General features: G+C 56.3%; 5 protein-coding genes across 6 annotated transcripts in view; 1 reads left to right on the top strand and 4 right to left on the bottom strand.

Moving 5' to 3' along the window:
- Positions 1-1,841: 1,841 nt before the first annotated feature.
- On the bottom strand, positions 1,842-15,112 carry LOC141915802 (uncharacterized). The gene is given in 26 exon segments (XM_074807676.1): positions 1,842-2,113; positions 2,508-2,760; positions 2,964-3,089; positions 3,185-3,349; positions 3,523-3,618; positions 3,788-3,848; positions 4,048-4,262; positions 5,134-5,651; positions 7,381-7,969; positions 8,278-8,354; positions 8,467-8,550; positions 8,644-8,705; positions 8,840-9,101; positions 9,246-9,686; positions 10,423-10,509; positions 10,618-10,749; positions 10,959-11,091; positions 11,236-11,585; positions 11,692-11,726; positions 12,029-12,243; positions 12,448-12,579; positions 12,675-12,839; positions 13,013-13,108; positions 13,278-13,338; positions 13,538-13,752; positions 14,513-15,112. Coding segments are annotated over 26 exon segments (5,442 nt in total).
- Positions 15,113-20,586: 5,474 nt separating this feature from the next.
- Positions 20,587-24,885, bottom strand: LOC141915674 (keratin, type II cytoskeletal cochleal-like). Its single transcript, XM_074807440.1, has 9 exons — positions 24,229-24,885; positions 23,394-23,608; positions 23,131-23,191; positions 22,803-22,898; positions 22,476-22,640; positions 21,931-22,056; positions 21,507-21,727; positions 21,055-21,089; positions 20,587-20,948 (listed from the first exon to the last, which is right to left on the bottom strand). The coding sequence occupies exons 1-9, from the start codon at positions 24,883-24,885 to the stop codon at positions 20,587-20,589; spliced, it is 1,938 nt and encodes a 645-aa protein (XP_074663541.1).
- A 4,406-nt stretch (positions 24,886-29,291) lies between these two features.
- On the bottom strand, positions 29,292-34,663 carry LOC141915675 (keratin, type II cytoskeletal 4-like). 2 transcript variants are annotated; one of them, XM_074807443.1, is made up of 10 exons: positions 34,083-34,663; positions 33,258-33,475; positions 32,238-32,298; positions 31,908-32,003; positions 31,640-31,804; positions 31,286-31,411; positions 30,854-31,074; positions 30,595-30,629; positions 30,334-30,498; positions 29,292-30,279 (listed from the first exon to the last, which is right to left on the bottom strand). In XM_074807443.1, the coding sequence occupies exons 1-10, from the start codon at positions 34,608-34,610 to the stop codon at positions 30,200-30,202; spliced, it is 1,695 nt and encodes a 564-aa protein (XP_074663544.1). In that variant the 5' UTR covers positions 34,611-34,663; the 3' UTR covers positions 29,292-30,199. The 2 variants fall into 2 exon arrangements, with proteins under 2 accessions (XP_074663544.1, XP_074663543.1); XM_074807442.1 differs by having other exon boundaries at positions 29,292-30,498.
- A 10,061-nt stretch (positions 34,664-44,724) lies between these two features.
- On the bottom strand, positions 44,725-51,641 carry KRT8 (keratin 8). Its single transcript, XM_074807824.1, is given in 10 exon segments — positions 44,725-45,211; positions 45,319-45,374; positions 45,587-45,807; positions 46,396-46,521; positions 46,812-46,976; positions 47,071-47,166; positions 47,262-47,322; positions 48,221-48,429; positions 50,837-50,938; positions 50,940-51,641. Coding segments are annotated over 10 exon segments (1,449 nt in total). The 5' UTR covers positions 51,171-51,641; the 3' UTR covers positions 44,725-45,029.
- Positions 51,642-60,183: 8,542 nt separating this feature from the next.
- The window catches only part of KRT18 (keratin 18), a 4,474-nt gene continuing 3,709 nt past the window's right edge, over positions 60,184-60,948 (top strand). Inside the window, exon 1 of the mRNA XM_074807499.1 lies at positions 60,184-60,681. Within this exon, the coding sequence (XP_074663600.1) occupies positions 60,250-60,681 (432 nt within the window). The 5' untranslated portion in view covers positions 60,184-60,249. The remainder of the gene's footprint in view (positions 60,682-60,948) is intronic.

The raw sequence follows: 60,948 nt of genomic DNA, 5'->3' as shown, positions 1-60,948 counted from the left end.
CAACTGCCACATCCCAATGGCCGCGTCCAAACCAATCCCGGTCCAACTGCCACGTCCCAATGGCTGCGTTCAAACCAATCCCAGTTCAACTGCCACATCCCAATGGCCGCGTCCAAACCAATCCCGGTCCAACTGCCATATCCCAATGGCCACATTCAAACCAATCCCAGTCCAACTGCCATATCCCAATGGCCGCGTTCAAACTGCCCCCAGTCCAACTGCCACATCCCAATGGCCATGTTCAAACCAATCCCAGTCCAACTGCCACATCCCAATGGCCGCGTCCAAACCAATCCCAGTCCAACTGCCATATCCCAATGGCCGCGTTCAAACTGCCCCCAGTCCAACTGCCACATCCCAATGGCCATGTTCAAACCAATCCCAGTCCAACTGCCATATCCCAATGGCCGCGTCCAAACCAATCCCAGTCCAACTGCCACATCCCAATGGCTGTGTTCAGATTGTCACCATCCAACTACCACATCCCAACAGTCACGTTCAAACCAATCCTAGTCCAGCTGTCACATCCCAACAGCCCTGTTCAAACCACCACATCCCAATGGCCATGTTCAAACCACCCCAGTCCAACTGCCACGTCCCAACTGCCACGTTCAAACTGCCCCAGACCAACTGCCACAACCACCCTGTTCAGACCACCATGTTCAAACCGTTACAGCCAGACCACCATGTACTGACTGCTGCCATTCATTGCCCCGTCCCAGACACAATGTCCCCACTGGTGGCCCTGCCTGCCTTGCTCCTGAGGTGCCCATCAACTGAGGGCTGGATACTTCATCCTGCTACTCTTGGGACAAGCACAATCCCCCCACCTCATGGGCACCAGGTTGGCTTCGCATGTTGCCTTCCTGTGCCACACTCCTCACAGCCATGGCTCTCCCACCCCACAGAGAGATGGGGATTCTACTGTGGAGGAGCAAAATGGCACCTCCTAAGAGGAGAGAGAAAGGACACCTTCTTCCTCCTCACCTCAGCTGGGCAGTTCATGGCGCTCAGTGATTTGCACCACAGGACAGAACACCGCAGGCATTGCCATTCCTTTCGGCAAAGAACAAAGGGTGTTTTCCCTTCCCTGGGGACCGTTAAGTGATAAGACAACACAAAGATATCTTTTCATCTGACTGCAGTTTATTGGTAATGAAAGAACTTGGAGGAAGGGGGTGCTGGTAGAAAGCAACCATGCAGTAGGGTTCAAGCAGCAGAAGGTTTGCAATAAGGCCATACATATGTCAGGTGTGAAGGAGAAGAGGGAAAGGGATCTGTAAAATATTAAAGCTGCCAGATTACTCCACCAAGGGAAGGTGGACATCATCAGAGACCTGTCTCTCACTCCTAAATCTGACTATGAGACATTGTCACGTTTCTTCTGCTTACATGAATTCCCGATATAGCTGAAACAAGCATGTGGGTACCATGCAGGACACACGGAAGTCGCAAGGGAAACACTGCCATTGAAAAAGAGACCTTAAAAAGTGAAAGGAAAGAGCAGTTTTATACACGCTCCTTCTCAGCCAGTGCAGCAGCTGGGGCCAGCAACAAGAAGCACAACGGAAGATGCTCAGATGAGCTCTGCAGTCCCTGGTACCCACGAGGGAGATCGTTCATCCCTGGAGACTGGTGGAGCTCAGAGAAGAGCCAGGCTCTGCCCACAGGATGGTGTTTCGCTGCAACTCTCCCTTGGGCAGGATGTTTTAAGGAGGTTCTGAGCTATAAGGGAAACAGTTCATTTCTTTGCTGGATGGGGGTTCAGGATGGAAGGGGGTGTGCTGTTGGCTGGAGGAAGGAAAAGGTGCTTCTTTCCTTTGAGGGACTGAGGTCAGGGCTCAGTATTTTACACCTGAAGATTTGACCGTTGTGGTTGTGACACATCTCCGCACAGAGGAGGATCCACCCCCTGAGATGAAGTTGCCACCTCCAGAGCTGCACATTCTTCCACTTCCAGAGGAGAAGCCACCACTGAGTATTCCTCCGCCCATGCCACAACTGCCTCCAATGATGCTTCCTCCTCCAACCGTACACACTCCTCCTCCCATGCCACTGCTGGCTCCAAAGCCACCAGCTCTGCCTCCAGCAATGGTGGTTCTGCCTACCACAGCTGCAAGAGAAGGAAAGGCTCAGTGTGACATCAAGTGACAGCCTGGGAACCCTCACGAAACCCAGGCTAAAAGCCATTCTGCAGAGAAGACAGTGTACAGATACTCACAGACATTTACGTTGGATGGGTTATCTACACAGAGCCTGTGTGAGGAAAGGAACACAAGTTGTAAATCTAATATAATAGCAATTAAGCTCCATGCAATTTCACAAACACTCCTTGTATTTCCTGTTTCATTTAACATCAATCAAAACCACTGAGAAAACCCTGTGGGGACCTCGTTTCTATTTTGGGCTCGAAAACTTGGGAAAAAAATGAAAGTAAATCAGATTCCAACATTAAATTGGTTGTGAGAGATGATTAAACCTCAGTCTATCCCAAGGAGAGACCGTACCTTGGTCACGCCAACCTGACAGCAGATCTTACCTGTTTTCCTCTCCCTCCAGCAGCTTCCTGTACATGGCAATCTCAACATCCAGAGCAATCTTGATGTTCAGCAGTTCCTGGTACTCCTTCAGCAAGCGAGCCAGCTCCTCCTTGTCTTTGCTCAAGGCGCATTCCAGCTCTTCCAGTTTCCTCCTGGCATCCTTGAGGGCCATCTCACCCCGCTCCTCAGCCTCAGCAATAGCTGCCTGAAGCTGATGGTTCTGAGGAAGAAAAAAGAAAAGCAGTTTCAATTCCCCTCTGCACACCCTCCACTGGAGCAGCCCTCAGGGCACAGACACATGGAAAATAGACAGGAACCATCAATCCTCTCCAAAAGACCTGAATTTCATTCCCTCACAACCACCCAGCTCACTTGTGATCCGGCCTGATGCCGTTACCCAACAAGATGCTGAGGAACCCCTACCTGCTTCTTCACATTCTCAATCTCAGCCCGCAGCCGCTGGACATTCCTGGTCAACTCCTGGATCTCTATCTTCGTGTGGCGGAGGCTGTCCCCGTGTCTTCCAGCGGTGTTCTGCAGCTCTTCATACTGACAGTATGGAGACAAAGCAACCCATCAGTGACACAACCTACCAAGGACTGTGGCAAGGGAGCAGAGACTGTTGCAGAAGCTTCCCAACTCACCCGGCTCTGGTACCAAGCCTCAGCTTCAGCCCGGCTGTTCTGAGCAATCTGCTCGTACTGACGCCTGACCTCCTCGATGATGCTGTCCAGATCCAGGTGCCGGTTGTTGTCCATGGACACCACCACGGACAGGTCCCGGCTGATTGTCTGCATCTGAGCCAGTTCCTGCAAACAAACATGACTTAGCCCGACCATCCAAGAAGGGCAGAAAAGAGCAGCAACTCCAAGCAGCCTCTCCAGACTAAATCCACATGGGCAGCCAGTCCAACCCCAGTGTCTTTGGCCACCACACACTCCATTGCAACTCCAGCCAGCCCAGCGGAAGGCAGAGCTCTTACCTCCTCGTAGATGCACCTCAGGAAGTTGATTTCATCGGTCAGAGCTCCCACCTTGGCTTCCAGCTCTACTTTGGTCATGTAGGCACAGTCCACATCCTAAAGGAAAGATCCCACAGAGAGACAACGGCTTCATCCCAACCCAGAAGAGCCGTTGGCAGCCAATGCCTCTCCTGTTGGAAGCTGCCCGTCCTGGTGCTGCCTCCTTCCAACGCCTTTGCAGCCTGTCCCCCCACACCCCCTCCCTCCCGGTGCCTCTCTGACTCACCTTCTTGAGCACCACAAACTCATTCTCAGCAGCGGTGCGCCTGTTGATTTCTTCTTCGTACCTGGTGAAGGGGACAAGACAGGATGAGTCTCCTTGACTGCTCATCCGCCAACCGGTGGAACCCCCCTTCCCTCCACGGCAACCTTGCTCCCATTTCTGCAGAGATCCACAGCAGGCAGAAGACAGTGTGGGAATCTCCCAGCTGGCTTAGCTCTCCTGCCTTGCCGCTCATTTCCTCCTCAGCCTGTCACTGCACTCACTTGGTTTTGTACTCCTCCACGTATTGCCGCATGTTCTGCAGCTCCGACTCCAGCTGTCCCCTCTGTCCCAGCAGAGACTCTAGCCTCCTCCTCAGGTTCTGGATGTAGTTTTCAAAGATGACATCCAGGTTCTTCCTTGGCCCCGAAGGTCCTTGCTGTTGGAGGAGCTCCCACTTGGTGGAGAGGACCTTGTTCTGTTGCTCCAGGAAGCGGACCTGAAAGCCCACAAAGGGGTGTGTGAGGGATTCACCCAGGGAGACATCGCACTGCTCAAACCTCTGCTTATTTGGGAGCCCAAGGGAATCATTTCCCTAATGCCCAACAGGACCATGGCTAAGTGAAAACCAGTTTTCCAAGAAGATTCTTGCCTTCTGTCTCCCCTTTTTTCAATTATCCTTGAATTTCTCCTCTTTTCTCCTCCTACATTTCTGCTCTCTCTTTATTATCTATCGAAATGGTTACATTCCAGATTTATGGGTTATTGTCATTTCCAGTTGTAAATCTTGACCCACATTAATTTGCAGAAGCATTGGATCATTTTTTTATCTTCCAGTGAACAAAATCCCGTATGTCTCAATTTTAGAGAACATTCCTCTTATCAATCAGGTACAAAAAATATGCAGTATATGTAATAAACCATAAAGCACATTTATAACCAGTGTTCTCCCAGTGCAGACAGTCTAAAGAATACTCAGCTGTACTTAAACTGAAATAAGGAACTGCCAGGGTTTAACTGAAAGCTCATTCCTACATTTCAAGTTTCTCTAAAAGAAACTATCCTTGAAAAAAACCAGACTCAAAGAACCACTTAGGATAACTGAGTATATCATGATCGCTTTGGGCTGACTGCACAGAGAACACTAGAGAGAAAAGCTAAGGAAGAGTTTGGATCAACCAAACCTACAGAACGTCCTTTGGTTTCTCTGCAGATGTAAAATTTTTACATTCCTTAGGAGAACTCAGTGAAAACACTACCAGCCTTCCAGATCTGCCAACACTGAGCTGAGAAGGACATTTCCCTCTCCACAGCACAGGAAAGTTTGTCAGAGTCCCCATTCCCAAGCAAATACAGTTCCAGCCTCTCACCTTGTCAATGAAAGAGGCAAACTGATTGTTAAGAGTCTTGATCTGCTCCTTCTCCTGGCACTTCACTTGTTGGATCTGAGGATCAATATCAACATGGACCGGCCGCAGGAGGGTTGGGTCAACCTGCACTGGTTGGATGCCTCCAGGGAACCCAGGACCACCTCTCACAGGACCACCAAAGCTGCCTATTCCTCCACCAATGACACCTCCTCCAATGCTGCCAAATCCTCCTCCATAGCCTCCACCAAAGCCACCAATTCTACATCCGTATCCACCGCCATAAGAGCCACCCATGGAAATTCTTCCGCTGCCACCCATGTTATGGAGGCTCCTGCTGCTAAAACCTCCACAACGTCCGCCGCCTCCAAATCCCCTGGATGTGGAGAACGAGCTATAGCTGATCCTGCTTCTGCCCCCACTTCCTCCAAAGCCACCACCGATGGCAGAGCAAGAGCTGTATCCCCTTTTGCTTCCGCCTCCAAAGCTTCTGCAGATTGACTGCCGAGACATGGCTGTTTCTTCCAAGCAGAGTTGAGGAGAGCAGAAAGACGAACGGAGCTGTGCTGCTGAGGGATGAGTGCAGAGAGAAGTGTGCACAGTCTTCTCTGGCTCCACAGCTTCAGGCATTCCCTTTTATCTGTTTCTGGAGGTGGGATGGGTCTACAAGGGCGTGAAGAGGAAACAAATTTACTGTCTTCATCAGCTTGGTGCGGTTAACAGATTTTTGCCAAATTGTTGACTCCACCCAGAAATAAGCTTTGCAATGCAGAAGAGAATAAAGAGCAAGAGCATTGAAAGAGGTCTCAGTGAGTAAGTGGACTCTCATATCTTTATGGCATCTGAAAAAATATGTTTTACAGTGATGTAGTCATGTTCTTCCTTCCTCCCACCTTTCTATCTGTTCTTAATGATTTCACAGTTTGTCTGGATCTGGATCTTTTGCACTGGCACTCAATTTCAGACAAGTATTTTGGAGAAAACCAACTAGAATGAGACTTTCACAATTCCCTCAAGCACACCCCAAATCTCCTTCTTCAAGTGGAAAATTGCTGATGGCTTTCCAAGAGGCAGTTTCCCAGTGTAGAGCGAAAATACCACACATTAACATTTAACAACTGTCAGCATTTCTTTTTTATCCATAAAGGAGGTGCTTCGTTCATTTCCTAAGAGCATCAGTTGGGATGGGAGTGCCTTCTTCTAGGGCACATTCCTGCAAAATGTGTCTCCCAGAGTCTGAAATAGCCAGGTACCGAGACTCTGAGCACCAGAGGGCAATGAGCAAGAGAACAAGGATGTCCAAGCTCCTTCCTTGTGCTTTTCAGATGGCCACAGGGGTTGCCGAACCTTCGGAGGACTGAAAGGACGCTCGGGGCACTAGATATGGTAATGATTACTGAAGACAGACAAATAGCAGAGAAAGGCAGGCAGGGATAACAGTGGCTTGTTAAAATATTTTTTTTTAACTTAAGCTGGTAGGCAAATGATCAGGCTGAGTTCATCACACTTGATCATTTTGAAATAAGGGGCAACTAAAAGGTAGAAGAAGCTCTGATGTTTTCTTAAGCAGCAACAGTTACAGTATTGCTGTAGGTGAAGTGTGCTTTCAGAGGTATGACGTCGTTGCCCACATCTCTGACCACAGTAAATTTGGAGTGGGGGAGAGAAGGCGTGCTGACCAAATTCACTTTAGAGAATGTGTTTTTAAGACAACAGCTGCTGCTTCAAACTAGAAAGCAATAATGTTTCATTTCATCCACAAGCTATTTGGCTATGAAGTAGGACGTTCACCTCAAAGACATCTTGCAGATATTTCTGTGTCTCATTAATCAAATAGACATTTTAGTTACATTTATGAAATTTAAGAAAAAAACCCAATATATTCCTAGTGCTTACTTCCTGAAAATCATTAATAAATGTCAAGGGAAATATATTTTAAACCCTTCTAAGCATTTCAGCAGTCCAATATTGCACTATACTTCAGCTTCTGAAGCAGAATATCCATGTGTGTTTGAATTTTCACAACCACCCATAAGACTTGTGCAACTAAATGTTGTTTGAAAGTATCACCAGGGATCAGCCTTCAGCCACAGACACTTCAAAGCCTTTGAAAAACCAGCCCAGAGAATCACTTGCAAAAGCCACCAGAGGAAGCAGAAACATAAATGCCGATGCCTGTCGCTGAGCTGGAGGCTGCTGGACACCACAGTCTCTTCATAGAAGAGGGTGTAGGGGAGTGGAGATCGTTACCCTTGAAGGACACAAGTAATGGTTGGCCAGGGGTTATCCCACCCTTGAAGGACAAAAGGAATGGTTGGCCAGGGGTTATCCCACCCTTGAAGGACACAAGGAATGGTTGGCCAGGGGTTATCCCACCCTTGAAGGACACAAGGAATGGTTGGCCAGGGGTTATCCCACCCTTGAAGGACACAAGGAATGGTTGGCCAGGGGTTATCCCACCCTTGAAGGACACAAGGAATGGTTGGCCAGGGGTTATCCCACCCTTGAAGGACACAAGGAATGGTTGGCCAGGGGTTATCCCACCCTTGAAGGACACAAGGAATGCTTGGCCAGGGGTTATCCCACCCTTGAAGGACACAAGGAATGCTTGGCCAGGGGTTATCCCACCCTTGAAGGACACAAGGAATGCTTGGCCAGGGGTTATCCCACCCTTGAAGGACACAAGGAATGCTTGGCCAGGGGTTATCCCACCCTTGAAGGACACAAGGAATGGTTGGCCAGGGGTTATCCCACCCTTGAAGGACACAAGGAATGGTTGGCCAGGGGTTATCCCACCCTTGAAGGACACAAGGAATGGTTGGCCAGGGGTTATCCCACCCTTGAAGGACACAAGGAATGGTTGGCCAAGGGTTATCCAGATGTGCGTGGCCTGCCGTACACAGCAGGCTGCAGCTGAAGGATGGGCAGGGAGGGGACATTTTCCCTTTCAAAAGCAGCTTGAATGAAGAGGGTCTTCTTTCTCAGTTGTTATCCCCAAAATGGAGAGTTAAGTTCTCCAGATCGTTCTGCAGTCCAGTGCACGCCCTCGTGATGAGCAGACCTGGGCAGGTGTGGGGTGGTTCAGCTTTTAGTTAGAAAAAACAGATCATCTCTTCTCATGGCCTCCCTCCAGGTTGCCAAACGCACAGTAGCCACCTCTCTCGGTCGGCAGCGTGACTTGGTTGTAACATCCCACATGGCGGCTCCATGACAAGGGCGAAGATCTGTTAAGTCAGCCAAATGCCTGGATGCTGACCACATTCAGCTCTCACAGATAAGACGCCCAGATTGAGTCACTCTGACGTCTTCAGACAAGATGTGCAGATTATACCAAACCTGGAGTCACTTCAGCCTCCTCCAGGTAAAACTCGATAGACAGCCTGGGCTCCAGCCGTTCCTTCAGATCTCTTACGCAAGGAGCTGTGCACAGCAAAATCATCAACACCAGGCAAAGTGTAAACGCTGCAGAAAACATAGATGGCGACCAAGCCAGGCTGCAGCTTCGGATCTCACACAGCAAAGAGAATCTGGCAGCATAGAGGAGGATGTTGCAATGATTCCTCACAACAATGCGTCTACAACGCCGTGTTTCAGATCTTAAAGCTGAGAAGAAACATAGTCTTAAAATTAAAGTGAAAATAGGTGACTCTTTCCACAAGCCAAACCCCAAAGAACTCTTGGCACAGCCCCAGCCTCGCAGAGGCATTGCCTTCTCATCGTCTTCTGTTTGGGCCAAACCCGGCCACGTTCCCCAGCTCTAGCGCACTTCTGCTGGGCTTCAAAGCAACCAGAAGACCCTCTTCCAAGAGCCCTGCAACCATTCCCCACCACCTTGATGGGCCTCTTCTGAGGTCTGCATCTTCCTGACCTGCTGCGGGGACACTGGCAGCTCACAGCAGGTTGTTGTGGGACTCCTGAACCACTACTGAAAGCGGTTTCTGTCTCTTTGATCTCTTCGTGTGGTGGAGCAACTGGAGCACAGCGCAGATCAAACACACCAGCATTCCTCTGCCAGTGCCCCCTCCTCGAGCTAGACCAAATCTCTCCCTCTTGCTCTCAGTGTACAGGAGACACACTGGGGGAATTAATCGACTTTCCAGGGAGCTGACGGGTACCTGAGCCCAGGGCTTTGGGATGAATCACGCCTTCCCAGCCCTTCATGTTCCCACTTGTGGTGCATGAAGAGGGGGATGAGTTAGTGGTTCTCAGGCACTCCTGGTGCTCGTAGGGTGCCGAGCTGCGCAGCCTGCCTGGCCACAGCCGACTTGTACTCCAGCGGGTAGGTGCTTGGCCAACGGCCATACCCATGCGTACGGGCAGTTGTAAACCTGCCCTCCCACCGCTGTCCACAAGACTCCTACCATTGCCACCTTCCCTTACCACAAAGCAGAGTCCACTCCAAGGCAGGAAACTCAGATTAACTGACAAGAGCAGAGTGATCTGATGTCTGCTCCCACCCTGCAACTGCCGATTTCCATCATCAATCAACTTGTTTGAGTCTCTACTGGTTTCACCACTACACACTGACAGCATTCCTTCACAAATCCCAGGACTTTCTGTTTGTGATTTCAACATACCCTGTACTCAGCTTCTTCCTGCTCTAAAAATCTGAAATCCAAGAGAGAGATTGATAAAACCCCTTTCCCAGAGCAACAGCAATTTGAATGTTAGCAGATCACTCTGGTATTACGTGACATGGGCGACAGGGCAGAGAGTGCCTTAGTCCACATCAAGGCAGAGACCTAAATATTGGCGCAGGGTGTCCTGGAGCCTCCACATTGATTTGGAAGCTGATGGACTCCTCTGTGCTGGAGGTTTCCAGACACAACAAATGAAGACGTCTGCTGTGGAAATTACTACACATGATTCCAAGGATGGGGTTAGATCAGGACCTGTCCAAACATTTAGCAGCCTGCTGGACTCCTCCAGTTTGGGGTCCCAACGTTCCTCCCTGCTCATATTTACCGCACATTGTTGAGTGGAGCATCCAGAGCCCCACCACTCTAGATATGGGCTTGTGTTTTCAGGCACTACAATGACTCAGAAGAGTCATGAGGCATCACCAATACTTGGACACTTGTCCAGCTCTCTCCAGACACCCCTCCAGTCCCCTCAAAGCACAGTCACAACACATTCAAAAGAAGAACAACCCACACCGTCCCACCAAGCTGCTTCTCCAACAACAAAAAGCACCTTGCCTGGAAGTGCCCTCCAAAGTAATGACACAAGGACATCATGAATGTTCTCTGCAATTTATTGAGAATGGCAACATCCCGAGGAAGTAGGGCCTACCACAAACAGAAGAGGAAGGGAAGTGGGGACAGTACATCTTGTTCCATGTCACAGGGGGCCTGGCACTGAAGAGCAAGATTTGTTCTCCTTAGAAAAAGTCCACGTGAGTGTAAGGTGTTACCAGGTGTCACAGGGAGCAAGGACAAGTGGGACTGGAAGCCACAACTCCAGAGAGAGCTCCTGCTTACAGCACACCTGGGGCTACCAGGTGAGCAAAGCTGCCCAGGAGCTCCACCCCGGGGCCGTTAATCCCTCTGGCCACCTGCCAAGAAGATGCTCCCTCCCCAGCTCTGCCAAGGGACGAGTTCCACTTGCCCCACATCTGCCCTGGCCCCAAAGGCTAGTGAAAGGAAGCAGTGGATATACTGCATGCAGAAGCACCCCAGGGACATGGCCATCGAGGAACAAACATGAGGACAGAGGAAGAAAGAGCAGTTTTATACACGTTTGCCACAAGGCAGCCAGAAATGTACAACACAGCAAGAAAGGCAGAGCGTTTCCCTCCTGTAAATCAGCTCTCCGTGCTGGGTACCCACAGGAGAGACTTTTCTTTGCTCGGAGAGTTATTTCATCGCTGGGCTTGGGGCTAACGAGCAGCTCAACAGGGCTGTTGGTGGGACGTGGCGCTGCCACGAGTCTCCCTTGATGGGACCGAGCCAGGTAGATGAGCTGGTACATGGTGGGCCGTGAGGGACACAGTTCATTTCATTGCAGGACGCTGGAGCTGGATTTAAGGAGGCTGGGCTGCTGCCGGGAGGAGATAGGAGATGTTTCTTTCCTTTTTCAATCTGGCTTTGGGGCTCAGAATCTCACGCCTGAAGATTTGACGGAGGTGGTCGTGACACATCTCCGTACGGAGGACGATCCCCCACCGGAGCTGAAGTTGCCACCGCCAGAGCCGCACATCCTTCCACTTCCAGAAGAGAAGCCGCCGCTGTACATTCCTCCTCCCATTCCACAGCTGCCGCCCATGCTTCCTCCTCCAAAGCTGCCTCCTACTCCACATACGCCTCCTCCCATTCCTCCTCCCATGCCGCTGCCGCCTCCGAAGCCTCCTCCCATGCCGCTGCCGCCTCCAAAGCCTCCTCCCATGCCGCTGCCGCCTCCGAAGCCTCCTCCCATGCCTCCTCTGCCTCCAGAGATGGTGCTCCTGCCTACCACAGCTGCAAGAGAAGCACAGGTTACACACGCATTGCCCGCTGGCAGGCTGTATCTCCAAAAGGAGCTGGTCTGCTGCTGCTTCACAGGGAGACAAATGCAGATACTTACAGACGTTGACGTTGGACATGCCATCATTGCACAGCCTGCAAAGGGAAAGCAGAACCAGTTAATCCTGTGGGAACTGCACATTTCTTTAGCTAAGAACTTCCCTTTTTTTACAGGGTATATATTCCTTATTCTTTCAGAAATTCCCAATTATTTTTTCAAAACAAATGGCAACCTTGAACTTAACGTTCTTACAAGAAATATGGAAAACATACTTAAGGTTAAGAATTAGAGTGTGAGAGATATGAAATTTATTTTTAGAGTGCATGCAAAGATTTTACCCGAACATCGTATAATCTGTAGAGAATTTAGTCAAATCAATACAAAGAAAGACCGGTACCTGTTCTCCTCTCCCTCCAGCAGCTTCCTGTACATGGCAATCTCAACATCCAGAGCAATCTTGATGTTCAGCAGCTCCTGGTACTCCTTCAGCAAGCGAGCCAGCTCCTCCTTGTCTTTGCTCAAGGCGCATTCCAGCTCTTCCAGCTTTATCCTGGCATCCTTGAGGGCCATCTCACCCCGCTCCTCAGCCTCAGCAATAGCTGCCTGAAGCTGCTGGTTCTGAGGAAAAAAAGAAAAGCAGTTTCTCAGTCCCCCTCTGCACACCCTCCACTGGAGCAGCCCTCAGGGCACAGACTGCATGGAAAGTAGACAGGAACCATCAATCCTCTCCAAAAGACCTGAATTTCATTCCCTCACAACCACCCAGCTCACTTGTGATCCGGCCTGATGCCGTTACCCAACAAGATGCTGAGGAACCCCTACCTGCTTCTTCACATTCTCAATCTCAGCCCGCAGCCGCTGGACATTCCTGGTCAACTCCTGGATCTCTATCTTCGTGTGGCGGAGGCTGTCCCCGTGTCTTCCAGCGGTGTTCTGCAGCTCTTCATACTGACAGTATGGAGACAAAGCAACCCATCAGTGACACAACCTACCAAGGACTGTGGCAAGGGAGCAGAGACTGTTGCAGAAGCTTCCCAACTCACCCGGCTCTGGTACCAAGCCTCAGCTTCAGCCCGGCTGTTCTGAGCAATCTGCTCGTACTGACGCCTGACCTCCTCGATGATGCTGTCCAGATCCAGGTGCCGGTTGTTGTCCATGGACACCACCACGGACAGGTCCCGGCTGATTGTCTGCATCTGAGCCAGTTCCTGCAAACAAACATGACTTAGCCCGACCATCCAAGAAGGGCAGAAAAGAGCAGCAACTCCAAGCAGCCTCTCCAGACTAAATCCACATGGGCAGCCAGTCCAACCCCAGTGTCTTTGGCCACCACACACTCCATTGCAACTCCAGCCAGCCCAGCGGAAGGCAGAGCTCTTACCTCCTCGTAGATGCACCTCAGGAAGTTGATTTCATCGGTCAGAGCTCCCACCTTGGCTTCCAGCTCTACTTTGGTCATGTAGGCACAGTCCACATCCTAAAGGAAAGATCCCACAGAGAGACAACGGCTTCATCCCAACCCAGAAGAGCCGTTGGCAGCCAATGCCTCTCCTGTTGGAAGCTGCCCGTCCTGGTGCTGCCTCCTTCCAACGCCTTTGCAGCCTGTCCCCCCACACCCCCTCCCTCCCGGTGCCTCTCTGACTCACCTTCTTGAGCACCACAAACTCATTCTCAGCAGCGGTGCGCCTGTTGATTTCTTCTTCGTACCTGGTGAAGGGGACAAGAGAGGATGAGTCTCCTTGACTGCTCATCCGCCAACCGGTGGAACCCCCCTTCCCTCCACGGCAACCTTGCTCCCATTTCTGCAGAGATCCACAGCAGGCAGAAGACAGTGTGGGAATCTCCCAGCTGGCTTAGCTCTCCTGCCTTGCCGCTCATTTCCTCCTCAGCCTGTCACTGCACTCACTTGGTTTTGTACTCCTCCACGTATTGCCGCATGTTCTGCAGCTCTGACTCCAGCTGTCCCCTCTGTCCCAGCAGAGACTCTAGCCTCCTCCTCAGGTTCTGGATGTAGTTTTCAAAGATGACATCCAGGTTCTTCCTTGGCCCCGAAGGTCCTTGCTGTTGGAGGAGCTCCCACTTGGTGGAGAGGACCTTGTTCTGTTGCTCCAGGAAGCGGACCTGAAAGCCCACAAAGGGGTGTGTGAGGGATTCACCCAGGGAGACATCGCACTGCTCAAACCTCTGCTTATTTGGGAGCCCAAGGGAATCATTTCCCTAATGCCCAGCTATGGATCATTCCAACATCCAAGCTCCTAAAGTACATTACAGGCATTATCAATTTTTGAATCATTCTGTACTTCTCACTTTGGGACAAAAAGATGTTGCGAATAGCCAGCTGCATCCCTATTTTCCATAGCATCACGTTTGGACGTTGCTGTCATCTTTGCAATGACAAAGTCAAGAAATCGTCTAACTGCACATAAATTCTCTTATGAGAGATTCCGTATTTCTTTGGCTTCTCTTTGCAATTAAAATAATCCAAGAGCGGTGGAAAGCTCTTTAACACTCTTAAGTTTATAGAATCAGTCTTTGAAAGAAAGTTTCATCAAAAAGCAAAGCACAAAAATGAGAACTCAGGATAACTAAATATACAATGATGACTTTATGCTGAATCACTAGAAATTAGGCTGAAGAGATGACTAGGCAAGAGAATCTACAGAACGTCCTGCAGATGTTCTCTTTAATCTTCCATTAGCATGAAAACCTTGTCTCTTGTTCGCTGTTACTTAATAAGACCTTAATAATAACTTGCTGCTGAGGCATCAGGCTCGCAAACTTTAACAAGTACTTGTCGGTAAGAAAAAAATTTCCCTTTCCACACCACAAGAAAGTTGTTTAAAATGCCCACCTCCAAACAAGCACGGTCCTAAATTCTCACCTTATCGATGAAGGAAGCGAACTGATTGTTAAGGGTCTTAATCTGCTCCTTCTCCTGGTTTTTCACTTGCTGGATTTGGGGATCAATCTCAACATGGACCGGTCGCAGGAGAGTTGGGTCAACTTGCACCGGGTGGATGCCTCCAGGGAAGCCAGGACCACCAAAGCCACCCATTCCTCCACCGCCCATTCCTCCACCGCCCATTCCTCCACCAAAGCCACCCATTCCTCCACCACCCATTCCTCCACCAAAGCCACCCATTCCTCCACTGCCCATTCCACCACCACCCATTCCTCCACCAAAGCCACCCATTCCTCCTCCGTAGCCTCCACCAAAGCCGCCCATTCTGCCTCCGTATCCTCCACCACCGTAGCATCCACCCACAGTAATTCTTCTGCTGCCTCCCATGTTATGGAGGCTTCTGCTGCTAAACCCTCCGCAATGTCCACCTCCTCCACCTCCCCGGGATGAGGAGTACGAACTGTAACTGATCCTGCTTCTGCCGCCACCTCCTCCAAAGCCACCACCGATGGCAGAGCAAGAGCTGTAGCCCTTTCTACTCCCGCCGCCGAAGCTTCTGCAGGCAGACTGCCGAGACATGGCTGTTTCTTCTAAGCAGAGTCAAAATCAAGAAGAGCAGAAAGACGAACGGAGCTGTGCTGCTGAGGGATGAGTGCAGAGAGAAGTGTGCACAGTCTTCTCTGGCTCCACAGCTTCAGGCACTCCCTTTTATCCGCTTCTGGAGGTGGGCTGGGACGACCTGGGCGTGAAGGTGGAAACCATTTTATTATTTTCATCAGCATGGTGTTGTTGACAGATTCTCAGTTGAGCTTTACCATATTTGGGCCTGCCTAGAAACACACCCTGCAATATAGAAGGGAATAAAAGAACAAGAACACTGAAACAGGTCTCAGTGACTAAGTGGACTCTTACATCTTTACAACATCTTGGAAATCAGCTTTTAGGATAATGCACTTTTCTACAGCCCCTTTTTGGATTTCCAACCTTCATCAATGGTTTCCAATAATTCCAGATTCAGATCTTTCCAATCAAAGCTCCACTGAAAGGAAAACTTTTGATGCTATCCCAGCTATAATATAGCTTTCACAATTCCTTACACACACCCTAAATCCCCTTTTTATATGTAAAATAGCCTTTGGCATTTCAGAAGTTTCCCAATCTGTAACTGGAACTCATGACACCAAAGTTTGAAGAGACTCAGCATATTCTCCTGCTAGAAAGTAAAAACATCTCCTTGGAGTGTGCGTGGTATCACTTTGAATGGGAGTGTCTTCTACCAGTGGATTAAATTCCCTCCAACCGTATCTCCCCAAATCTGTGACAACTAACTGGGACCTTGGATGACGCTGGAACAGAGTGAACGAGACAACCTGAATCGTCACATTCCTTCTCTGTGCTCTCCTGAGGACAACGGGGTCTGACAACCTGTGGAAGAACAAATGGACACGTCGGGCAGCTGCTGTGGTGACAATGACTGGGGACAGACAGACAAGCACTATAGAAGTGGAGTGACAGATGAACAGTTCGAGGTGGTGAGGGCTTCCTCCTGCTCAGATGAATGTTGCTGACCTCCTGTTTACCTGATTGTTTCCAATTATGAGAAAACTGAAGTGGAAAACTTGTTGAGAAATGGAGCTGTTACAACTTCTAAGGCATAGTATACCCTCTCGATTTCAAATATTCTGTTGGGAAAGGAACATATTTTAGAAATGTATTATGTAGGATGCCTCTGAAATAAAGAAGCCCTTTTTTGGATTGCATGTAAATGAAGTTTTAAATAATTACTCATGAGGTTCCAGATTACGATAAAAAAAATATACAATGACACTGACGTGCAGTGTTGGGACTAAACTAGATTATAGGTGCTGGTTAAAAGGAAACAGAGGTCTGTAAATACAATTGTAAAGGCACTCTGAAGGCATTATCTGTCTGAATATTATCAATCAAATATATGTTTAAGTTAATGAGTGAAATATACAATGACTTTTCACTTTTTCCCGCTAGATAACAGCCAGCACAAGTAATCAAAAAGTGACAGAGAAAATATACGTTACAGCCCTTCAAAAGATTTAAAACAATAATGGCCATGAATTTAAGGTCATTCAGGAGAGCTAAGTGTGAATATATACATTCATAAGGAATTTCCAGAATCTGCTATGAGACTTGTGCAACTAAATGTTGTTTGAAAGTATCACCAGGGATCAGCCTTCAGCCACAGACACTTCAAAGCCTTTGAAAAACCAGCCCAGAGAATCACTTGCAAAAGCCACCAGAGGAAGCAGAAACATAAATGCCGATGCCTGTCGCTGAGCTGGAGGCTGCTGGACACCACAGTCTCTTCATAGAAGAGGGTGTAGGGGAGTGGAGATCGTTACCCTTGAAGGACTCAAAGAATGGTTGGCCAAGGGTTATCCCACTCTTGGAGGACACAAGTAATCATTGGCCAAGGGTTATCCCACCCTTGAAGGACACAAGGAATGGTTGGCCAAGGGTTATCCCACCCTTGAAGGACACAAGGAATGATTGGCCAAGGGTTATCCCACCCTTGAAGGACACAAGGAATGGTTGGCCAGGGGTTATCCCACCCTTGAAGGACACAAGGAATGGTTGGCCAGGGGTTATCCCACCCTTGAAGGACACAAGGAATGGTTGGCCAGGGGTTATCCCACCCTTGAAGGACACAAGGAATGGTTGGCCAAGGGTTATCCAGATGTGCGTGGCCTGCCGTACGCAGCAGGCTGCAGCTGGAGGATGGGCAGGGAGGGGACATTTTCCCTTTCAAAAGCAGCTTGAATGAAGAGGGTCTTCTTTCTCAGTTGTTATCCCCAAAATCGAGAGTTAAGTGTTTGTCCTGGTTTCGGCTGGGAGAGAGCTGATTTCCTCCCCAGTAGCTGGTGCAGTGCTGGAGTTTGGATTCAGTGTGAGAATAACGTTGATAACACCCTGATGTTTTAGTTATTGCTAAGTAGCACTTATCCTAAATTAAGAATTTTTCAGTTTCCCATGCTGTGCCAGGTGTAGAAGAAGTTGGGAGGGAGCATGGCCAGGACAGTTGACCCAAACTAGCCAAAGGGCTGTTCTGTACCACAGGACATCACGCTCAGAACAGAAAGTGGGGGGGGTTGGCCGGGAGGCGTGGATCGCTCCTCAGGGACGGTCAGGGGGTGGCAAGCAGTTGCATGGTGCATCACTTAACTTTTCTTGGGGTTTATTTCTCTCTTTTATTTTGTTATCATCCTTTTCATTGCTGTTATTATTATTAATATTATTAATATATTGTATTGTGTTTCAGTTATTAAACTGTTCTTATCTCAACCTATGAGTTTTCCTTTTTTTTCCAATTCCTCTCCCCAGCCCACTGGTGGGGGAGGAGTGGGTGAGCAGCTGTGTGGTGTTTAGGTGCCGGCTGGGGTTAAACCACAACCGAGCTCCAGATCGTTCTGCAGTCCAGTGCACGCCCTCGTGATGAGCAGACCCGGGCAGGTGTGGGGTGCCTCAGCTTTTAGTTAGAAAAAATAAATCATCTCTTCTCATGGCCTCCCTCCAGGTTGCCAAACGCACAGTAGCCACCTCTCTCGGTCGGCAGCGTGACTTGGTTGTAACATCCCACATGGCGGCTCCGCAACGAGGGGGAAGATCTGTTAAGTCAGCCAAATGCCTGGATGCTGACCACATTCAGCTCTCACAGATAAGACGCCCAGATTGAGTCACTCTGACGTCTTCAGACAAGATGTGCAGATTATACCAAACCTGGAGTCACTTCAGCCTCCTCCGAGTAGGACTCAATACCAAGCCGAGGCTCCAGCCGTTCCTTCAGATCTCTTACACAAGGAGTAGTACACAGTAAAATCATCAACACCGGGCAAAGTGTAAACGCTGCAGAAAACATAGATGGCGACCAAGCCAGGCTGCAGCTTTGGATCTCACACAGCAAAGAGATTTTGGCACGAAACTCAAGAGGGAACATAGAGGAGGATGTTGCAATGATTCCTCACAACAATGCGTCTACAACGCCGTGTTTCAGATCTTAAAGCTGAGAAGAAACATAGTCTTAAAATTAAAGTGAAAATAGGTGACTCTTTCCACAAGCCAAACCCCAAAGAACTCTTGGCACAGCCCCAGCCTCGCAGAGGCATTGCCTTCTCATCGTCTTCTGTTTGGGCCAAACCCGGCCACGTTCCCCAGCTCTAGCGCACTTCTGCTGGGCTTCAAAGCAACCAGAAGACCCTCTTCCAAGAGCCCTGCAACCATTCCCCACCACCTTGATGGGCCTCTTCTGAGGTCTGCATCTTCCTGACCTGCTGCGGGGACACTGGCAGCTCACAGCAGGTTGTTGTGGGACTCCTGAACCACTACTGAAAGCGGTTTCTGTCTCTTTGATCTCTTCGTGTGGTGGAGCAACTGGAGCACAGTGCAGATCAAACACACCAGCATTCCTCTGCCAGTGCCCCCTCCTCGAGCTAGACCAAATCTCTCCCTCTTGCTCTCAGTGTACAGGAGACACACTGGGGGAATTAATCGACTTTCCAGGGAGCTGACGGGTACCTGAGCCCAGGGCTTTGGGATGAATCACGCCTTCCCAGCCCTTCGTGTTCCCACTTGTGGTGCATGAAGAGGGGGATGAGTTAGTGGTTCTCAGGCACTCCTGGTGCTCGTAGGGTGCCGAGCTGCGCAGCCTGCCTGGCCACAGCCGACTTGTACTCCAGCGGGTAGGTGCTTGGCCAACGGCCATACCCATGCGTACGGGCAGTTGTAAACCTGCCCTCCCACCGCTGTCCACAGACGACTGCGATCTTCTTCCCCTAACACATACCCTGCTCCACCAGGAGAGGGACAGAAGAGAATGTCAGGGGAGGCTGCTCAATAGCTTTGGCTGCTACAATGGCTGAGCCATGAATACCAGGACATTACTCCCGTCTCAGCTGAATTGCTGCACATTCTGCGAGTGGAGCATCCAGAGCCCCACCACTCTAGATATGGGCTTGTGTTTTCAGGCACTACAATGACTCAGAAGAGTCAAGAGGCATCACCAATACTTGGTCCAGCTCTCTCCAGACACCCCTCCAGTCCCCTCAAAGCACAGTCACAACACATTCAAAAGAAGAACAACCCACACCGTCCCACCAAGCTGCTTCTCCAACAACAAAAAACACCTTGCATAGAAGTGCCCTCCAGAGTAATGACACAAGGACATCATGAATGTTCTCTGCAATTTATTGAGAATGGTAAATTCCCAAGGAACTAGGGCCTACCACAAACAGAAGAGGAAGGGAAGTGGGGACAGTACATCTTGTTCCATGTCACAGGGGGCCTGGCACTGAAGAGCAAGATTTGTTCTCCTTAGAAAAAGTCCACGTGAGTGTAAGGTGTTACCAGGTGTCACAGGGAGCAAGGACAAGTGGGACTGGAAGCCACAACTCCAGAGAGAGCTCCTGCTTACAGCACACCTGGGGCTACCAGGTGAGCAAAGCTGCCCAGGAGCTCCACCCCGGGGCCGTTAATCCCTCTGGCCACCTGCCAAGAAGATGCTCCCTCCCCAGCTCTGCCAAGGGACGAGTTCCACTTGCCCCACATCTGCCCTGGCCCCAAAGGCTAGTGAAAGGAAGCAGTGGATATACTGCATGCAGAAGCACCCCAGGGACATGGCCATCGAGGAACAAACATGAGGACAGAGGAAGAAAGAGCAGTTTTATACACGTTTGCCACAAGGCAGCCAGAAATGTACAACACAGCAAGAAAGGCAGAGCGTTTCCCTCCTGTAAATCAGCTCTCCGTGCTGGGTACCCACAGGAGAGACTTTTCTTTGCTCGGAGAGTTATTTCATCGCTGGGCTTGGGGCTAACGAGCAGCTCAACAGGGCTGTTGGCGGGACGTGGCGCTGCCACGAGTCTCCCTTGATGGGACCGAGCCAGGTAGATGAGCTGGTACATGGTGGGCCGTGAGGGACACAGTTCATTTCATTGCAGGACGCTGGAGCTGGATTTAAGGAGGCTGGGCTGCTGCCGGGAGGAGATAGGAGATGTTTCTTTCCTTTTTCAATCTGGCTTTGGGGCTCAGAATCTCACACCTGAAGATTTGACGGAGGTGGTCGTGACACATCTCCGTACGGAGGACGATCCCCCACCGGAGCTGAAGTTGCCACCGCCAGAGCCGCACATCCTTCCACTTCCAGAAGAGAAGCCGCCGCTGTACATTCCTCCTCCCATTCCACAGCTGCCGCCCATGCTTCCTCCTCCAAAGCTGCCTCCTACTCCACATACGCCTCCTCCCATTCCTCCTCCCATGCCGCTGCCGCCTCCGAAGCCTCCTCCCATGCCACTGCCGCCTCCAAAGCCTCCTCCCATGCCGCTGCCGCCTCCGAAGCCTCCTCCCATGCCTCCTCTGCCTCCAGAGATGGTGCTCCTGCCTACCACAGCTGCAAGAGAAGCACAGGTTACACACGCATTGCCCGCTGGCAGGCTGTATCTCCAAAAGGAGCTGGTCTGCTGCTGCTTCACAGGGAGACAAATGCAGATACTTACAGACGTTGACGTTGGACATGCCATCATTGCACAGCCTGCAAAGGGAAATTGGTACATTTTAATTACCCAACAAAAGCGACATTGTAAAAACAGAACTGTATTTTCATTATCTAACCATTTTCCTGTTTCTTCTTTATCAGCAGCTTCCGTATCACTAAGATATCTAAGGGGGGAGGGCATTGACAATTCCTCTTTACCATAACGTTCTTTCAGATTTGACGTTCATTAAAGTGTTTGCACATAACAGAAACGAAATGTTAGTTATACCCCCTGTAGCGACCAGGCTCTGCCAATTATCAGTCCTGACTATCCAAAATATCACCCAGAGTGCCAACCACCACATCTACCCATTTTAACCAAAAGAGCTGGTTTGAGATTACAGTTAACATCAAAACTCAAGGCGTCCAGCATCGATTGTAACAGCCCTCTCGAACCAGAGGTCAGGTGTTTACCTGTTCTCCTCTCCCTCCAGCAGCTTCCTGTACATGGCAATCTCAACATCCAGAGCAATCTTGATGTTCAGCAGCTCCTGGTACTCCTTCAGCAAGCGAGCCAGCTCCTCCTTGTCTTTCTGCAGGGCACTTTCCAGCTCTTCCAGCTTTATCCTGGCATCCTTGAGGGCCATCTCACCCCGCTCCTCAGCCTCAGCAATAGCTGCCTGAAGCTGCTGGTTCTGAGGAAAAAAAAAAAGGGCACGTTCTCAGATCTCATTTTGACAATTAACATCCGCCCTCAAACCCCCAGTGGAGAAGTCAAGAAAAATAAAAGGAAACATCTACATGAAGTAAACAAGGGCTGGTTGAAGAAACCATTTCTGCCCCACACGTGGTCATTTCTGATTCAACCTGATGCCATGTGACAACAGCCAAACCCTACCTGCTTCTTCACGTTCTCAATCTCAGCTCGCAGCCTCTGAATGTTCCTGGTCAACTCTTGGATCTCTATCTTGGTGTTGCGTAGGCTGTCCCCATGCCTTCCAGCAGTGCTCTGCAGCTGTTCGTACTGATGGCACCAAGACAAAGCAAACCTTCAGAGATACATTCCTGACGCCTCGGCAAGATTTGTCAACAGTTTCATAGCTCACATGTTGCTACAAGGACCTACCACGTTGGTCATGGATGCCCAGCTCAATATAAAAGATGAGTCTGAGACTCAATTATTGGTTTTGAACTTTGAAATAGGGCTTAGTGACTAATAAGCATCCCTCGGCTTCTGACAAGCTACTTTGGGCAGGCATTTTCTAGTTAAAATACATCTTTGGCCATCTATTGAGAGGCTTGTACCGTGCACCAAAAGCAACACAATTCCTCTTGAGACTTCCTTGCATGAGGTCTAGCACTGTTAGCTTGAAGAGATGTCTCACATGGTCATAAATTATCTGTGAACTCTAGCCGAGGTTCCTTAATTGCTTCCCAGCTTACCTGGCTCTGGTACCAAGCCTCAGCTTCAGCTCTGCTGCTCTGAGCAATCTGCTCGTACTGACGCCTGACCTCCTCGATGATGCTGTCCAGATCCAGGTGCCGGTTGTTGTCCATGGACACCACCACGGACAGGTCCCGGCTGATTGTCTGCATCTGAGCCAGTTCCTGCAAACAAACATGACTTAGCCTGACCATCCAAGAAGGGCAGAAAAGAGCAGCAACTCCAAGCAGCCTCTCCAGACCAAATCCACGTGGGCAGCCAGTCCAACCCCAGCGTCTTTGGCCACCACACACTCCAGCCAGCCCAGCGGAAGGCAGAGCTCTTACCTCCTCGTAGATGCACCTCAGGAAGTTGATTTCATCGGTCAGAGCTCCCACCTTGGCTTCCAGCTCTACTTTGGTCATGTAGGCACAGTCCACATCCTAAAGGAAAGATCACAGAGAATAGTTTAATTTCCTCTTGGAAATCTTTCAGGATCATGGAAATCGTCTGTGCTGAGGGTAACAATTACGATGGTGTTATTCAACTTAAAAACAAGTGACTTCAAATGTCAGCCCACAGATCCTACAATCTCTACAAATTCCCGTTGGAGTCCCCTCCGAGCACAGATAAAGGCTGATATTCAAGCAATCACCTTGTTAGCGCGTGACTCACCTTCTTGAGCACCACAAACTCGTTCTCAGCAGTCGTGCGTCTGTTGATCTCTTCCTCATACCTATAGAGAGTAAAAATACAAGCTGAGTTTCCTGAATTTTCCTGCCTAAGGCCACGCTAAACAAACTAAAAGAAAAAAACAACACAGAATATTTAGACTGAAAAAACTACGTCCAGAATTGCCACAAAAACCATGTGTGTGAAGAAAAATGACTGCTAAGCTGCCTGAGTTGCTTTCTGGGTTAGACTGCCACTGCACTTACTTGGTTTTGTAATCCTCGACGTATTGCTGCATGCTCTGCAGCTCTGACTCCAGCTGTCCCCTCTGTGCCAAGATTGAGTCCAGCTGCCTCCTCAGGTTCTGGATGTAGTTTTCAAAGATGGTATCAAGGTTCTTCCTTGGCCCCGAAGGCCCTTGCTGTTGGAGGAGCTCCCACTTGGTGGAGAGGACCTTGTTCTGTTGCTCCAGGAAGCGGACCTGAAAGCCAACACATGGAGTATCCACCATCACGTGGGGAACAGCAGCAAAAGATTCTCCTTTGCATGACAATAAGAGAACCGGTTAATATGTTTTTTCTATTTCTGTTGCTGCCTAAACTGCAAGATCAGGTGGAAATTTCTAAGTCGTATTCAAGTCAAAGGAGCTTCTAAACGTAGCACCAGCTCCAAGTACATTCCCATCACAGGCGGTGTAGAAATCTTTGATTTCTAGTCTAGATTTAAAAGCCTGAATATTTGAAAACAAAGAGAAAAATATATATATATATTAGTGAATACTTAAATGGGAGGGTATTTGGAAAGAGAATGGTACGGGAGGGAAAATTGGTGCCTGAAACCTAAAGATGTTTGGAGGCGTTGAGCTTGCTTGCAAGAATAACCTATTAGCTGAGCCTGGTGCAACAGGCTGGATTAAAGCCCTGAAGACACAGCTTTGATCTCCTGTGGAAGGGAGATTCTCATCTCTTCTCTAGCAGCACTTAATGAAAAGACTCTGCTCAAGCTTCTCAGCCTCCTGATATTTAGCTCAAAAAGGACATTTCTGCAGAACTTGAACGTTCCCCCCAGTTTTGACCCTTAGACACAATCCCACCCTCTCACCTTATCAATAAAAGAGGCAAATTGATTGTTAAGAGTCTTGATCTGTTCCTTCTCCTGGTTTTTGACTTGCTGGATCTGAGGATCAATCTCAACATGGACTGGCTGTAGGAGGGTTGAGTCAACCTGCACTGGCTGGATTCCAGGGCCACCTCTACCAGGGCCACCAAAGCCTGGCATGCCAAAGCCTGGTCCACCAAAGCCGCCCATTCCTCCACCGCCCATTCCTCCACCACCCATTCCTCCACCAAAGCCACCCATTCCTCCACCACCCATTCCTCCACCATAACTACCCATCCCTCCACCATAACTACCCATCCCTCCACCATAACTACCCATTCCTCCACCATAACTACCCATCCCTCCACCAAAGCTGCCCATTCCTCCTCCGTAGCCTCCACCAAAGCCACCCATTCTGCCTCCACCACCGTAGCATCCACCCATGGAAATCCTTCCACTGCCACCCATGTTATGGAGGCTCCTGCTGGTGAACCCTCCACAACGTCCACCACCTCCAAATCCCCTGGACACAGAGAACGAGCTGTAGCTGCTCCTGCTTCTGCCGCCACCTCCTCCAAAGCCACCACCGATGGCAGAGCAAGAGCTGTAGCCCCTTCTGCTGCCGCCTCCAAAGCTTCTGCAGACAGACTGACGAGACATGGCTGTTTCTTCTAAGCAGAGTCAAAAATCGAGAAGATAAGGAAGATCAATGGAGTTGAGCTGCGAGGAGATGAGTGCAAAGAGAAGGGAAGTAAGTCCCTCTGACTGGAGGGCAGTAGATGCTCGCTTTTATCTGTTTCTGGAGGTGGGCTGGGTTTGCATGGGCGTGAAGGAGGAGACAGTTACTGTCTTCATCAGTGTGGCGTGGTTTACAGATTTTCATCTTCAATTTGCCAAACATTGACCCTACCCAGAAACACACCCTATAATGCAGGAGAAAATTAAAAAATATACAACTGTGTCTACCAAATGGTAACACTCAATGACTAAGAAGTTTTATGCTTTTGTGGTATAGTAGCAGTCTCCCTAGGATATACTAGTCTCTTTTTTTTCACCTTTCATCCATTGTGGTTGTTTCCCTGCTTAAGTTTATCTTTATTATGATCTTTCACTCCAAAGCCCCATGGCAGGCAAGTGCTGTGGTTCATGCCAAGTTGTAGCACGGCTTTCACAATTCCCAAAACACACCTATGTTACACCCTTAGTCTTCTTTTTACATGGAAAATTGCCTTTGGCTTTGAGAAGTAGTTTCTCAATCTAGAGCCAGGGCTCAGCAAATTGCATTTTGATGAGGCTCTGCATCTTTTCGATAAATAAAACCTTACCAGAAACAAGATAGCAGAGCAATGGTTGGCACTGGAAATTCATTTATTGTTGGATCAAGCTCTTACTGAAAGCGAGTCCTGGAGTCTTCATGCCAAGATAGTCTCAGCACCAGTGAAGAAATGCCACGACTGTCACAGATGGGAAATCCCTTTAGGGTTTTCTGAAGGCTTCAAGACCACGCGAAGAGCCAGAAAAGACATCAGGAACCCGGCTGCTACGGTGGGAAGTGTGGACAGGAGGACAGACGGCGCTGAGAATAGACAGAGAGAAGGAGGCATGCAAACTCGTGCTGCCCACATAATAAGTCCTGTAACCATTTAAATGCAATTAGCTAGGCAGAGGATGCTGGAGAGCTCAACTCATTTGTAGAGACACATAGAAATGAGGAGAACAGAGGGCACAATCACTTTCGCTTGAGGAAATGCGTGTTTTTCAGCTACCTGGCTTACTTCAGTATTTATATGCAAATAAATTTTTGGCAGACAGGCACTTGTAAGCTGTGCCGAGCCTTCCTTCAAGAACCCGGGTAGGTGTCCTTTCTAAGCTGGTTTGAAAGCGCTCACCAGATTTTAGAAAGGCAGAAGCTCTCAGAACACCCCGGTTTTGACACCACACTGAGGAAGGATTAGCTTAGGAGTTAAACTTGCAATAATAAGACTATGACCCATCGTGCACTCATCTTGCAGCAGCCTGCTTATCAAATAACAATTACGGCCTCGTTTTTAAATTTTTAAATTTTCTAATTCCTTTTTTCATTAGCCACCTAAGAAATCCTGAAGTTCAAAAATCTTTATGACTATTGAGGCATCTAACTGCGCTGGTAGCTGTCTAGCAAGGTTCTCGGAAGTTCCCACAGGACACAGGCAATTAAGTGCTTCTTGAAAATCCACACTAACAACTCTTGGTATCTTCAGATGTTTAAATACCTCTAAAATTATCACCCAGAAACCAATTTCCAAAAGTGCCCAGGGACCCGGACTGTGGCATAACATGCAGCTGAACTGGCATTTCCACGGCTGTCCCTGCACAGCCTTCTCATCCCACCTCCCCCCCCCCAGCATCAGCGTGGATTCGTGAGCACAGGAGACAGATAGGGCTGGAAAAAAAATATAATAACAAGTCACTGCGAGACCAAGGGGATGGGGAGGACAGGGGGTTTGGTGGTTGTACAGCATGGTGTGTAGACAATAAATACATGGGCTGAGGAGGCCCTGGATGGTTTGTTGGTCTTCAGCAAGACTTTGTCTCCTAAATGCCACAGTTGGGACAAACGCCTGCCCACACTGGGAGGTTCTGAAGCACAACCTCAAGCATCACTGCAACCATGAGCCAAAAGACTCGACAAACATCTGATCCCCTCGCGGGGCAAAGGCAAGAGCCGTCTCTCAACAGCCCTTCCCGTCTAGAGGAGAGGCAAATTGCAGGCAAGACCTGGCAGCGCTGTCTCCGCGGACCCAGGCCGTGAACACGCTCCGCTTCTGATTTATCAGTCAAATCCATTCCGCCGCCGCCTGCCACACCACAAGGTTCAGGAGGGTGCTGTGGGTTTACAGCTGCTGCAGATATAATATAGATATAATCACGAATATGCACATCACAGATGCACACACATTTGACAATGCCTTCCCTTGCCTCCCTCCGCATTACCAAACATGTGGTTACGTTTTTCAGGGGGGGGGGGGGTTGGCTTTTCCTTTTTCTGTGGGTGGGACGACGCGATCAGAGACTTTTCACGTTCCCAGCTGCGCTGGGAGGAGATGCGTTAAGTCAGCACAATGCTTGAGTCCCGAGCGCCCGTGTTTAGATAACGCCGTCATTGAGTCACGGCCACATCTCCAGCCAAGTTTAGGAAATCAAACCAGGATTTGGATATCAACATCATCACCCGCTTCAACTGCAATAGGCAGCTTTAGGCTGCGGGGATCTCAAACAACGTTGTTGTACCCAAAGCCCTGATGACGGAAAATTACCTTTAAATGTCCCTTCCAACCCAAACTGATTCTATGATTCTGTGAAAATAAACAGGCAGGAATACAGGAAAAGCTGCTCAAGCCTTGAATACTTGCAGGAAAAGGCTCATTTCAGCAGCAACGCTGTCGGTTGACATGCACCGAACTGACAAAAAGTCTTCAACCACAGAAAGGGAGAATTTCTGGGGGAAAAGCAAAGCAAAGCATTTAGTTCCCACACTTCCCATAAAACGCTCGACATCTCAGTGTTTTCACTGTGCTTTAGAAGAGACTTCTAAAACGGGAGGAAATCATGACGAAATCAAACGAAACTTATTTCAGGCCACGTCAAATGTTTTCGCTCCTCCAACAAAAGGCAGAAATTATGTCACATCTCGGTCCAGCCCAGGAGAATTTTCCCCTAATTGCTGGTGTGATCATAGGAACAAAAGGCAAGGGCTTTTTGGTGTCTGTTTGTTTTAACTACAGCATTTGTGCACATCTAGAAGCCTTTTGTCTCTTCATCACGCTGCCCCGATGTCAGGAGTCATTTGCTGGAGGCAAGTTTACGCAGAGGCAGCTGGATTGGGGTGACTCTGAGGGAAGTAGTTGTCTTTTCATTCAACGCCATCTCAGGTCCCTTCACAACTCACTCGAATATTTAACCATTGCCCAAACCATCTCCCCATCCAAGTAGTTACATGCCTTTGCTGGCAGCGTTGTGACATTCCACAGTCTCTGGTAGGTTTATGTCTCAAGCATTTACAAACAGGGAACGGAGCGTGGAATAAATTAAATGACTCATCTGGATCGCAGAGCGAGTCTGCGGTTGACCAGGGATGTGATTCAAGGTCTCCTGAGCAAGAGGTCAAACCACACCAGGAGTTTCTGGCTCTAAATTCACAGGTCATCAAAAATATTCTACTTTTGTGGAGAGGTAGGGCTTGACAGGGGGTTGGGATCTTGCTCTTCCCATGGTCTCAGTTACCTTTTGCGGATGCTTTAAAAACAACCCGTGGATCCCTGGCCAGTCCAGACAACAGTAAAAGCTGCAGGGCTGGCTCCAGCATCATGTATACTGAGGAATTAGCTCTGAATTAGCTGGAGGGGTGATGATCGCCCTTCCCACTTCCACACCGTCCCTTATAGGATGCTCCAAAAGCACTTAGGGCTGTGCAATGTCTTTGTCTTGCCAGCACCAGCTGTGGGCGCCACAGCACTGGGACCACCTTGGAGAACAGGGAAGCATGGGTGGAGGCCAGTGGTGGGCTTGGAGGCAGCGGTCAGTCAGAGGTGGATGAGCTAGGGAATATCGCGAGCTGGCCAACAGGAGCAAGGAAAGGGCTTAGGAAGAGAAAGGGGAAGCGAATGGTCTCCTAAAATCAACTGAGTCCAAAAGTCTGTTCTGCTCTAACGGGCCCAACTGCCTCTGTCACTCCAGGAGTCCCAGCAGAAGGACAGAGGAGAAGAGCATCCAGGTTCACCCCAGCTGCCTCTTCCTCTCCTGCCACACTGCCAGGAATGAGCTTGTTCCCACAGAAATCACAGAATCACAGAATCGTCTGGGTTGGAAAAGACCTTGAAGATCATCCAGTCCAACCATTAAATGGCATCCAAGAAAACCCCGTGTGTTTCACAGAGGCTGGATCAGACCGTCACACAGAGCCTGACCCAGCCATTTTGCCACCCCAAACACTCCCCCTGCAAGACCTCCTTCATCCTCCTGCCAAACTGAAAAACTACGCATTTTTGTAGAGAGGTGGGTGAGAAGAACGGGCTACACGTTTGCTTTGGTTTCTTTAAATGCAAACTTCAAAGGGCAAGAGAAAGTCAGGCAACACTTTTAGATCTCAGTAAAAGAGGAGTCTTGTTGCAACACGAAACTCTTTGGTCAGAGAGAAAACCACACAAGCTTACTGCCTCTAGTGTTTATTGGGGTATGCCACATGCCAAAGGAGAAAGGCCTAAGCAAACAAGCACAATTCTTCCCATGATTGCAATGAAAAGGTAAACCCTGAGCAAAACTAAACATTTTACAACAGCTTCTAAAAAACACAGGTGAAACTGCCAGTATCTTGCTTAGAAAAAAAAAAAAAAAAAACAAAAAAAACCAAACAAACAAAACAAAAACCAAAACCACACAAAACAAATTGCAGCAGGGTAAGAAATGTCTTCAGCTGGGACTAGTCACCATTAGGAAATTCTTGTTTTGGAGTTCGAGCCCTGGCTGATGAGTAGCACCGATTAAAATTGCACCACATCTGGATCCAGCACAAGATCTTGAAAGAAGTCAAGGCTTCCCGCAGGCTTCCCAGGACGCCAGTTCTCTGAGCAGCGCAGGGACCAGTCCCCTCTACGCGTCGCTGGGAGGAAGCCTCGCGCTTGGACCAGGCTGCCTTCTCCCAGCCGGTGAAGGGGCAGGTCCTGCTTCCAAACGAGTCCTCAGCACCCTGATGACCAGCAGCTTTGCGGTGTCTCGGGGGAGTGCTGGGGAAGTGAGCTGTCCTCAGACACTGTTGAGAGTCCCAGTCTGGTCAATATAGCCGTATTTTACTTTTCCATGCGGTTTCTGAAGGATGGTGGTGGCTTGAAATGAAGTAGACAGCCATCACCTAGGCAGTGAAGGGGGGTGGTGCTCACCATGAAATTTGCTTCCTTTCTCCTTTGGGTGCTGGGGATGGGGGAGATAACTCACTTCCCTAGACCCTCCGGCTGACAGACATAGAGGTGGTGGTCTTCTTCAGGACGGTGCCAGACCCCACCACCACTGAGTTACACCCTCCACCCGTGGAGCACAACCCTGCCCCTCCAGAGCCGAATCCTCCCCCTGCACCGAATCCTCCCCCGGAGCCACATCCACCCCCTCCTAGGCTGTAGCAGAAGCCAGCACTGCCTCTCCCACTTCCAGCACCGAATCCGAGTCCTCCGAGTCCTCCTCCAAGGCACAGTCCGCCGCCATATCCACCTCCCACAGAGCTGCTGCTGCCTCCCACCACAGCTGCAGAGAGGAACAGAAGGCACGAGGTTACTTCTGATGCCACCATAAAGTGTTGGAGCATCAATCCCAGCCAGCCATGCTGGGAACGCTACTTACAGATGCTCACGGTGCTCTGACACTCCCCAGACATCCTGCAAGGGAAGGACACAGAGCATCAGCTCCAGCCGGAGCATCTGGGCCAGCCCAGCTCCATGAAGCCAGCTTGGTCCACCAGACCATGGGCATAAATAACAGCAGCTACAGGACCGTAGTCCGTGGCTAGTGGCCACACCATCAATATTTTAATAGAGTGTGATGTGCCGCATTCATCCTGTTGATTTAGCAGGATGCAGTCAAGCTCTTGCTGTATCCCCACCTGCACTCCTCTCCTTCCAGGAGCGTCCTGTAGGTCGCAATCTCAACGTCCAGGGCCAGCTTGACGTTCATGAGCTCCTGGTACTCGCGGAGCTGCCGGGCCAGGTCAGCCTTGGCTTTCTGTAGGGCTGACTCCAGGTCAGTCAGTTTGGCCCTGGCATCCTTGAGGGCCAGCTCCCCGCGCTCCTCAGCATCCGTAATCGAGCTCTGCAGCGTTTCACACTGGAGGGCAAGACATGGGTGAGATGAACGGGGCAGGGGCAGCCGGTCGGAGATGAAGCCATGATCCCAGATCACTTGGGCTCAGCTATTTGCAAATACAGCAGGTTTCCTCCTGCTTACAATGACTGTTACCAGACTATTTGCTTTTAGGGAAGCTCTGAAGGGCGTTACCAAGAGCTCACACCCATTTCTTAAAAAATGCAACCCCTACCTGTTTCTTCACGCTCTCAATCTCAGCCCGTAGCCTCTGGATCATGCGGTTTTGCTCAGAGATCTCAGTCTTTGTGTCCTTAAGGCTGTCCCCATGTTTGCCTGCAGTAGCCTGCAGCTCTTCATACTGGTAGGCAGAAGTGAGGGGAGAACATTAGATCCACCACGGTGTGGCTGCTCCCAGCAGCTCTCCATACCACCCAACGCAAGCCAAAGGGAGCATGGGCACGTTAGCTCCAGCCTGGCTAGACCAGTACCAGCCGTAGCCCAGGCCCCAGCACGGTCTGAGCTATCACCAACATCCCCTCCACCTCCTCAGACACCGGTGATCACAAGCGACGTGTGGCAGACCCACCTTGCACTGGTACCAAGACTCAGCCTCCACTCGGCTCCTGTTGGCGATCTCCTCGTAGCGGGCTTTGACCTCTGCGATGATGCTGTCCAGGTCCAGGTTTCGGTTATTGTCCATGGAGAGAACCACAGAGGTGTCGGAAACGGTCTTCTGCATCTCAGACAGCTCCTGCAATTCACACCAGATCTGACTTTAGCCCTGCCATAATTTCCTCAGTGTCACAACCCTTCTCCACCCCAGCAGCCCCCTCCAGAGCAGCCAGACCACTTACCACATCATAAAGATACTTCAGGAAGTTTATCTCATCTGCCAGAGAATCTAATTTTGCCTGAAGATCCACCTTGGTCATATAAGCTGCATCCACGTCCTGCAGCAGAAATGGGAAGTGAAAACCTTCTGCCTGACGCACAGTATTTAACTATTAACACCCGGTATTTAACGGTGAGCCCCTTGGTGCTCCTTTCCCTACGGCACCCGCACCCCGAGGGGTCCTGGTTCATGTCTGATGTTAACAAACCGGTGCTGATGGAAGCAAGACATCCTCTGAACCAAGATGTGTCTTTGTGTTAAAAAAAAAAAAAAAACCACAAACACACTTTACCTTTTTTAGGAGCACAAACTCATTCTCAGCAGCTGTCCTTTTGTTTATTTCCTCTTCGTACCTGTTGATTGTAACAAGGGCGATTGAATCTCTCTGCTTGTTTTGGCTACGGTTGCTGCTGGCAACTGGATGTTGTTGGCCTCAGACTAATGAACGCAGCAAAAATAGACACGCCATGAGCGAGATTTATGGACAAACAACTGCGCTTCTCCTTTCTAGATGAGCCCTGGCTCCTGCTGAAGAAAACCTGCAAAGAGCCTTATCTCTGCCTAAACCAAACCCTGGTGGCTGCAGCCACTCCAACTCCTTCTACAAGACCCAAGAACCTTCAGGTCCTCAACGTGGGCCATTTCCATCTGCTTATCGGGGCAGGTAACTGCTGCAGAGTGTGGAGGGTGAAGATGATCTCCAAAACAAGGTCAATTTTCAACCTGCAGCCTCAGTAGAGCAAGGTTGATCCTGATGAGTCCCAGACTCTCTTTCCTGCCATTTTTTGTAGCTCCTTCAGTGGAAGCATTTCTCCAGGCTTTGTTCTTGCTTTTCCAGCCGGACAAATTAATCTAATAAATAGTAGCAGGAAAATAATTTTTTTTTTTTTTTAACCCCACATCGTCCTTCCAAAGAAAGCTCTAAGCTTCAAATCCTGAGGGATATTATGGGAAGGAATCCATGAGGAAATCCATGAGGAAATTATAGCAGGATTTAGCAAGTGATCTAATTAGTTCATTAAATCATAATGTCATGGATTCGTGAGGAAGACAAACAGTAGAGAATCCTGCTTTAGTGAGAAGCATAACTCAGCAACAAAACGTATCGAGAAATCCCTTGAAAAATCAGCAACTATTGTCAAAACTCAGTTGATGAAAACTTCCCCAAAACCTTTCACATTTTCTAATCATTGAAGCAAGTGAAATATTGCCAATTCTTATGATTCTTTCCATTTTATGACTGTTCAAAGTTGTTTCCTCTATTTTTTCACCACCAGACAGCCCAACCATGACTACACCAAGAACAACCTACTTGGTCTTGAAGTCTTCCACCATATCTTGGAAGCTCTTCAGCTCTGAATTCAGCTGATGCTTCTCGCTCGAGAGGCCGTCCAGCTGCGTCCTCAGCCTGCTGATGTAGGCTTCAAAAACGGGGTCGAGGTTCCTGCGACCCACCCCTGTGCCACCCTGTTCCTGCAGGAGTTTCCACTTTGTCTCCAGGACTTGGTTCTGCTGCTCTAGGAACCGGACCTAAATGATTGTAGAGGTAGGTAGAAAAAGAGTCAGACTATTCCCAAAAGCATCTTTTTATTGATTTTTTTCCCACGTTTTCCATAATTTTTTCCCATTTAATGAGATTAACCTTCCTGCCTATTCTCATGGCCAGTGAGCAATAACTCCAGGGTCCCACTGGGATGGGTGGGACCACAGCTCTAGGATGAGTGGGCAAAGGTGAGTCACCTTCCCTCTCCAATCTCACAGCCTCTAAACAGGAGAAACAAGGTGACCCTCATAGTTTTGGCATCTCCTTAAAAATAGGCCAAAACACCCAAAGTCCTTCAACCCACAGATGGACAGAGTCCGTCAGCAGAGGCTCCATCAGCACATGGTCCCACAGCCCGGCACCAGCATCATGGTCTTAAGAACCAAGGATCCTGCTCCTGGGTTTCTCCATAACCTTGGGGAAGTCACTTCTCCAGCCACCATCTCTCTGGCTGCAGGGCTTCTTTGGGGTGGTCTGGGCAACGCCTGGTTCTCTGGGTATTATTGGATGGGCATCTCCCAGCAATTGCAACCGGCACGAGCCATGGTGAGCTGAGACCTCCACCCCCCAGCCCCGGGCTGAAGCCACTCTCACCTTGTCAATGAAAGAAGCAAATCTGTTGTTGAGCTTCTTCATCTCCTCCCGCTCTTGTGTTCGCACCTTCTGGATCTCGGGGTCGATTTCCAGGTTGAGCGGGGCCAGCAGGCTCTGGTTGATGGTCACTTCCCTGATGCCACCCGGTGGGCAAGGGGGAAAGCTCTGACCTCCCATCCCACCACCAAAGCCACCAAATCCACCACAGAGGCCTCCACCGAAGATGCCACCAGCCCCACCACCATAGCCGCCACCAAATCCTGCCCCAGCACCGTAGCCGTAGCCAAAGCCTCCTTGGCCACCAGCCCCAAAACCTCTGCAGACACCACCACCTCCACCGAATCCTCCCAGAGAGGTACTTTTACTCCCTCCCAAGCAATAGAGGCTCCTGCTGCTGAAGCCACCAGCGTTGCCAGGTCCTCTGCATCCTACATGGGACATAGCGCTGAACATGACCTTGTTCCTCCCTCCAACGCAAGCGGAGCTGGAGCTGAATCCCTTGCCGAGACCACAGGACTGGCGAGACATGGTGACACGTCCCCAAGAGTAAACCTGTGAAGAGGGAAGAGCCGAGCGGTGCGGTGCACAGGAGGAGGTTCGGAGGCAAGAGGAGGTGAGTCCTGTGGGTGCAGTGGCTGAGCGCCCCTTTTTATGTGCTCAGGAAGTGGGCTGGGTGTCAGGAGAGTGGTGAGATATATTTTTTTTTATTATTCTATTCATTGTTTTAGGGCTTGGAAGGATGCCCTCCTACCTTTGCCACCACCATGACCTGCCTCAAAACACTCCCTCGAGAGCTAAGAAAAACAAAGCTATTGTTGGTGTTGGAAGCACAACTCCAAATCAAATTCCCTCAGCTGCAACTGTCAACTTATCTCGGGCCTTTCTGAGCCTCTTATGGCAATGACAAAGCACTACAAATTCCTTGACGTATCACACCCTCGAGGGAGACCCTTGTTTTAACTAAATCACTCGTTTTGAGCCTGATGGCAGGTGCTTGGTTCACTGAATTCCAACAAAAACGCGGTTTCCCAATCACACCCTCAGATGCACTCGGGTTCAACCTCCTGCTCAGAGGAGGTTTGACTTGGGTTGTCCAAAACTGTTTCACAACCAGAAAGAATTAGTCCTTGGCAGGATTATAAAATCAGTTTTATGTCAATAAAAAAGACTTTTCAGAAGGTTTTAAAGTCATTTTACATCGCTCTGGCTGGTGTATTGAGCTTGGAAGGACGCAGAGGGGTTTGCAGAGACCAAAACATTTCCATGGTGCCCACACTTCACCGTACCTCAACGGGGCTGAGATGCCCTTCCCAGCCTGAGGAGCTCTGCCCAGCGTCCGTGACGGCACGTCCCAACCCCTCCGAAGCTGGAAGCGCTCCAGGCACTGCCGGGATATTTCCTGATCACCCTCGCAGGGTCTCCAGCCACAAGCCCCCTCCACAGCACGTGGCACTTGGCAAAGCCTCTCCCATGGTAACCCATTAGCGAGCTCACATTGTTCGACAAAAATACGACTTAATTGCTTAACCACTTTTAATTTATATTTTAATGAGCAAAGGTGTCTGAAGATGCCTTCTAACTGAGGATCCCCATTTATCCCACCGTTAAAAAAAAATAAAAAGCCGTAAAACTCCTCCCCAAACCACAAGCTGCAGCTGAAGCTGCGACAATAAAAGCGAACTCTGTAATTATCCCTTTTATTAGAGACACTCGTGGGAGAGGTTTGGGGAACCAGTTTCAGCTCTGAGCCTATTCACCCCCAGCTTTTTTTTTTTCACTGCAAACATGCAAATCTGGGTCCCGGCGCATCTCTGCAGGAAGGGAGGACTTTTCCTCCTGAACCTCGTTCACTGAGCTGCAGGATCTTCAGCCCAAGGGGATTTGCATTGCAGGGAACAGGGAAACTCACACTCCCCTTTGGCACCAAACATCCTGCACACCCCGGTCCCCCCTGGAAACCCTCTCCCACCCCGAGGCTCTGGGATCCCCGATTTTCCAGCTCGCAGTGGGGACGTGGTCGGGGCGAGGAGGGAAGCGTCTTGAACCCAGCTCTGGCTGGGGGAAAGGAGGCGGCGGCTGCATCTCCCCGACCTTACGCAACCGGCAGATCTGCCGAGAAACCGAATGAACCTGTTGGAGCCCAGGCGGAGAGCATAGCTGCCGGGAGTTCCCAGGGTGGCTCCGCCACCAGCTCCTGGCACGGCTCCTGGCTCGCTGCCGGCCGAGGTACTTGCCCAAGAAGCCAGCTGTTGGGCCAGCAAAGCGCCCTGCTACACCCATGAAGTCCTGCCCCACCACGGTGGGGTGGGAAAACCTCCCTGGGACACTGGGGCTCCCTCCCAAATCCATCCCACATCGCAAGGCCGAGCACCTCGGGTGCTCCAGAGCTTGCCAGGCTGGTGAACGCACCAGGAGCAAAGCACCAGTGACCCAACGTTGGCCACCATCCCCCACCCAGCGCCGGGACCGAGTGACCCAGCAAAGTCTTGGGATGAGCATCCCGGGGTGGGAAGCAGACCGTGAAGGCGACCTTCCTCCCAAAGCCGTGGGGTGGGGCGTGGAGCCAGCACCCATGGGACAACCCGGCCCCACTTTAATTGCCAGCGCTTCCTCTCTTGCCTCCCCCACGGCGGGGTGGGAGGAGAGGTCAAGTTCCAGCAACTCCTCTCTCTCCGCAAGAAGCGTGACGGTAGCAAAGCTGACGTAGTGCGCGGCAGAGATTAGATGTTTCCAAACGCAGGAGACATGAGTCCTCCTCTTAAAGACCATCTCGTAGCTCAGAAACCCAGATAAAATCTCAACATCAGGTTACTGCTGGGTTTAACGTTCCGTCATCGCTAAGGACCCGGACACCCCAGCGAACAGCTCAGCAGCCGTTGAGCCCCGTTGCTCTGCAGCAATGCCTGCGCACCCGTCCACCTTCCAGGGGGTTTCTCCTCTCCCTAAGGACAAGCGGACAAACCCCCAGACCTACACACACGCCTATGAGCTTTGCTAGGCCAGGCTTGAATGAGATGCTGGAAAGAGAAAATAGGCTCTTCCCATGGAAAGATATAAATAACCAACTTCTTTGCATCCTAACCCTAGCCCAGAGGTGAAACCTGATCCCGAGAGGTTTTGCAGCTCCACTAACACGTCCGGCTGCATTGCTTTCATGAGCTTCCGAGACTTCCTCAGGGCTCCGCAAGGCCACGGCAGGACAGTTGGGCACACGCAGATCCCCAGAGGTGCAGCCCGAGCACCTGTGGCAGCTCCCCGGGGCAGCGGGGTGGCAGCCGTGGGGCAGGGACCCACAGGCTCGGTCCCCCTGGCACTGGGGCAGCTGGTTGATCTGCCGTGGGTCATCCCTCATCTGCTGGCAGATACCTGTGCGGGGACATGAGGGTCTCCAGGCTCAATGAGGAGCTGGCACACTCCGTGCACCTCAGCAGGAGATGAACCATGGCAGGATGTGACCCTTTTCTGCACCGGACACCGCGCCTGGACAGAAACTGGGATTTATCCTCCCAGGAGCTGATGGTGCTCAGCATCTCTCGTTAGGATCATGAGGATCACAGTGCTGGAAGCAGCACAGTCCCTCAGCCACAACACCAGTTTATACTGGGAGTATTTCAGAGCCAGAAAAGCTTCTCAAAGCCACTGATGGGCATCAGAGCCCACGGCGGCGAGCGCAGCCCCTCGCCGAAGGCTGATGCTGGGCTCTCCGGTCTCGCTGCTTGTTATCCCCACGGGCCAGGTCTCACATGCAAAGCAGAGGAAAGAAAGAGAGAAATTAAACCAGGGCGGGCAGGTGAGTTCCACAGAGCTCTTTGATGGTGCATCAGCTGCTGCACCCACGGGCTGGCTCCTCTCCCAGCGAAGGGTGGGAAGAGGGGATGTGTCCTCGCTGGGGGGCTAAAAAAGGTTCTGGACAACGCCGTGGATCAGTCCCAGAGCTGGTACCCGGGATATCCACACCCACAGGTATCCCCCGTAGCGCCAGGGGACAAGGGAGCACCAGCGGGGGAAAGCAGAGCAAAACCAGAGAGCCCAAATGTACCCATTTTCACCCCAAAGCTGCACTGGGACCGTGTTCCATCGAGAAAACCCCGTTTTGTCGAACAGTGAAGGAGCGAGAGACTCCCGGCTGCTCAAGTGGCAATTACTAACCAGGCAAATTGCAGGGCTGGGACGTGAGCTGGGAATCATAAAAGCAGAAATAACAAGGTGGGTCCCGAGAGAGATCAAAGCGGCGTGTTGCAGAAGACGGGCGGCACCCCCGCTCCTGTCAGAGCCGCAATTGCGGAGAGCAAAGAGCCCCGGGCGCTCGCTCGGGAGCCTCCTTGCAGTAAATGATGCTGCTAACACATAGCTCACAGGCAACCCCTTCTCCTGGGAATCTGAGGCCCTCCCTAAGTGCCATTAACAGGAGTGATGACCCTTATTATTGTGGTGATGCCAGTCAACGCTTTCACCTGATGCAGCGCTGGCACCTCCGTCGGGTGTCACCTCTCCCGCTGTCCCCGGCCGTCCCGCTCGGCGTGGGACGCTGCCGGGAAGTCGACTGAGCATCTTTCCCCACCCCAGGGAAAAACTCTTCCCAGCCCTGCCCCCCCCAGGCTCAACAGTGAGAAACACAGAGGCAGGTCTCCCATGAAACGAGTATGAGGGATCATTTCGGACGTAGCCAGGAGGAGCATCCTCTTGGACTGGGAGTGGGAAACGGGGACCCCCCTGGGGAGATGAGAACCTGCTCCAAGGGATACAGGGTGGGATTTACCCCAGGGGTGACCCCCGGTGGGTGAGGCAGGTCCCAGGGACATCTCAGCGGCCCAAGCTGTACAACCCCATCCCGTGGGGATAAGGACCCGATGGACACCCATTTCCCCCTGTTTCTTCCCACGTTGGAGGAAACCCGGCACCCAGCAGCCTTTGCCCACACTGAGGGCAAACAAGGACACCAAAATGGGGAAAAATTAGAGAGGAAAGGGTCCTGCTGCAACGGGGCCAAGGGTGGGGGATCGCACCCTCAGGCGGCTTCAGGCCGTCAAGGAGCGTCTGCAGGGCAGAGCATCTCCCCAGCCCGTTTGCCCACTCCAACAGCATCACTCGGGGCCAGAACATCCATTTTTAGTGAAAAAAAAGGATGAGGAAAAACAGGTTTGAAGCCTCCGAGCCTCACGGAAATGGAAAAGTTTCTCCAAACGCCTGCGGATTTGGCAGGAGGACAGAGAGGACTTTCCCCCATGCGAAGGTCCCCTCGTAGGTCCTAAGCTGAGGGGGTGGGAACGAGGCTGTTAAACTCGCTGGCTCCTACATGAAGCAATCAGAAAAGGAGCATTTTGGGGAAGAAAACAGGCAAAATGGATGGGAGAGCAAAGTTAGAGCCGAGGCTCGGCAGAGGATTGAGCATGGGCTGGGATCAGGAGGGGTTGGGACCCGACAGCCTCCCGGTGCAGAGGGAAAGTGGCTTTGCTGCAGCATCACCCCCTCCCCAAATTACTGGGGTCACCCGAGGATGAGCCGAGAGGAAAGGCAGATGTGGGGCGATGGAGACGGGACCCGAGGACGCTGCAGCCCGGGGGATGTCCCTGCACCCAGCCATGCACCCGTCTGTCCGTCCCGCAATCCTCGGGGTGCGCGGCCGAGGCGGTAAATGCAGAGCACCCTCTAAAGGGCAGAGACGTGCCGGGGAGCCCAACCAGCCACCCCAACCTCCTAAAAACGAGTCCAGCCCTCCCCACCAGCCCACCTCACCCCAGCTTCCCCTGCCCAGGGGTTTGCCGGCACCCAGGGGACGCCCCGCGCCTGATCCCGGGGTGTTTTCCAAACAAACAACAAAAAAAAAAAAAAGGCAACACCCTCCCCAAAATGTGCTGGGTCTGGGGATGCTTCACCCCCATGAGGTGTCACGGGGGTGGGGGGAAGCGGCCAAAAGGGACGGATGGGGCCATGGGGGGATGTTGGGGGCCAGGCGGGGTTTGGGGGCTCCAAGGAGAGGGGGAACCCCCCCGGGAAGGGCGCAGGGGTGTGCGTGTGAAAATATGAAGAGGTAAGCTTTGGGCGGCTCCTGCCCCCGCCGCTAATTACAGGCGTTAAACTCACCCACAAGCCCAGTCTTGCTGCTGCACCCCTGCCCCGAACACGCCCAGGCCCCAGCGGCGGGGGGGGACCAGCCCCCCGCTATGGCACAGGGACCCCGTGCAACACCCCGTGCACACGCGTGTGCAAGGACGGGCGCACGCCTGGAGGTGCCCACCCGAGCACGTAGAGTTTGGGTGCCCCCTCCATGGGTGCTGTGGTTGTTTCCACACCCCCCCCCCCCCCCCCAGCAGTGTCACATCCAAAGGGGACCCCAAAACGCTTGTGGCTGTGGGGGCTGCGAGGGGCAGGTGGGGTTTGGGGCGGAGGAGCCTGTTCTGGGGGTGGATTTGGGGGGGGCCGGGCTCGGAGGGTCCCACAGACGGAGAATTTGGGGTTCGGGTCCCATCACTGGAAGGAAAGTTTGGGGGGACACAAAGCAGCTGAGCTGCATCTTGGGTCCTCACGCGGGGGGACCCCACCAGGAGGGGCCCCCTTGGCCCACCACAACCCCCTAAGTCCCCCCCCATGGGCTCAGGACCCCAAACCCCATCACCCTGCTCCCCCCACAGCCCAAGGCGTCCGGTTCCTCCCTCCCAGCTCCCCCCCAACCCCAGGAGGACACTCCCGAAAGCACCAGGGACCCCCCACAACCCCAGGGATACCCGAAAAGCACGTGGGCCGCACACGGGGCCCCGGCACGTCCGTCCCGGTGAGTCACTGCCCCACCCGTGAGACGAGCTGAGTCAGGCCTCTGCCTGCCCTGGCATCCCCCCCCCAAGCCCTGGGGGGCCGCAGCCGGCCCGAGTCCCCCGGGATGGACCCCCAGGGTGGTTTATAGGGGGGAGCAGGGGGGGGGGTCCCCGAGCTGTATCCATGCCTCAGCTTCCCCACCCAGGGCATCACCTCCCCAGCTCCAGCCCTGGGACCTCTTTTGGAGGTGACGGGTGGTTTTAACCCGCCCCCCCCCAGGACCCTCTGGGTCCCACAAAGCCCCAGGGGGATGTCAGGGACCCCCGAGGTCCCCCCCGCGGCGTCCCCGGTCCCAGCAGGGTGGGGTGACACCGAAACCTGGGGTGGCACCGCACCCTGCCCGCAACAAAGCGCTGCCCAAACCCCCCCCCACCCCGCACAACCCCCCCCCCCCTGCCGGCTTGTCCCAGCTCTGCCTGCTCCTGCCTGCTCCTGCCCGGCCCTGCCCGCGGGATGCGGCTGTGCCAGCACCCAGAGCCCGGCACCCCGGGTTTTGGGGTGCCCCCCCCCCACCCCCTGGGGAAGGGGGTTATGCAGAGAGGGGCTTGACTTTGGTGGGGGGAACCCTCCAGCCCACCCCCCCCAGCTTGCAGGTTGCACCCTGGGGTCCCACCGAGCCGCCGCCCTTGGGGGGCTCAAGCACCCCCCAGCCCGCCCCGTGCCTGTTTCCCCTCCAAGTTCACCTCTCCGTGACCCCCCCAGCGTTTTCGAACTGGGGGGGGGTCCCTGGGGGGATCAGCCCCCCCCCACCCCGCTGCACCTGGGCAGTTCCCCCCCCACCAGCCCCCGCCCGGATCCAGACACCCCCCCAGCCCCCAAATGCTCCATGGGGTTTGGAGTGGACCCCCCCACCCCCTCCCTGAGGGTCCGAAGGGGGACCCCAGCATCCTGCCGCCCCCCCCCCGCTCCCAGGCAGCTGCCTGCACCCCGGGATCTGGCAGCAGGGAGCTGCCGGAGCCCATCCCCGCTCCTCTGCCGCCCCCCAGCGTCCCCGCGAACCCCAAAATCAGCCGGAGGCGGGGCGGGGGGGGGGGGGGGGGGGGGGGGGGCGGGCCGGGGCTGCCACAGGGTCTGGGGGCAAAGCTTCTGGGGGGGTCCCCAAACCTCCCCCCTCGCCAAGCACCCCGTGAGCCCCCAAACCAGCTCCCAGCCCCCCAAAAAGCACGATGAGCCCCGAGGGACATGGATACATGGGGGGGGGGGAGGGACCCCCACCAAAGCCAAGCCCGGAGACAGGGTCAGGGTGGTGTTGAAATTGGGGGGGGGGGGAGAGAAGAAAATGGGGTGCAGGGCGGTGGCCCCACTTTAATCCCCCCCCCACCCCGAGCAGGGGTGAAGCCCCGGCGCCGCGGCTGCTCCCACCCGCTTTTTGGGGGGGTGTCAGCTGTGTCACCCCCCACCCGAACCCAGCACCAGCCCCGCTTTGGCCCAAGGGCCCCCCCAGATGCTCAGGGCCCCCCCAGGAATGGGGGGGTGTCAGGGCGGCTCTCGGGGAGCCTCTGGCGGGCGCCGGTGCTCCCGCCCCCCCGCTTTGCACCGCACCAAAAATTGGGGGCCTCCCCCCCCAAGCCCCTGGGGGGTCCCCCCAAGCCCCTGGGGTGCAAGCGCTCAGGGCTGGGGGCATCGTGCATTGCACGGGGCGGGGGGGTCGGGCCCCCCCCCGGCCCCCAGAGCGTGTTAATTAGCTGCGAGCGGTAATTGCAGCGCAGACGGCAGGTGTCACCTCCGCACCGGGAATGGGAGGCGGGAGGTTGCACCCCAACTCCTGGAGCACCCCAAGACCCTGGGGACATCCCCCAGCCCCACCTCGCAGCCCCCCCGCCCCCGCTGCTGAGGGATCACTGCAGGGGCCAGCGGTGCCCGGGGGGGGGGGCGATGCTGAACCCCCACTTCCATAACACAGGCCCCCCCCAAAGCCACCCACAGCCCACCCTGAACCCCCAAACCCTTCCCTCGCCGCCACGTGCCCGTGGGAGCAGGATCCGGCCCCAGCCCAGACGGGCCGGTGCTGTTAATTATTAACCAAGGGGCAAAGTCCCCTCTGCCGCGGGGCAGCTCCCAGCCGGGGTCCCCCCATCCTGACCCCCCCCCACGAGGGGGATGGCTCTGAGCCCCGTCCCCGTCCCGCCACCCCCCTGGGTCTCTGCCACCAGCAGCTCCGATGGCCCCTGTCACCTCCGAGGGGGCTGGGGTGGAAAAGCCCATTAAATACACCCCCCCCCCCCCCGCTATTCACCAGGCTGGATCTCTGGGGGGGGGGCTGGGACCCCCAAACTTGGCTGCTTCACTCCCTCCCTGCAACTCCAGATCGGGGGGGAAATGGGGGACATGGGTGGGCACCCAGGGGATGTCCCCTCCTCCCCGGGTGACTTGGGGCCCAGCAAACCCCACGGGCGGGGCGATCCCACGGCTTTTCGGGGTGCAGAGGCGGCTGAAAATAAAAGGCTCCCACAATTTTCCTCCCAGCTGCACCCCAGGGCTCAACCCTCCTATGAGACACCGGAGAATCCCGCGGGGCTGAGCCTCAGCCCCGGGCCTGGAGCAGGACAGACGTGCCGGGAGCTGGCACGCGGATCCTGGCGGGAGCTTTGGTTTGGGGGAAAATCCTGCAGGATTTGGCCTCGTTCCAGCCAGCGCTAACGAGGGCCGTGATTAACGCCCGTGGGGGCTGGTGCTGGGGACCCTAAAAGACCCCCCACAAGGCATCGCATGGCCCCAGGGCTGCGCTGGGGTTGGTAGGCCGGGACGGATCCTGGCACCCCAGGAGGGACCCTGGCACCCCAAGATGGGTCCTGGTACCCCAAGACAGATCCTGGCACCCAGGGAGGGGTCCTGGCACCCAGGGATGGCACCCAGAGGTGGGTCCTGGCACCTCAGGAGGGACCCTGACACCCCAACATGGGTCCTGGTACCCCAAGACAGATCCTGGCACCCAGGGAGGGATCCTGGCACCCCAAGAGGGACACTGACACCCCAACATGTGTCCTGGCACCCCAAGACAGATCCTGGCACCCAGGGAGGGATCCTGGCACCCCAGGAGGGACACTGACACCCCAAGATGGGTCCTGGCAACCTCAAGACAGATCCTGGCACCCAGGGAGGGGTCCTGGCACCCCAGGAGGGACCCTGGCACCCAGGGATGGCACCCAGAGGTGGGTCCTGGCACCCCAGGAGGGACACTGACACCCCAAGATGGGTCCTGGCACCCCAAGACAGATCCTGGCACCCAGAGGTGGGTCCTGGCACCCCAGGAGGGACACTGACACCCCAAGATGGGTCCTGGCATCCCAAGACAGACCCTGGCACCCAGAGGTGGGTCCTGGCACCTCAGGAGGGACCCTGGCACCCCAAGATGGGTCCTGGCACCCCAAGACAGATCCTGGCACCCAGAAAGGGTCCTGGCACCCCAGGAGGGACAATGACACCCCAACATGCGTCCTGGCACCCCAAGACAGATCCTGGCACCCAGGGAGGGGTCCTGGCACCCCAGGAGGGACCCTAGCACCCAAGGATAGAACCTGGCACCCCAGGAGGGACACTGACACCCCACAACAGATCCTGGCTCCCCGGGTGTGCATCCTGGCATGGGGGACCCCAGGAAGGCGGTTTGGGGCAGATCCTGGCACCCTGGGACAGACCTTGGCATCTCCGGATGGATCCTGGCACCCCAAGATGGACTCTGGCACCTGGAGACAGACCCCAGCACCCCGGGATGGATCCCAGCACCCCGGGACAGATCCTGGCACCCCTGGCCCGGGGTGGACCCTTCTCCAGGCCCCCCACATCCCCGCTGGCAGCAGCTCCTGGCACCAGCATTTATCAAAAAAACTCCATATTTCAAAGGCTTTATTCTGGCAGCGGAGCTGGCAGGAGCCCCCCACTCTGGGGGGGCAGGTTGGGCCCCCCCTTTCGCACCCCACAGCTTCAATGGGGACATGGGGGGGGCAGGACGGAGGGAGGGGTTGGGGAAAAGGGGGGGGTTGGAGCCCTCGTTGTGGACTGGGGGGGCACTGGCTCAGGATGCCCTGGGGGTGGGGGGTGGGAACAAGGGGGTGCTGGGGGTCGTGACCGTCTGTGGGCCAGATCTGGCTGCCAAAGGCTCCCACGGAGGGACCCCCCCGGGGGAGGGGGGGCTCAGCTGGCCAGGACGTCGGAGGACTCAGACACCAACTTGCCATCGCGGGTCTCGATCTTCTTGATGACGATGGCGCGGGACTTGGTGAGGGCCGAGCTCTCCAGGGCGGGGGGGGGCACGGCGTAGCCAGAGCTGGCGAAGGAGGTGCTGAAGCCCCCCCCAAAGCCCCCGCCGAAGCCAGCTGCTGGGGGAGGGGGACAGTCGTGAGCACGGTGGCACCGGGTGGTGTCACCCAAGGTGGGGGGTCCCGGCCTCCACCACCCCCCCCCCCCCCCCCCTCCGCCTTACCCGAGTACCCCGTCGTCTTGGTGTGGATGCTCAGGTTTTGCATGCCAGACTCCAGCCTGCCGGGAGAAATTTGGGGGGGGTGTGGGGGGACACAGACACATGACACACGCTGAGTGTCAGGGTGGGGGCTAAGGGACATGCCCAAGGGCAAAGGGGGAGGCGGTGGCAGAGGGGGGTGGGCTCCTCCTTGTCACGGCCACAGCTCTGAGCTGCGGATACCCAGGGCGGGGCTGCAGGGTGCCCGTGGGATGCCGGGGGGTGCCCCCACCTGCTCTCCTCGCCCTCCAGCAGCTTCCTGTAGGTCGCGATCTCGATGTCCAGGGCCAGTTTGACGTTCATGAGCTCCTGGTACTCGCGGAGCTGCCGGGCCATGTCCTGCTTCGCCTTCTGCAGAGCGGCCTCCAGCTCAGCCAGCTTCCCCTTGGCGTCCTTCAGGGCCAGCTCCCCGCGCTCCTCCGCCTCCGCGATGGCCGTCTCCAGGCTGGCTCGCTGCAACACACACCCACAGCGGGGGGGGGGGGGGGTGGGTGAGAGGGAGAAGGGGCTGGGGGGGGTCCCTTGTGCCCCTCACCCCCAGTGCTCCAGCATCCCTGTGCCTCAGCACAGTTCCAGCATCCCACAGCACCCCTGTGCCTCAGCATCCCTCACCCCCGGCATCTCTCAACCCCCAGCAGCCCCCACGCACCAGCGCCCCTCGCCCCCCCAGAACCTCCCGTGTCCCAGCAACCCCCACCCCCAGCACCCCTCGCCCCCGAGAATCCCATGTCCCAACGTCCCTTGCCCCCCAGTAGCCCCTGCACCCCCCATGTCCCACCATCCCTCGCCCCCACCATCCCCTATGCCCCCCCCCCCCCACCTCACCCCCCCATTATCCCCCACACCCAGGCTGTGGCCCCCCCCGCATCTCCAGGATAGCTCTGATCCAGGGCTGCCGAGGGTAGGGGTCCGTGGGGTCCATGGGTGGCTGGGGGGGGTCTCAAGGCCCAGAGGGGCCCCCGGGGGGGGGGGGGGGAGGGCGGCAGCGGGAGGAGCGGGCAGCGTCTCCCCACTTTCCCACCCCGGGGGCTGTTCCCAGACCTGGTTCTTGAGCGCCTCGATCTCCGCCTGGATCCTCTGGATCAGCCTGTTGAGCTCGTTGATCTCGCTGCGGGTGTTGCGCAGGTCGTCCCCGTGCTTCCCGGCCGTCGTCTTCAGCTCCTCGTACTGTGGGGACCGGAGCGGGCAGGATGGAGACAGGACACCCCAAAATTGGGGAGAAAAGAGCCGGGACGTGCCCATGCCAGGGGGGATGCTCCAGGCTGGGCTGCGGTTGGGTTTGGAGCCGGGATCCCTCCCACGCAGCAGCCGCCCGCTCCGGGGCAGGGAGGGTGTTTGCCCGGCCGAAGCCTCAGGGAGGAGGAGGAGGAGGAGGAGGAGGAGGAAGGAGCCTGCGCTTCCTTCATCCCAGAGCGGGGAGCAGCGGGGAGCGGCGGCGGGGGGAGGCGGGAGCTCACCTTGATCTGGTACATGCTCTCGGCCTCGGCGCGGCTGCGGTTGGCGATGTCCTCGTACTGCGCCTTCACCTCGGCGATGATCCCGTCCAGGTCCAGGCTGCGGTTGTTGTCCATGGAGAGGACGACGGAGGTGTCGGAGATCTGAGACTGCAGCTCCCGGAGCTCCTGCGTGCCATGGAGGGGGGGGGGGGGTGCAGGGCTGAGCACGGGCAACTCAGCACACGTGTGGGCTCCCCCGCCGAGGGAGGTGACCCCGTACCTCGTCATAGAGTTGCCTCAAGAAGTTGATTTCGTCGGTCAAGCTCTCCAGGCGCGACTCCAGCTCCACCTTGTTCATGTAGGCTTCGTCCACGTCCTGGGGGCAGAGCAGGCGGCCCGTCAGCCCCCCCCCCCCGTCCCTCAGCACCCCCCTCCCCAGCGCTGCTCGGCCCCTGCCAGACCCCGGGTCACCTTTTTGAGCAGGACAAACTCGTTTTCCTTCTCGGTGCGGTGGTTGATCTCTTCTTCGTACCTTGGGGAAGAGCAAAGGGCTTGGAGCTGGGGATGGGGGGGGGACAGGGATGGGGGGACATGGGGACATGGAGGTGTGGGGATGTGGGGACACAGGGACGTGGGGACTGGGGATGTGGGGACACAGGGACATGGGGACATGGGGACGTGGGGACATGGGGATGTGGGGACACAGGGATGTGGGGATATGGGGACACGGGGATGTGGAGATGTGGGGATATGGGGACATGGGGACATGGGGGTGCAGGGACATGGGGGACACAGGGACATGGGGACATGGGGGACACAGATGCAGGGACACAGGGACATGGAGACATGGGAATGTGGGTTTTTGGGGGACACAGAGACACAGAGACATGGGGACATGTGGGTGTGGGGACATGGGGGTGTGGGGACATGGGGACGTGGGGACATGGGGACGTGGGGATGTGGGGATGCGGGGGAACACGGAGACATGGGGACATGGGGATGTGAGGCTATGGGGGACATGGAGACACGGGGACATGGGGGTGTGGGGATATGGGGGTGCAGGGACATGGGGGACACGGGGACATGGGGATATGGGGGACACAGATGCAAGGACACAGGGACACGGGGACCCACCCACCAGTATGTCCCTTGCAAGGCCAGTGGAAGAACCACCCTCCCCAGGCCAGGCCACCCCAGCGACAGCCAAAGGGGACGCTCCAGCCCCACCCCGACACCCCCAACCACCCGCCAACGCCTCGGGCACACGGGGACACGCTGCACCCCACGGCGGGGGCCACCACCCAGGGGGACCGTCACACCCCCCCAACCCGCCCCCCCCCACCCCACCAGACACCCTGGGGAGGGGCACAAGCAGCGGGGGAGCAGCCCTGGCAACCCCGGCCGCAGCGTGGCCACGGGACGGGACTGACTTGTTCTTGAACTCCTCCACTAGCCCCTGCATGTTGCCCAGCTCGGCTTCCAGGCGCAGGCGCTCCTGGCCCAGGCCCTCGAGCTGGCGGCGCAGGCTGGCGATGTACGCCTCGAAGAGCCCGCTCATGTTGCTGCGGGTGGTCTTCTGGGTCTGCAGGAGGCTCCACTTGGTCTCCAGCATCTTGTTCTGCTGCTCCAGGAACCGGACCTGGGGGCAAAGGTGGGGGGAGAGGGGTGGGGGGGGGGGTCAGCATCACCCCCTCCCACCCGGGGAATCCCCCTCCCCGGGATGGGCTCGGGTACGTGGGGTGGGTCATGGAGGGGGGGTGCTCGGTGCTGGTTTGCAAGGGGCAGAGGGTTGAGTGGGGGTGAGGGTGGGGTGCTGGGTGCAAATCTGGGGTGCTGGGTGCAAAAATCTGCGGTCCTGGGTGCAAATCTGGATCTGGGGTGCGAGGGGTGGGGTCCTGGGTGCAAATCTGGGGTGCTGGGTGCAAATGTGGGGTCCTGGGTGCAAAAATTTGGGGGTCCTGGATGCAAATCTGGATCTGGGGTGCGAGGCTGGGGTCCTGGGTGCAAATCTGGGGTGCTGGGTGCAAAAATCTGCGGTCCTGGGTGCAAATCTGGATTTGGGGTGTGAGGCTGGGGTCCTGGGTGCAAATCTGGGGTGCTGGGTGCAAAAATCTGGGGTTCTGGGAGCAAAAATCTGGGGTGCTGGGTGCAAAAATTTGGGGTCCTGGGTGCAAATCTGGATCTGGGGTGCGAGGGTGGGGTCCTGGGTGCAAATCTGGGGTCCTAGGTGCAAAATTCTGGGGTGCTGGGTGCAAAAATTTGGGGTCCTGGGTGCAAAAATTTGGGGTCCTGGGTGCAAATCTGGATCTGGGGGTGCGAGGGTGGGGTCCCTGGGTGCAAATCTGGGGTCCTAGGTGCAAAATTCTGGGGTGCTGGGTGCAAATCTGGGGTGCTGGGTGCAAAAATTTGGGGTCCTGGGTGCAAATCTGGATTTGGGGTGCGAGGGTGGGGTCCTGGGTGCAAATCTGGGGTGCTGGGTGCAAAAATCTGGGGTGCTGGGTGCAAATCTGGATCTGGGGTGCAAGGCTGGGGTCCTGGGTGCTCCTTTGCAAGGGGCAGAGGGTGAGTGGGGTGGCAGGGGGTGAGGTTGGGGTCCTGGGTGCAAATCCGTGGTGCTGGGTGCAAAAATTGGGGGTGCTGGGTGCAAAATTCTGGATCTGGGGTGTGAGACGGGGGTCCTGGGTGCTGCTTTGCCGGGGGCAGAGGGTGAGTGGGGTGGCAGGGGGCAGCTGTGGGGTCCTGGGTGCACATTCAGGGTCCTGGGTGCAAACCTGGGGGTCGTGGGTGCTCCTTTGCGAGGGGCAGAGGGTGGGGTGGGTGAAAGGGGTGGCAGGGGGCAAGTCTGGGGTCCTGGGTGCAAATCTGGGGGCCTTGGGTGCAATTCTGGGGTCCTGGGGTGCAAACTGGGTCCGGGGGACTTCTGGTATCCTGGGGTGCAAACCTGGGGTCCCGGGTGCAATCTGGGTTGCCCCCAGGGGAATCCCCATCCCCCCCACCCATGGCTGGGCCCCCCCCCCCCCCCCCCCCAGCCCGCAGTGGGGCGAGGAGCCCGGCCCCAGCGGAGCACCCGGAAGCGGGTGACGCGGAGGAAGGGTGCTGGGTGCCGGTGGGAGTGGGGGGGTGTCCCCATTGCACCCCAGGGGGGCAACACTCCCCCCCCCCCCCCCCCCCCATCCCGTCCTGCCCCAGTGCCGCTCCCTGCCCGCCGGCTCAGCCGCCATGTCCCCAGCAGTGGGAGGGGACCAGGGTGTCCCCACAGCTGCATGTCCCCAGGGGGGGCAGGAAGTCCCCGAGGGGGCCAAAATGTGCCCAAAGGGGGTCAGGGGATCCCTGGGGGGGGTATGGGTGTCCCAAGGAGGGCAGGAAGTCCGTGAAGGGGACCAAAATGTGCCCAAAGGGACCAGGGTGTCCCCAAGGGGGTCTGGACGTACCCAAAGGGGCCAGAAGGTCCCCAAGGAGGGGTAAAATGTGCCCAAAGCGGGTCAGGAGGTCCCTGAGGGGGTTGGATGTCCTCAGGGGGGGCAGGAGGTCCCCAAGAGGTCCAAAATGTGACCAAAAGGATCAGGGTGTCCCCAAGGGCGTCTGCATGTCCCCAAGAGGGACCAAATGTGCCCAAAGGGGCCAGGGTGTCCCCAAGGGGGTCTGGACATCCTCAAGGGGACCAAGAGGTCTCCAAGGGGGGCAAAATGTGCCCAAAGGGGTCAGGAGGTCCTCAGGGAGGTCTGGATGTCCCCATGGGGGGCCAGAATGTCCCTGAGGGTGTCAGGACTTTTCTGAGGGGGTCTCAATGTCCCCAGGGGGCTCAGGGTGTGCCTGAAGGGTCCAGGAGGTCCCTGAGGGGTCTCAATGTCCCCGAGGGGCTCAGGGTGTGTCTGAAGGGGTCAGAACATCCTTGAGGGGCTCAGGAGGTCCCCAAGGGAGTCTCAATGTCCCCGAGGGGCTCAGGGTGTGCCTGAAAGGGTCAGGAGGTCCCTGAGGGTCTCAGGAGGTCCCTAGGGGGGGTCCCAGCCCTCTCCCCACAGGGTCTCGCCCCAGCCCAGCCCCACCTTGTCGATGAAGGAGGCGAACTTGTTGTTGAGCGTCTTGATCTGCTCCTTCTCCTCCTTCCGCACCCGCTGGATGCTGGGGTCGATCTCCAGGTTGAGGGGGTGTCAGGAGGCTCTGGTTGACACTGACAGACGTGATGCCACCCCCTGTCCCAGGCACGACAGCTGGGCCCCGGTACAGCCCGGCTCCATAGCGGCTCCCACCGTAGCCACCGAAGGCTGAAGCCGTGCTCATCCTCATGGCGGGGCCAGCGGTGTAGGAGTGGGAGCTGAAGGAACGGCCGGGTACGGCCAAGCTGCTTCTCACTGTCTTCCTGGTGATGGTGACAGACATGGTGAGTGGGCAGGAGAGCGGGCAGGAGGGTTGCGAGACGGGCAGGAGGGTTGGAAGGTGGGCGAGAAGGTTTGGAGGTGGGCAAGAAGGTTGGGAGGTGGGCAAGAAGGTTGGGAGGTGGGCAAGAAGGTTGGGAGGTGGGCAAGAGGGTTGGGAGGTGGGCAAGAGGGTTGGGAGGTGGGCAAGAAGGTTGGGAGGTGGGCAAGAGGGTTGGAAGGTGGCCAAGAAGGTTGGGAGGTGGGCAAGAAGGTTGGGAGGTGGGCAAGAAGGTTGGAAGGTGGGCAAGAAGGTTGGAAGGTGGGCAAGAAGGTTGGGAGGTGGGCAAGAGGGTTGGAAGACAGACGAGAAGGTTGGAAGAAGGTGGAAGGAGGTTGCAAGGTGGGCAAGAAGGTTGCGAGCAGGTTGGCGGAGGGTTGGAGCGGGGCAGGGCAGAGGCAGCAGCAGGGTGGTTGCAGGACAGGCAGGACGGGCAGGACGGGTTGAGGGAGGACGGATCCAGGGCGGGGTGAGCAGCTCCGGGTTTATATCCAGGAGCTGGGGGAGGAGAGCGGGTGGGAGGGCTCCAGCCTGGGAGAGAGGCACCTGCTGCTCCTTAACCCCTTCGGAGCGGCCGGGATCCGCCGGGATCCACCGGGATCCACCGGGATCCACCGGGATCCGCCGGGATCCACCGGGATCCGCCGGGCCTTGCCGCAGAGCCGGGGCCGGATCCTGCCCACCGCGGGTGGGGAGCGAGGTCTCTGATTGTGGGGAAGGGGAGGGGGTGCGAGGGGGGGCTGGGGGTGCTCCGGGGCAGCCGTCATTCACCCAAAATGCGGCTGCCGGTGCCACCACACCCCCCCCCGTCAGCACCCACAGACCCGCACCCAGCTCGGGGGTGACAGTGACACCCCCCGGCTCGGCTCCAGCACGGGCAGGGGGTGTGTCCCCAAGGTGTGTCCCCAAGGTGTGTCCCCAACCCCTCTTCCCAGCCTCTGTCCCCAGCCTGTGTCCCCCAATCTTTGTCCCCAGCCTCTGTCCCCCAGCCTGTGTCCCCCAATCTTTGTCCCCAGCCTCTGTCCCCAGCCTGTGTCCCCCAATCTTTGTCCCAGCCTCTGTCCCCAACCTGTGTCCCCCAATCTTTGTCCCCAGCCCCTGTCCCCAGCCTGTGTCCCCCAATCTTTGTCCCCAGCCTCTGTCCCCAGCCTGTGTCCCCCAATCTTTGTCCCCAGCCCCTGTCCCCAGCCTGTGTCCCCCAATCTTTGTCCCCAGCCCCTGTCCCCAACCTGTGTCCCCCAATCGTTGTCCCCAGCCCCTGTCCCCAACCTGTGTCCCCCAGTCTTTGTCCCCACACCCCTGTCCCCAACCTGTGTCCCCCAATCTTTGTCCCCAGCCCCTGTCCCCAACCTGTGTCCCCCAATCGTTGTCCCCAGCCCCTGTCCCAACGTGCGTCCCCAACCCCGTACCCTCACCCTGTGCCCCCAGTCCACCTCCCCAGTCCCATGACCCCCAACCCTTCCCTAGCCCGTGTCCCCAGCCCCACGTCCCCAAGTCTGTGTCCCCACACCCATGTCCCCAACCCCATTACCCCAATCTACAACCCAAACCCGCACCCCCAAGCCCATACCCCACCTGTTGACCCCAACCCATGTCCCCAACCCCATGTCCCCAACATACATCCCCACGCTGGCATCCTCAGGCCCGTGTCCCCAAGCCCCAAGCCAGCCCCATCAGCTCTCTGTGACCTCCTTGTCCTCAAAGTGGGAAAAACCGGAGCAGGATTTGGGCAGCACCCCGGCAGCAGGGAGGGCCGGGATGGGGATGCAGCCGGGTGCGGCTCCTCGGTCAGGACCGGGCTTGTCCCGCGCGGAGCGGCGGGCGCTGGGCCGAGACGGCACGCGGCGCCCGGCACCTGCAGGCAGGGATTTGGAGGTTTGTTGGGTTTATTTTGTCTTTGCTTCATTGTCTTTGGCGCGGCAGGAAGGGTGGCTCTGGGGCAGCGCCGGGGAGGGCAACCGGGGATCAGGCTGATGCGGGGTGAACCCACGGAGCCACCTCCTCATCCAGCCACGGGCCTCCCCGAGGAGGGAGATCCGTCCGTGCTTCAGCCAGGCAGCTCCAGCCATCCCACCCATGCACATGCCCACGTACCCACCCACCCGCCCTCCACCCTTGGCCAGACCCACCACCCACCCAGCCTCCTAGATGTCCATCCATCCATCCATCCATCCATCCATCCATCCATCCCTCCATCCCTCCATCCATCTGTCCATCCATCCATCCATCTGTCCATCCATCCATCCATCCATCCATCCATCCCTCCATCCATCTGTCCATCCATCCCACATCCATCCATCCATCCATCCATCTGTCCATACATCCATCCGTCCATCCATCCATCCATCCATCCATCCATCCATCTGTCCGTCCATCCATCCATCTGTCCATCCATCCATCCATCCATCCATCCATCCATCCATCCATCCATCCATCCATCCATCCATCTGTCCATCTGTCCATCCATCCGTCCATCCATCCATCCATCCATCCATCCATCCATCCATCCATCCATCCGTCCAGCCATCTGTCCGTCCAGCCATCTCTCCATCCATCCCTCCCTCCTCCCTTCATCTATCCATCTCTGCCAGACCCATCCACCCTCCTAGATACCCATCTGCCCGTCCCTTTCCATCCCTGGGCAGATCCAACCACCCACCCTTCTAGATATCCATCCATCCGTCCGTCCATCCGTCCATCTGTCCATCCCTCCATCCATCCATCCATCCATCTGTCCATCCCTCCATCCATCCATCCATCCATCTGTCCATGCCATCCATCCCTCCCTCCATCCGTCCATCCATCCATCCTTCCATCCATCCATCCATCCATCCATCCATCCATCCACCCCATGACAGACCCACCCACCCTTCTAGACACCCACCCATCACCCATCCCTTCATCTGCTGATCCCCGGCCAGTCCCACCTTTATGGACCCACCCAACCATCCACCCCTGGGTAGATGCACCCAGTTGTCCACCGTCTGTCCTGCTCAGACACAACCACCCAGCCACCCCCCCCCGAATCCCCGCACGGAGCCCGTGAGGCAGGAACCACCCGGTGCAGCGCCTGGCTCAGCATCACCTTGTTGAACTGTGCTGGGGGGGTTGAGCTCCTCCAGCTTTGCAAGGGGCTCTCAAAGGCCACCAAAGCTGCGACACCCGGGAACGGGACACGATTTCCCTCCCCCGGGGTGAAAGTGGCTGTGGCCTGGGGAGGGGAGCTGCAAAGTTCTCCCACACCCCCAGAGAAGCTCTCCCACCCCCTGGAGGAGCTGCCCACCACCCCCAGAGAAGCTCTCCATCCCCCACAGAAGCTCTCCATCCCCCAGGAGAAGCTCTCTTCACCCCCAGAGCAGCTCTCCACACGCTCAGAGAAGCCCTCCATACCCCAGGAGAAGGTCTCCACCCCCAGAGAAGCTCTCCCATCTCCCACAGAAGCTCTCCATCCCCCACAGAAGCTCTCCACCCCCCAGAGAAGCTCTCCATCCCTCCCAGAGAACCTCTCCCATCTCCCAGAGAAGCTCTCCATCCCCCAGGAGGTCTCCACCCCCCCAGAGAAGCTCTCTGCACCCCCAGAGCAGCTCTCCACGCCACCCACAGAAGCTCTCCATCCCCCCCAGAGCTCTCCGTCCCCCCGGAGAAGCTTCTCCATCCCGCCCAGCTTCTCTTATCACAAAGGAATTTGCAACCCAGGCAAATACTTCCCTCCCCACCGAGATACCGCTGGCAGGGAGGGAGTGGGGCCCTGGGTGGGTGCCAGGTCCCAGCAGGGTGTTGGGACCCCCCCCGGCCGGCCGCCGCGAAGCCCCCGAGTCCCCCCCAGCGCTGCTCTGGGCGGGCAGGAGAAGCTCGACCTGCAACCTGAGGAGCAGCGGGGACTTCCCAGCCGCCCCGGGTGGCTCCTGGCCAAACCTGTCTCTGCTTTGTCCCCATGAGCTGGGGAAACTGAGGCACGGCGGGGGGGGCAAAGGGGATGGGGAGGGGGATGAAACAACAGCACCCCCCGATAGCGACCGCAGGCGAGCCCCAAATCCACTCAGCCCCACGGGTGGGTGGCCCCACACCGGCAGACAGCCATAAATCCCCCACTCCCCCCGGCCCCGGTCACCCCAGGGGGGACAGACCCCCCCCAATGTGCTTTAACCCACCCCAAAGCCCCCCGGGACCAGCGTCACCCCTCGGCGTGTTCCCCCGAGGAGCCGGGGGGGGCCCCACACCCCGTTTTGGGTGGAGGCCAAAGGTCTCCCTGGGCTTTTGTTTGCTGTGGGCTGGGTGACGGCCACGGGGACAGCGCTGACGGGTGGCACCCACTGTCCCCTGCCGGCTGCCACCCCCCAGCGTGTCCCCAGAGAGCAGGGGGGGGGTCCCGGGGGGATGCACCCCCTTCCCTATCACCCGTGCAAAGGCAGGACCCTTCGAGGGGATGCAGGGTGGTCCCCCCCTGGGTGCAGGACCCCCCTGGGTGCGCCGTAGCTGGAGCGGGGGGGTCCCCCTGGGTGCCCTGGACCCTCACCAGGAGGGACGTGGTGACTCAGGGGATGTCCCCAAGGTGCCACGTCCCTGTCCCCATGCAGGCAGGACCTCAAGGGTGCCCTTGGCTGGGGGCAGGGCGGGGGGACACAGGACCCCTCTGGGTGCCCCCCCCCCCCCCCCTCTCCTCCCCCAAGGGCCTGACCCTGTTTGCAGCAACCCCTGAGCTGGGTCTGGGAGGAGGAGGAGGAGGAGGAGGAGGAGGAGGAGGAGGAGGATGGTGGGTCCTGGCTGCAGCTTCATCGCTCAGGAATGCAGCGAGACCTCGGCCCCTGCATTAACCCTTGGGGAGCCGGGCAGGGCTCTTGGGGGGGGTGTGGGGGTGTCAAGGGGCATCCCCGTGTCCCCACCGGTTGGGGACATGGGGGACGATGGTGGCGCTGCCCCACCAAGGCCCCTGGCGATGGCTCAGGGCTCGGCCAGGGTCGCATCCAGCATCCTCAGGGTGCTGAGCACAGCCTGGGGGGGGTCCCCGGGTCCAGCCCCTGAAGCGTTGGGGGCTGGGGAGTGAGGAGCTGGGGGGGGGGGAGGGGGGAGCTGGGGCAGAGCCTTATCAGCCCCAGGACCTTCGTCTCGGGTTTATGGCCCCGAGGGGGGGAGACGCGGGGGGCGGGGGGGGCCGGGGCGTGTTTGCTCCCGGCTCGTCCATCACCCCCCGGCACGGCAGGAATGTGCCTGATAAGGGGCCGCGGTGGGGAGCGGCCCCCAGCCCCCCCCCCCCGCGCCAGCAGCAGGGTCAAGGGGTGCCCCCCACCTCCATGGAGAACCCCCAAAGAGGAGTGGAGAGGTGGGGGGGTCTTGGGGACCCCCAGGAGCACCCCCGGGCCGCATCCAGCCCGGGTGTGGAGCATCACCCCAGGGCGGGGGCAATGGGGGGGTCAGGGACCATGGGGGGGGGGGGGGGGGGGTCAGGGCATCCCTGGGGCCAAACGCTGCCGGTGCCACAGGATCAGACACCCCCGGGGGACCCCAGGGTGGGACCCCCCCCCCTGCAACCAGCCACCACGGGGACCCCAGGTGGGTGTGAACCCCAGGGTGGGGGGTGTGAACCCCAGGGTGGGACACCCCCCCACAACCAGCCACCACGGGGACCCCAGGGTGGGTGTGGACCCCAGGGTGGGACCCCCGTGGGACCCCCCGCCATGTAACCAGCCACCACGGGGACCCCCAGGGTGGGACCCCCCCCCCCTGCAACCAGCCACCACAGGGACCCCAGGGTGGGTGTGAACCCCAGGGTGGGGGGTGTGAACCCCAGGGTGGGACACCCCCCCACAACCAGCCACCACGGGGACCCCAGGGTGGGTGTGGACCCCAGAGTGGGACCCCCGTGGGACCCCCCCCCCTGGAACCACAGCCACAGGGACCCCAGGGTGGGCCCCCCCCGTGAGCTAAAGGCCACGAGGACCCCAAGGTGGGGACCCTCCCTGGGACCCCCCCCGGCGGGTCAGACACCTCGGGGACCCCCGGGCTCAGCCCCTGCCAGGGCGGCCCCAGCGCCTCCATTTCCTCGTCCCCTCTCGTCACCCTCCTCTTCCTCCCGGCGCGGTGCCACCACCAGCACCCTCGGAGGAGCCGAAATGGCGAAGGGTTGGCCCCGGAACAAAGCCCTCGGCCGGCGGCGGCGCGGGGCCAAAGCCCAGAAATGGGGCAAAAGGGGGCAAAAGGGGGCAGAGAGGGGACAGAATGGGGCAGGGATGGGGCAAAATGGGGCGAAATGGGGCAGGAATGGGGCAAAATGGGGCAAAATGGGGCGAAATGGGGCAAAATGGGGCAGGAATGGGGCAAAATGGGGCAGGGATGGGGCAAAATGGGGCGAAATGGGGCAGAGAGGGGCAGGAATGGCGCGAAATGGGGCAAAATGGGGTAAAATGGGGCAGGGATGGGGCAAAATGGGGCGAAATGGGGTAAAATGGGGCAGGAATGGGGCGAAATGGGGTAAAATGGGGCGAAATGGGCAAAATGGGGCAGGAATGGGGCGGAATGGGGCAAAATGGGGCAGGAATGGGGCAAAATGGGGCAAAATGTGGCAGGATGGGGCAGGGATAAAATGGGGCAGGGATGGGGCAAAATGGGGCAAAATGGGGCAGGGATGGGGCAAAATGGGGCAGGGATAAAATGGGGCAAAACAAGGCAGAGAAGGGACAAAATGGGGCAGGGATGGGGCATGGGGCAGAGGGGACAAAATGAGGCAAAATAGGGCAGGAATGGGGCAAAATGGGGCAGAGAGGGGACAGAATGGGGCAGGGATGGGGCAAAATGGGGCGAAATAGGGCAGGAATGGAGCAAAATGGGGCAGGGATGGGACAAAATGGGGCGGAATGGGGCAAAACGGGGCAGAGAGGGGACAAAGTGGGGCAGGGATGGGGCAGGAATGGGACAAGATGGGGCAGGGATGGGGCAAAATGGGGCAAAACGGAGCAGGGATGGGGCAAGGATGAGGTAAAATGGGCAGGAATGGGGCAAAATGGGGCAGAAATGGGGCAGGAGTGGGCGGGGGGGCTCGGGGGGGCTCGGGGGGCAGAAGGTCCGGAGAAGGGGGCAGGGACGGGCTCAGCCACTCGCGACCCGAATCTCGGGCCAAAGGCCGGAGCGGGGCCGGGGGGGGGCGGGATGGGGCCCCCCAGAGCAGCTCGTGAGAAGGGCCAAGGTGGGGGGGGGGGGGGGGGCTGGAGACACCCCCCAGCGCTGAGTCACCCCGTTATGGTGCGGCCGGAGCAAACAGGGGCGGGGCCGGGGGGGGGGGGGGGGGCAGGAGGCTGCGGGGAGCCCCCGGCACCGCGACTTCCCCCCCCCGGGGTTCTGCGGGAGGGTTTGGTTGTGCAAGGGGGGTGCTAGTGCAAGGAGAGGTGCTTGTGCAAGGAAGGGGGGGTGCTCGTGCAAGGAAGGGGGGGTGCTTGTGTAAGGAGGGGTGCTTGTGCAAGGAAGGGGGGGTGCTCGTGCAAGGACAGGGTATGGTTGTGCAAGGGGGGTCCTCGTGCAAGGAAGAGGGGGTGCTCGTGCAAGGAGGGGTGCTTGTGCAAGGAAGGGGGGTGCTCGTGCAAGGAGGGGTGCTCGTGCAAGGAGGGGTCCTCGTGCAAGAAGGGGGGGTGCTTGTGCAAGGAGGGGTGCTCGTGCAGAGGGACGTGCTTGTGCAAAGAGCGCGCTCGTGCAAAACTCCGCGTTCTCACGCCTGCAGTGGGGGTGACACCCCCCCCCCCAGCCCATCGCTGCCCTCCTTGACCCCGTGGAGCGGGGACGTGCCCCCCCCCCCACCCCCCCCGGGCCGATGCTCTGCAGATAACGCTGGATCGCGGCCCCCGCCCCGCCCCCCCCGGTGCTCCGGAGCCGCCTTTGATCAGCCCCGGGGGGGGATGAGGGTCCGGCCGGGGGGGCGGGGGGTGCACCCCGGGGGGGGGGGGAGACCCCGTGTTGGGGTGTCCCTGGGTTTGGGGTGCAGGCGGGGGGGGGGGGAGAGGCCAGGCAGGATTCCTGGAGCGGGTGGGGCAGGACGAGCCCCTCCGAGCCACGCAGGGACTGTCCCCACGGGGACCCACCCCGGCCCCACCCTGACCCCCACCCCGACCCCCGCCGGCCCCACCTGTGAACCCCAGGAACGGGGGGGGGATCGCTATGGGGTGGGTGGGAGTATCAGTGGGGTGATGTGGGGCTGGTGTGAACCGGTGGCGAGAGCTGGAGCTGTGGGGTACCCCAAAATGTGTGGGGCTGCACCCCACAGGTTATGGGGCAGACCCCCACTCCTCCGCCCTGCACCCCACAGGTTATGGGGCAGACCCCCCACTCCTCCGCCCTGCACCCCACAGGTTATGGGGCAGACCCTCATCCCTCCACCCTGCACCCCACAGGTTATGGGGCAGACCCCCACTCCTCCGCCCTGCACCCCACAGGTTATGGGGCAGACCCCCCACTCCTCTGCCCTGCACCCCACAGGTTATGAGGCTGAGCCCTGCACCCCACAGGTTATGGGGCAGACCCTCATCCCTCCACCCTGCACCCCACAGGTTATGGGGCTGAGCCTTGCACCCCACAGGTTATGGGGCAGACCCCCACTCCTCTGCCCTGCACCCCACAGGTTATGGGGCTGAGCCCTGCACCCCACAGGTTATGGGGCAGACCCTCATCCCTCCACCCTGCACCCCACAGGTTATGGGGCAGACCCCCACTCCTCTGCCCTGCACCCCACAGGTTATGGGGCAGACCCCCACTCCTCCGCCCTGCACCCCACAGGTTATGGGGCTGAGCCCTGCACCCCACAGGTTATGGGGCAGACCCCCACTCCTCTGCCCTGCACCCCACGGATTACGGGGCCGAGCCCGCCCCGGGAACAAAGGCCTTGGGCTGGATCCAGCCCCACCTTCCCGGGCGCGCAGGGGCCCGGAGCGGGGCCGTGGGGAGGTGCCGTGGGGCCGCCCTCCCCCCCTCTCGCGGCTATAAATCCCCGTCCGTCCGTCCATCTGTCCGTCCGTCCGTCCAGCTCCGTCGTCGCTCCCGTGTCTCCGCCGTCCCCGTCACCATGAGCTACTCCCGCAGCAGCGTCTACTCCAGCTCCCGCCGCAGCGGGGTCACCCCCGGCGTGGGCTCCGGCCGCCCCTTCACCCCCCTGGGCAGCGCCGCCAGCGTCTACGCTGGGGCCGGGGGATCGGGCTCCCGCGTCTCCGTCACCCGCACCACCAGCCTGACCAGCGCTGGCGGTGGTTATGGGGCCGGCTATGGGGCTGGCTTGGGGGGCAGCGTGTTGGTGATGGGGTCTGGCGTGGTGGCCAACGAGAAGGAGACGATGCGGGACCTCAACGACCGCTTGGCCGCCTACTTGGAGAAGGTTCGGAGCTTGGAGCAGGAGAACCAGCGGTTGGAGGTTCAGATCCGGGAGTTCATGGCCAAGAGAGGTCCCAGCACCCAGGACTGGAGCCACTACTGGGACGTCATCGAGGAGCTGCGGGACAAGGTGGGGACCCCGTGGCGGGGCGGGAGGGAGGTGGCCGAGCTGGCGTTGGTGTCCCCACGGCACCGTGGGGTTAAGCATTAACCCGGCGGGTGGTGGGGCTGGGTGGACTTTGCACCCCAGATGTCACCTGGGCGGGGGCTGAACGTCCCCAGGGGCTTCGCTGGGAGGAGGTTAAGGGACATGACCAAGGGCACGGGGCAAGGCGGTGTCAGAGGGGGCCCAACGCCGCCTTCGCGAGCCCCACGGCCCCCCCCGTGTTCTCAGCCA

This window comes from Strix aluco, chromosome 27 (assembly GCF_031877795.1).
Source record: "Strix aluco isolate bStrAlu1 chromosome 27, bStrAlu1.hap1, whole genome shotgun sequence".
In the NCBI taxonomy this organism is placed as follows: Eukaryota; Metazoa; Chordata; class Aves; order Strigiformes; family Strigidae; genus Strix; species Strix aluco.
This window is presented reverse-complemented; position numbering and strand designations above follow the sequence as displayed.

What these genes read in the sequence shown, in the direction of transcription:
- LOC141915675 (XM_074807442.1), bottom strand. Translation starts at nt 34,610, where the DNA reads ATGTCTCGCCAGTCCTGTGGTCTCGGCAAGGGATTCAGCTCCAGCTCC. An exon ending in GTGGAAGACTTCAAGACCAA is followed by an intron (nt 32,299 to 33,257) that starts GTAGGTTGTTCT and finishes TACAATCAACAG; the next exon opens with GTACGAAGAGGAAATAAACA. An exon ending in AGTCTTGGTACCAGTGCAAG is followed by an intron (nt 31,412 to 31,639) that starts GTGGGTCTGCCA and finishes TCTGCCTACCAG; the next exon opens with TATGAAGAGCTGCAGGCTAC.
- LOC141915674 (XM_074807440.1), bottom strand. Translation starts at nt 24,885, where the DNA reads ATGTCTCGTCAGTCTGTCTGCAGAAGCTTTGGAGGCGGCAGCAGAAGG. An exon ending in GTCGAGGATTACAAAACCAA is followed by an intron (nt 23,192 to 23,393) that starts GTAAGTGCAGTG and finishes TACTCTCTATAG; the next exon opens with GTATGAGGAAGAGATCAACA. An exon ending in CATGTCCAACGTCAACGTCT is followed by an intron (nt 20,949 to 21,054) that starts GTAAGTATCTGC and finishes CTTCTCTTGCAG; the next exon opens with CTGTGGTAGGCAGGAGCACC.